The sequence below is a fragment of the Schistocerca piceifrons genome, chromosome 1, assembly GCF_021461385.2.
Source record: "Schistocerca piceifrons isolate TAMUIC-IGC-003096 chromosome 1, iqSchPice1.1, whole genome shotgun sequence".
Taxonomy (NCBI): domain Eukaryota; kingdom Metazoa; phylum Arthropoda; class Insecta; order Orthoptera; family Acrididae; genus Schistocerca; species Schistocerca piceifrons.
In genome coordinates, this window is record NC_060138.1 from 1,101,705,186 (window position 1) to 1,101,777,274 (window position 72,089).

Here is a 72,089-nt window from a genome sequence, read left to right on the forward strand (position 1 = left end):
TCCAGAATGGGTTTCACACTGAGAACTCTTAGCAAAGACATATAAACATAAATGGATGGATAGTTGGGGTAAGCAGCTGTCTATGACTGTTTGCTGAGGATGCTATAGTGCATGGGAAACTGTCATCGTTGAGTGGTTGCAGGAGGATATAGGTTGACTTGGACAGAATTTGTATTTGGTGTGATGAATGTGGAAAAATGTAAGGTAACACAGATGGTTGAGAAAAACATGCCTAGGATATGTGAATAAACATTACTGGTGTGTTGCTTGATACAGTTGCAGTGATTAAATATTAGGTATAATGTTGCAAAGTGACATGAACTGGAATGAACACATAAGGTCAGTTGTAGGAAAGGCAAATGGTCAACTTTGGTTTATTGGAAGAATTTTAGGTAAATGTAGTTCATTTGTAAAGAAGGCTGCATAAAGGAAACTTTTTGGACTCATTCTTGAGAACTGCTAGTGTGTTTGGGATCCCCCACTTCTTCTTCTTCTTCTTCTTGGTTGGCTCTACAGTCCTTCAAGAACCTTGGCCACCTGTATCACCTGCCTCCATTCTTCTCTGTCCATTGCCTTCCTTCTCCAATTTCTTATTCCCATCGCCACCTTTTCCTGAGTCTACCTCTTCTCCTTCTCCCGTCAGGTTTTCCCATGAAAACTTTCTTGACACTCCCAAGTTTCTGGCATTATCTGTACATGTCCTGCCTATCTTATTCTTCCTTGCTTAATTAACAATAATATCCATCTGTCCAAAAAGTGTTTGTAGTTGTTCATTTGTCCTTACTCTCCAGCCATCTTCCTCTCTCACTGCTCCAAAAATCCTTCTCAGTATCTTTCTTTCCCATCTCAATAACCAGTTCTCCTCTTTTAATGTCAATACCCAGCCTTCTGATCCATGTATTACTATAGGTCTTAATATGGTCGTGTATATTTTGACTTTTGTATTCCTACTAACATTCCTGGAATTAAATACATTATTGAAAACAAAATAACGATTTCCACTCGCTGTCCTTTCTTGAATTTCTACTGCTACTTTATTGTCCTCCGTTATTACAGAACCTAAATATTTAAATGTTTTCACTCTTTCATATTCTCTCCCATTCATTACTATTGAATTCTTTTGTCCATTTATATTGGGCTCCCCCATCAACATATACTTTGTTTTGCTTATGTTTACTTACGTATCGTAATTCCCCTTTAGTGCCCTTACATTCCTTGCCATTAATGCTACGTCACCCACATATGCTACCACTTGATCTTGTCAATTAAGTATTGTTCCTCCTGGGTTTATCGACATTTACCACATCACCTTTTCTAAAACTAAATTAAATAGCATTGTAGAGATCACACCTCCCTGCCATAGCCCCCTCTGTACTTGGAATTCACCAGACAGTTCTTGCTGTATTCTTACTTTACACACTGTTTCTTTCATTGTCATTTCCATTAAATTAACCAGTTTTAATGAGATTCTAAATTCTTTCATGATCTGTATAATTTTCTTCCTGTGTAGGCTGTCCTACGCTTGCTTAAAATCAATGTAAAACTGATGTAGTTGCTTGTCATACTCATAAAACTTCTCTAGCACTTGTCTTAGTAAAAATATATGATCCATCGTGGATCTGTTCCTCCTGAATCCAGCCTGATAGTCCTCCAATATCCCTTCTCTCATCCCTTCTAGTCTGGAGGCTAAAATTTTCCTAAATATCGTATATGTTACGTCCAAGAGAGTGATTCCACAATAATTTCTACATTCTGACTGGTGGCCTTTTTTATGTAACGGGCAGATAATTCCCATATTCCAATCCTTAGGCATTACCTCCTTTATCCATACTTCCTCTATCAGTTCACGGACTGCCTCCTCCATTTTCTTTCCCCCATATTTTAATAATTTGGTTTCTATGCCATCTTCTACTGCTGCTTTATTATTTTTTTAGGCTCTTGATAGCATTCTTCACTTCCTGTAGCTCTGGTACTACTTCCTCTTCCCGATCCTCTACATCTAACTCTGATTCCAATTCTGAGTCCTGTTCCCTTTCATTCTCAATCACAATTCCTTCTTCTTTATCCCCTTCTTTCCCATCAAACAGTTTGGCAAAATACTTTTGCCACCTTTCTGGGACTTTGCTTTTATCTCCAATTAAATTTTTGTCCTTATCCTTATAAAAAACTGCTTAAGGCTGGAAACCTTTCTTCAGATCTCTTGTTCTTTCATAGAAACTTCTGATCGCTTTATTGTCTCCCATTTCGTCGAGCTGCACTATCCTTCTCCTTTCATGCTGCCTTTTCTTTACCCTACAAAGCTTATCCACTCTTTTCCTCTTTTCTCTGTATTCTTCTGGCACTAACCTCGTGTTCCTTTGCAACATTCTCTGTCTCGCTTCATTTCTCTCGTGTATCACCGTTAAGCATTCCTTGTTGAACCTCTTAACCACCCTTTTTGTATTTTTCTCTCCCCAGTATCTCTTCTGCACCTACACTAATGGCAGTTTTCAACAATTCCCATTTAGTTTCCACATTATCTTCATTCCCTGTGTTTCTCCCTGCTTCCAACATCTCTTTTTTTTCTTCCTATATTCTGCAGCTGCTAACTGCTGATGCATGCCTTTTGTCTATGAGTACATAATATTTGGTTTCTTGTGTTTCCATCTTATGATACCCATGTACAATTCTTAATATCTTTCCTTGGGTGATAAGTGCTTTTTATTATCATGTTCTTCCCACTGGCGAAGTCTATCAGTCTGAGCCCATTATCATTAGTCTGAGCCCATTATCATTACTGTCATTGTGTAGGCTTTCCTTTTCTATTAAACTACTATATACCTCTTCTTTCCCTATTTTTGTAGTTAGGTCTCCAAGTATTATTTTCACATTGTGCCTTTGAATTTTACCAATTTCTTCTTCCAATTTGGCATAAAATATATCCTTTGCATCTTCATCTGCCTCCTCCGTAGGGGCATAGACATTCACTATTGTAACATTAAAAAATTTTGCCGTTATCCATAGAGAATACATTCTGTCACTTAGTGCCATAAAAACAATTACATTAGCCTTCATAGACCTATGTAGAAGGAAACCAGTGCCATAAAGGCCTGTATCTCCACTGCTATACATCATTAAATGTTCCCCCGACACTATCATTCCTTGCTCTTTCCATCTAGTTTCTTGTATTGCTGCTATTTTCACTTGATACTTATCTAGTTCATTTCCAATTTCTTGTAGCTTTCCAGGCCTCTTGAGTGTCCTCACATTCCAGGTGGCTATCCGAATATCTGTGTTCCTTCTCTTTAAATGTTTTTCTTGCTGGCTCGTCAACAGGCAATCCTTTCCATTCCAAGGCATGTATAGTACCTGCAACAACACTTTTTTTCCAGGGTGGGGTTGTTAGCCTCACGCCCAACCCCCAACTTGGAGGGCGTGGATTTTTTTTAGGGTTGACTCCCTAGGAGTATAGAGCCCCCCCCCCCCTGCACTATGTTGTGGGACACACTTTGTCTGACTCCTCCATTGAGACCAGTCCAGCTTGAATAACCCTGCCAGTAGCTACGCAATTGCCAGCACAGCTCTTGACTTCGTCAGAGCACGAAAACCCTCTCGCCTGGCACTGAAGGTGCCTACAATAAGGCGGTGTCCCCTGGGAGGGGAGATCCCCCCCCCAGGTCATATTGAAGTAAGACAACGAAGTATTTCAGAAGTGTGCTGCTAGATTTGTTACTGGTACGTTCAATTAGCACATGAGTATTACACAAATGCTCTGTAAACTCAAGGTGTAAATCCTTTCATGAAACACTATTGAGACAGTTTAGAAAACCCCACTTGTAGTTGACTGCAGAACAATTCTAATATCATCAACATACATCTTGCATAAGGACCGTGAAGACAAGAGAGAAATATCAGGGCTTTTGCAGAAGCATAGAGTATTTTCCTTCTCACTGTTTGTTAGTGGAACAGGAATGGGAATGATGAGCAATGATATGAGGTACCCTGTGCCATGCACCAAATGGTAGCTTGTGGAGAGTGTATGCAGTTGTAAATTTCCAAACAATGGAAAATCCAGGATGGAATGTAACAATATAATGAAAAGGAGAGTTGCTACGCACCATAAAGTGGAGATTCTGATTTGTAGAAAGGCACAACAAAAAGACTGTCAGAAAGTTAGTTTCGGCCTAAGACTTTGTTGGCTAAGAAGTAACTTTCCAACAGTGTTTTTGTTGTGTCTTTCTGTGACTTAGCATCTCCGCTTTATGCTGACTAACAACTGTCCTTCTCATTGTATTGTTGGATGTAATTTTTTAAATTTTTTGTTGGTGTATACACCAACATATTGCGTCAGTTAATGCAGCCAAGCGACTAGCGCGAGGTTTGGTGTTCTCGTAAAGATAAGTTATTTTAGATTATAAAACACATAGATTAGTACTGATTACGTGGTAAATAAGTGTATTAGTGTGCCGTTTAAGTGTACCATTAAAGGTTTCATTTCTCATTACGTAATATAGCAGAAAACGCGAAAAGACCGTACAGTCGTATTTTCTGTTTACGTTTCTGCTGCAGCAAATCTATAGAATTTCGTTTAGTTGTTCCTTGCTCTCTCCAGCAATTTAACTTAGCGTACCTCTTCATTATTTAACTAGCATTTCCGGAAAGTAGCGTAAAGTTTAACTTGTTGTTTCAGAAACTTTGCACTTTTGTTTTTGTTTACACACAGTTGCGTATAGGCCAAATTTGTGTAACCATATTTTCGTGTTTATCTGTAATTTAACTGACTTATTCTTAATAAATTATTACGTTTATCATGAGTGAAAAGTGCTTGACTTGCCGTAGAATTGTTAGGTCGGGGCTTTGGTGTGATGGGTGCTGTAGTTTTTTCCATGTGGGTGACTGTAGTGGCGTGGGAATAGGGGAAGTAAATGAGACTCATCAGTGGTTTTGTAGGATTTGTAGTAGAGATAGGAAGATACTGGAACAGGAGGGGAAAATTGCTGCCCTTCAGGCTGAGTTAGACAAGGCCAGGGGAGATCTTGACAGGTTAAGGAGGGAGAAGGGTAAAGAGAGGTGGGAAGTGGCAACAGGCAACAGGAGGAACAGGCCTAGAACTTTGTCTGACAGCTTTATGGTGAATGTGGAAAATAGATTTGACCTGTTGCTTCAGTTAGAAGCTGGTGAGCCTCAAGCAGTTACAGGTGTAGACAGGGCACAACAAACTTTCAGCAGCAAATTGAAAAGTAAGAATGTAGGGAAATCAGTAAAGAGAAAGAAAGTGTTGTTGTTAGGTAGTTCCCATGGAAGAGGTGTTGGCCAACTCTTGCAGGATGAACTAGGATCAGAATACCAGGTCACCAATTTTTTTAAACCTAGTGCTGGTCTGGAGCAGGTGACAGAGGATTTAGGATCACTTTGCAAAGATTTCACTAAGGAAGACACCGTGGTTATAGTGGGTGGGGCAGGTAACAGTATTGACAGAGATCCTGGGTACAGCATAGAGTGTGACCTGGCGAAGATTGCATCAGCATCGAGGCATACCAGTGTTGAGTTTGTATCTGTTCTTGGGCGCCATGACCGACCTCATTTGAACTCTTCTGTCAAGAGAGTTAATTTGGAGCTGGAACGGCTGCTCATGTCGGGTGCGGGGTCACACATTGGTGTGGTTCATGTTGATTCTGTCAGTAGGTGGGATTATACTAGGCATGGCCTTCACCTCAACAGGAAGGGGAAGGGTAAATTGGCTGGGGAAATAGCAGGAAAGTTAAAGGGGGGAGGCACTGTCATGAGTGGTAAAATACCAGTGGTTATAGGATTCAGAAAAGACCCTTTTTAGGGTAGGGAGGACAGAAAGAAAACAAATTTTAAGAGAGGTTAGAACTGAGACAAACCTTCAGTTTGAGAAAGAAATCAAAAAACATAATTCCAGCTTATTACATCAACATAAACAGCCATTGGTTAAGAATTTTCAACTGTCAGCAGATATTTTAACTCCATCCAATTTTAAGTCAGTCAATGTGAAATGTCAGCTATCTTTATTGCATCAAAATATTCGAGGACTGAGAAATAAAATTAATGAATTAACTATCTGCATAGATGAATTAGAGTCTTCAAACCCAGCTGACATAATCTGCCTCTCTGAACATCATGTGACCACTGGTATAGAACTTTTAAGTGTTACAGGGTTTAGGTTAGCATCTCACTATTGTAGATCAGAAATGGAGAAAGGAGGAGTTGCCACATTCATCAGGAACTGTCATAAATTTAAGAACATAGACATTCATAAATTTTGCCTAGAACAGCATATGGAAGCATGTGCAACAGAATTAGATTTTCACAAAAAATCTTTCATAATATTAAGTGTATATCGAGCACCTGCAGGTAACTTTAATCTGTTTGTAAACCACCTTGAAGCTGTACTGGCCCATTTAACAACCAAAAACAAAGAAATAGTGGTTGCTGGTGATTTCAATGTAGATTTCCTTAAAGACTCTCCCAATAAGAACCTATTTGAGTTAGTAACACTATCATTCAACTTAATTCCCACAGTAAAGTTCCCCACTAGGATAACCACTTGCTCACAAACAGCCATTGATAATATCTTTATAGAAAAGTCAAATGAACAAAATTATATTACAAAACCAATAGTCAATGGCCTCTCAGACCATGACATGCAGTTCCTTCTGTTAAATGTTAATACTGAACAGGATATAAAATCTGTTAAATCTGAGCTCAAGAGGGTAATCAGTAAGCCAAAAATTGATTATTTTAGGACACTCCTCAGAGACATTCACTGGACTGATGTTTACAGTGCTCATGGCATGAATGAAAAATATAACATTTTTGCTAATAAAGTGCTTACCTTATTTGAACACTGCTTTCCCCCAAAACTTACCAAGGTTAGAGCAAAGTCTACAAAGAAGCCATGGATTACTCGAGGAATAGGGGTATCTTGTAAAACAAAAAGAAAACTGTATCTGTCAATCCGAAACATTTCCAATGTTGATGCTATAGCACATTATAAGAAATACTGCAAAATATTAAAGACTGTAATACGGATGTCAAAGCAAATATATTACAAGGAAAAGATAGTCATATCAGATAACAAAATAAAGACAATATGGGATATAGTGAAGGAGGAGACCGGTAGAACCAGACATGAAGAGGAACAAATAGCATTAAGAGTAAATGATGCATTGGTGACAGATGTGTATAGTGTTGCAGAACTTTTTAACAAACATTTTATAACTGTTACTGAAAAGATGGGGTTGTCAGGTTCGGTAGATGCTGCTATGGATTACCTTAGACCAGACATTTCAAGTAACTTCCATAATATGAATTTGACCCTCACTACCCCAACAGAAATAATGTCCATCATAAAATCTTTAAAATCAAAAACATCTAGTGGGTATGATGAAATATCAACAAAGTTAATTAAAGAATGTGATTCTGAGCTAAGTAACATATTAAGCTATCTGTGTAACCAGTCGTTTATCAGTGGAATATTTCCCGAATGGCTGAAATATGCTGAAGTTAAGCCACTGTTTAAGAAGGGAGATAAAGAAATAGCATCAAATTTCCGTCCAATTTCACTGTTGCCAGCATTCTCAAAAATTTTCGAAAAAGTAATGTACAGTCGTCTTTATAACCATCTTATCTCAAATAACATACTGTCAAAGTCACAGTTTGGATTTCTAAAAGGTTCTGATATTGAGAAGGCTATCTACACTTACAGTGAAAATGTACTTAATTCATTAGACAAAAAATTGCAGGCAACTGGTATATTTTGTGATCTGTCAAAGGCATTTGACTGTGTAAATCACAATATCCTTTTAAGTAAACTAGAATATTATAGTGTAACAGGAAATGCTGCAAAATGGTTCAAATCTTATATCTCTGGCAGGAAACAAAGGGTGTTATTAGGAAAGAGACATGTATCAAGCTATCAGGCATCATCCAACTGGGAACTAATTACATGTGGGGTCCCACAAGGTTCCATTTTGGGGCCCTTACTTTTTCTTGTGTATATCAATGACCTTTCATCAGTAACATTACCAGATGCCAAGTTTGTTTTGTTTGCTGATGATACAAACATTGCAATAAATAGCAAATCAAGTGTAGTCTTAGAAAGATCAGCCAATAAAATATTTGTAGACATTAATCACTGGTTCCTAGCCAATTCTTTGTCACTAAACTTTGAAAAAACACACTACATGCAGTTCAGAACTTGTAAGGGGTGTCCCAAGAGTATATGTCTAACATATGATGACAAGAAGATAGAAGAAGTGGACGGTGTTAAATTCTTGGGATTACAGCTTGATAATAAATTCAACTGGGAGGAGCACACCACAGAACTGCTGAAGCGTCTTAACAAATCTCTGTTTGCAATGCGAATTTTGTCAGACATAGGGGATATAAAAATGAAAAAGCTGGCATACTATGCTTACTTTCATTCCATAATGTCATATGGGATTATTTTCTGGGGTAATTCATCAAGCCAAGCTAAAGTTTTCCGGGCACAAAAACGTGCAGTAAGAATTATATGTGGTGTGAACTCAAGAACATCCTGCAGAAGCCTGTTTAGGGAACTAGGGATACTAACTACAGCTTCCCAATATATTTATTCCTTAATGAAATTTGTCATTAAAAATATATCACTTTTTCAAACCAACAGCTCAATTCATGGAATCAATACTAGAAATAAGAATAATCTTCACAAGGATTTAAAGTCACTTAGTCTTGTACAAAAAGGTGTGCATTATTCAGGAACACACATTTTCAATAACTTGCCAGCAGCCATAAAAAGCTTAACAACCAATGAAATTCAGTTTAAGAGAAGCCTAAAGGATTTATTGGTGGCCAACTCCTTCTACTCCATTGATGAATTTCTGAGGAAAACCAACTGATTTGTATATAAGTACAACATAACTTCTGCACAATTTCAGTGCAGTAATGTGTTCACTGAAAATTTGTGTGTGTGTGTGTGTGTGTGTGTGTGTGTGTGTGTGTGTAAGTATAATCTAACTTCTGCACCATTTCAGTGCAGTAATGTGTTCATTGTAAATAAGTATTACAGTAGTTGTATTACATGTTTCTTACCTTATAAATAAATATAAAATTTTTTTATTTTAAATTCAGTGCAATAGTATTTGTAAAATGACTCTTAGTGTTCATTAAAAAATGACGATCATTCCACTTGGGACCTGTGGAATGGTACATTAGCTTATTTGTTTTAGTTTAAATATTTGTCATGTATTGTTGTTTTTCCGACATGTTCCACATCCTGGAGGACCTCCTCACTATGGATCAATTGGAATGAAAGTAAATCTAATCTAATCTAAAAAAAATTGGTACATCTGATGATTAAAAAAATTTTCAGTACATAGAGACTCTGTGTGATATATATAAAAAAATAGTAGACAGACACCAGTTAGCTGTATAGTTATGTTCCAATATTATCTTATCATATGAAGGGTTCCCAGTTAATGGTATGGTACAGAAGCTCTTGGTGAGAATCTCTCAAGAAGTCTATGATGAGTTTGCAAGTGATTGCATTTTCTGATACAACTGTAGTTGTGATACTAGTGAGATGATGTTTCCATCTGGTTTGTCTCTTCCAAAAAGTTAGTTGCTGATCCCAATACCATTCTTATGAAACAAAAATGCCATTTAAATTAAAGTCTGTTGTTGAGTTGCAAGAGCAATTGGGATGTTATGTACATCCTTTCTGTGTAGGTGATGGTGAAAGTTTCCTTAATGGAACTACTGTATATCTTTATCATTGACATTAGATGCTGTGTACCACATGTGCAGTCCATAAACCATGATCTTCTGGGGGAAATGGTTGCACATTGTGTTACTCCCAGCTCCTCTTTCCATGTGTTATATGCCTTGCCTTTAGTTCAGGAGTGGGTCTGTTGCTTTGTAATGAGGGATAAGTAAACACCCATTGTGAGCCCTGTCATTAGGAAAGACGGCTACATATTTGCTGTGTTGGAGACTGTTGTGTGATGGTATCCAGAGAAAGTTAGTCACAGATTGACACTGATTGAGCTCAATTATCTTCTGCATTATGTGTCTTGTTGTACTGCTGGGGTGTTGAGACCCACTAAACACTTTATTTGTCCCATATGACACTGATCTCATTCAGCCCAAATGGCTACACACAATGGAGAGCTTGCCTAAATCCTAATGACAATGACTGCATTCAGAATGAGGGTGAAAGGCCATTCTGCCTGGAGATGAAAATGTGTACTTCCAAGCCCTCAATGACAATTTTAGTAGTATATGGTCACTGCCTTTGCATGGTTGTCATTAGGGGGAAAAGATGCTGTTAATGTTTGAAACTTCACTTTTGGGGACCAATTACACACAATGAGTAGTTGAAAAAAGGAAATTTTGAAGTGCTGCTTTGTCTCAGGGATTGGGTTGTAAGGAAGTGTTCCTGTTAAGTAGTGGTGCTTCAAGAGAGAAATAATAATGTGTGCAAAGTAGCTCCTGGTGCTAAATTAATTTCAGGAGAAATGGGGCAGTCTCCACAACTTGGATTCTCTGCAACATAAATAAATTCTTCTCCCAGAAACTGGTGCTGAATATGTAGAGGAAATTTTTGCTACTTCCAAGAGCAGAGCGTAGCATAGCAGTGGTTAGTGTTGGAGGCATTGCTCTGTATTTTATATGATTTGGCGTCCAAAATCTTGATATCACTTTGGTAAAAGATCAGACTGTAATCCAATTGAGGCCATACTTGCGACTGATACAGATAGAGCATTGTGGCAGGATGTGTGACTCCACCAATAATGGGCCAATGAATGGATAATATTTATCATCTCAGAAGCAGATGTTTGGTATGGGCATTCCACTTCGGTCATGAGTCATAGATTAGTCTGAGAAGTCATGTAGTTGAGGTTACAGATATCATATACTCCCAAATTCATGTGCACAGGAAGATGCTGTACATGTTCAAAAATAAACACCATTGTTTGCTAGCCCTTTTTTTATGAACCATATGTCAAGTAACATGGTAGAATGATCTTAATTTATGGCAGGTATTCAGATATAAGCATATATTGTCTGCATATTATGATTAGTAATTTGTTGGTAGCAAAGCTTCAATATCAGCAATATGTGTGGTATGTAATATTGGGCTGAGAATAGTCCCTTGAAGCAGAATGTTAAAAAACAAAAGGGGGGGGGGGTTAATGCCACCCATGGTGGAAGAATCCTGTAGACAATGGTGTGAACTTACCCCAGAACTTTGTTTGGAAACTGTATGGTCTGGTGTTTAACTCTTCATGTTATGCACATGTACCTGCACCTAACAGGTAGTTAGGACACTGATGTCAATTATGTGAGTAGTAGGATTCAAATTCCTTGTCCAGTATTATGCTTTCTGTAATTTCCTTAAATCTAATCAGGTAAATGCAAGGTGCTTGTTTAGATAGATCATTTGTCATTCCTCTCCCATCCTCATTTCCCACTGATCAAGAGCTCCTTCTGAGCTGACTACACTGTTCGTGGGAAGCTAAGAGGAGTCATTCCTGCCTCATTGTATTTTCTCTCAACCTACTGTGGTTCAAACTGTTTCACCTAAAAGATTACAAGAACGGCAAGAAAGTAGAAAAGTTCTCAATTTAATAACATAGTTTAAAATAATGGGCAACAGACAGAAGTTCACATTGATTTATGCGAGCAAAAACATTTGAAAACTGGCTCCATGTGGCAGTGTACTCCCATTATTTTCTGGAACTTTAAATCTACCATACACAATGTGTTACCTGTTAAAGGATCTCACTTCTAATTTCACTGAAAAAAAGTGAGATGTTGTTTACGTACAGAACACTACTTCTACCAGAATTTCTCTGGTTTTATGGTAAGTTCACACAGTGATGCAAACTCCAGAAGGAACCAACACAATATTATGCTGAAACAAAGAGCAGTCATTTGGCACATTATTGTTGTTCTAAAGTCTACATTGAGGGTAAGAAGCTGAGTTACAGGAATTAAGGTCTTGTTTACTGTAGGGGTTAGCTAACTACTTCGTGTAACTCAACAGCTTGCTGACATCCATCTGATCTACAAAATATTTAAACTGCCCAAAAAAATGTTTTGCACCACCCTTATCCTTGAATAATTTGTGTTCTTTTGATTGGAAACCTCTTTCTCAATAATCTTTGGATCACATGAAGAAGATATGTACAGTGACCTGTGTATTAGGAGGTAAAAGTGGACCTTCATTCTTGGTGCAGTTGTCGCCAAATGTGAATGGAATAATGTAAATCGTACACACTGTTCTCTCTGTCAACATGCTTTGAAGGGGCATTTGAGGCTTAAATCATGTGCACAGTGTCACTTTATGACCATATTTGTTGGTACAGGAAGTTGAGCATCAATTTTGTATAAATCATAACAATGTCATTCAAATATTCAACCACTATCATTAGACTAAACACTGAAGATCTGCTTCCTAGTGGTAGCCCACAGTCAACAGCACTTGAAGATTAATATTGCCCATAAAATGTGACTTGTAGGTATCCAAAGAAAAACACAACAGAACTGTGTGTTGTCTTTTTGGAAGCAACTGGGAGGGCTGTGTCAATCCAGAAATTGTGGAACTATTTCCACATGATCAATATGACCTCTTAAGTGCCCATTACAAACAGCAGGACAAGATCCTCAGCAATGAGGTATATGAAGAGTGTGAGCAAGGCAACACCTGGAATAGAACCTATATCGTGTTGTCAAGTTCTCTTCATCAAAGAGAGCAGAATTTGTCTGACATCTGATAATCATTGTTAAAGTATGCAGAAGTGCACACATTTCGATGAATGTCCCATGTATGCTATTCCTTGGGATTACAGAGGGGTGGGCCTGACATTTTTTGGACTGGTTTCAAGTATAGATGTTGGACACTTCTCATCACTATCAAGACAGTAATCAGAGGATTGTGCAGTATCAGAACAACAACATCCTCACACTTATAGTCCAGCCTTGCAATGAACATTTTGGTGACGAGTTGATCTTTCAAGACAATAATGTATGAGCTCTCTGCTGCCACCTTGTGAACACCTTCTCCTCAGACCTAAAGATCAGTTCTGATAAGTAAGCAACTTAGCTCAGTGAAACCAGTTGAAATGTGCAGTGTATCACCACAGGAACATTCCTCAAGCACTTCATAACACCAGGAGGACCACTGAACTAGAATGAGACAATCTTGAGCAGTAACATCTTCCTCATCTTGTGAACAGCATGCCAAGGACCTAAGAACATTTCAGTGCACAGAGTTGACAAATATAGCACTGAAATTCCCTGTGTCACTGGTGAGCTTTTCCTACCTAACCACTTTTATTTTGGTAGTTGTTATGTTTCTAGTTTAGTAAACTTTTTAAAAATTTGTGTATACATTTGCAGGTCATTCACAACTTTTTTGAGCAGCTTACAGGCTGAGTGGTAGTTTTTCCTCACACCATTGCGTATGAAACTGACTATGCCTACAGTGTGAAAATGCAGTGTTATGTATTAAAGAAAATTTCATACATACTGCATTTGCATACAGTTCATGCTGAATTATCACAATATCTCATATTCCCATGTACGTCTACATCTACATCCATACTCCGCAAGTCACCTGATGGTGTGTGGCGGAGGGTACTTTGAGTACTTCTATCGGTTCTCCCTTCTATTCCAGTCTCATATTGTTTGTGGAAAGAAAGATTGTCAGTATGCCTCTGTATGAGCTCTAATCTCTCTGATTTTATCTTCATGGTCTCTTTGCGAGATATACGTAGGAGGGAGCAATATACTACTTGACTCCTCAGTGAAGGTATGTTCTCGAAACTTCAACAAAAGCTCGTACCGAGCTACCGAGCATCTCTCCTGCAGAGTTTTCCACTGGAGTTTATCAATCATCTCCATAATGCTTTCACAATTACTAAACGATCCTGTAACGAAGCGCGCTGCCCTCTGTTGGATCTTCTCTATCTGTTCTATCAACCCTATCTGGTACAGATCCCACATTGGTGAACAATATTCAAGCAATGGGCGAACAAGTGTACTGTAACCTACTTCCTTTGTTTTCTTCCAATGAATCTCAGTCTGGCATCTGCTTTACCAACGATCAACTTTATATGATCATTCCATTTTAAATCACTCCTAATGCCTACTCCCAGATAATTTATGGAATTAACTGCTTCCAGTTGCTGACCTGCTATATTGTAGCTAAGTGATAAAGGATCTTCATCAGCATTATGGCATAGTATATTATGGAGTCTGAATTAGACTGAGAATTTTCTGTTATGTAAAGTTGGCTTAATATATGTGAAATGTATCAGATGTACAAAGACCATTATTACATCTATAATACAAATGTGAATGAATTGGTCAAACAGTCAGTGACACTCACATCTGTTATTTATTCAGTATTCAGCAGCTCAAATATGTTAATGCTGAAAGTAATATATCACATCAGTCGAAAATGTTAAAATGATGGTTTTAATGCCGCAGGGGTTCTACGTAGCCCCCCCCCCCCCCCCCCCCCCCCCCGCACCCTTCCTGAGTACAACACAACACACGGAATGTTCACACATCCATGTGAACCTGTCAGAAAAGCCCTTCTTTGGAATGTCGTTCAACTTGCGCATCACATTGCCTTGAATGTTGGTTATGTCATCAGAGTGTTGGCCCTACATGTGAATTTCTACCGCAGGGTAAGCTAATATTGATAGCACAAAATTTCATCACCCATGATGACTTTTTCCAGAAAGAATTGTCCATGATTTGCATTTCAGTCGAGTCATAGCAGGCATCCACAGGTTAGTTTTGTTCAGGAGTCAAGGTGCGCAGAACAAAAGTTGCACATACTTTTCTGTTCTTTGAAAAATTATTAAAAATGTCTTTAACGTATGATTTGGAGAAGATGCTCCACTGCTATTTGTGACACAGTAACTCTGATACACTACAGCCAAACTTCCACTACTTAACACTGCCTGCTCACAACTGATTGGTCGAATGCGCACCTTTTGTTTACAGTTGTTAGCTCAAGCTGCCACGGTAGTTACTGTGCTGGTGTCATTTATACGCCAGGAATACAAACAGTCTCCGAACTTTTTGAACAGACGATGTACATCTAAATAATTGCTTCTCCAATTGATAAAGATTCCAGTTTGGTTTCTTCTATTCATTTTCACTACACGCATTTTTCTCCACATCAGTAGAAAAGAGTAGCTCTGAAAGATGACACACTCTCTCTCTCTCTCTCTCTCTCTCTCTCTCTCTTACAAAATTAGGCTATAACACCTGGCTCTTTCTGCTAGCTTGAACCTTGGCACACTACACATCCAGAAGTTTCTATTTTATGTTATCTATAAAACATGAATTACTGATGATAACTTGCAGCAGTATAGTAGTTATCTACATCTACATATAGTACATATTTCACAAGCTGACATATAGTACATAGTTAATAGTACTTGATATTACTGCTAGTAATTTTTTCTTCCTGTTCCACACACAAAGGGAGTGAGGGAAAAATGACTCTGTACAAGCCCTAATTTCTTCTCTTTGCAGTCTTTACATGAAATGTACATTGGTGGCAGTAGAATCATTCTGCAGCCAGCCTCAAATGCTGGTTCTCTAAATTTTCTCAATAGTGTTTTTGGAAAAAGAATGTAGTCTTCCCTCCAGGGATTCCCACTCGAATTCGCGAAGCATTTTTATCTAACCTACTTATCTAACTGGGAGTTCTAAGTCATCCCATACTTTCAGCCGGCCGTGGTGGTCTAGTGGTTCTAGGTGCGCAGACCGGAACCGCGGGACTGCTACGGTTGCAGGTTCGAATCCTGCCTCGGGCATGGATGTGTGTGATGTCCTTAGGTTAGTTAGGTTTAAGTAGTTCTAAGTTCTAAGGGCCTGATGACCACAGAAGTTAAGTCCCATAGTGCTCAGAGCCATTTGAACCATACTTTCATGTACACTGCAGCATCATCAGCAAGCAGTCTCAGACTGCTGCCCTCTATCCACCAGGTTGCTTTTATAGATAACAAGATAAGTCCTGGCACAGTAACCCTGGTGCACTCTTGACAATACCCTCTCCTCCAATGAACGCTCACTATCCAAGAAAACATGCTGTGTTCTTTTACTAAGTCTTCAAGCCATTTGCATATCTGAGAACCTATTCTCTATGCTCGCACCTTCGTCAACAGTCTGCAATGGGGTACAGTGTCAAAGCTTTCCAGAAATCTAGGCATACAGAATGTGCCTGTGCCTTTTATCCATGTTTCACAAGAAAAAGCTAAATTTTGCACAAGTGATGCTTCCTAAATCAATGCTGATTTGTGGACAGAAGTTTTTCTGTCTCAAGGAAATTTGTTTTATTCGAACTCGATAATTGCGTGCAGAAAACTGACAGAAGCGAGAATCAGCCAAGAAAAAAAATACGTAAAAACTACAGATTCGAGGCGTCCAACATAAAGCACAATTCACAACACAGCATGCATACCACAACACAGAAAGTAGTTTTAAAAAGAGAGCAATCTAAGGGTGCAGCAATTAAAATGTAAACAAATGCTCTTGAAAGTCAGTCAGTGTGTAGGGGACTCAAAATATTTGTTGCCTCTGATAGCCATGGCAGAGACTGTGCAAGAAAAATTTTAAATTTAGCTTCAAATAAATATGACATTGAAGGGAAGGTGACACGAGGTGCCCCCACTAGTGTAATACTACTGACAGATGAAGATTTTGCAGCTATTTGGGCAGGGGCCAAAGACATAGCAAAGAATGAAGCCAACTTGGCAATTCATTCACTACAAAAAGCCTTGTCAGCATTACAAAATACAAATGTGATTGTAGTTGGAATACTACACAGGCATGACCTGCCTGAATGGTCTTGTGTAAACCAACAAATTCAATCCATAAACAGAAAACTAAAAAAAAAATAGTGAAGGCTTCCACAACACTTGAACACTTGTTTCATTAATAAATATACAGCACATGGGCAGCACCTAAATGCAACTGGTAAAGAACTAAAGGCCACAATGATTCATGAATCAGTGGAAACAAACAGGGAAGTGTATAAAACAGCAATAGAACTTAAATGGAAGGATACTGCAGTCTCAGATAAAGAATCAGTGAGAATGGTTACTGACACAACTCCTGCACAAATAACAACAGAATGCTTAAAAGTGAATACTGTATCTGTGGACAGCACAATCACTCAAGAAATAAATGTACCCAAGAGATCAGTGCAAAAGTTAGAAGAAGCAGCACATGACATGGCAGGAAAGAAGACACTGTATAAGAAGACAGACCTATTTGCAGAAAGAAGAATAGCAACTCAAGCTCAAGCAGTAAAAATACCAACAGGTAGAACACAGCAGTCAACCCAAAGAAAGAAACCACTACCAAGGGACCAGGATTTTTGGTGGGATCAGTGGTGGTTTCACAGTTAACAAAGTTAGTCAACAAGTGGATGAACAGCTATGTGACTATCATAAAACAGACAATCACAGTGCATGAAGATTACAGACATTAACTGAACCTACAACTTCAAATATAGAGTCAAATTGCTCTCAGAGCAATACAGAGACAAACTACTTACTTTTCTACAAGTTAACATATGTTGTATTAGAAATAAGATTTTAGAATTAGAACATTTTACAAACACTGAGCATGTAGATATTATACGTGTATCTGAGCTCTGGTTAACCCAAGAACAAGTAAATATCCAGAATGAGATTTTCACTCTGCAGCGGAGTGTGCGCTGATATGAAACTTCCTGGCAGATTAAAACTGTGTGCTGGACCGAGACTTAAAATCGGGACCTTTGCCTTTTGTGGGCAAGTGCTCTACCACTGAGCTACCCAAGCACGACTCACGCTCCATCCTCACAGCTTTACTTCTGACAGTATCTCATCTCCTCTACATACTCCTCCGAACTAGATGGGGAGTTTAGTTGAGTAAAACTATTGAATGAAAATATAATGGTAGTTAGTCTATAGCCAGCTGAAGTGGCCGAGCGGTTCTAGATGCTACAGTCTGGAACTGCGCGACCACTACGGTCGCAGGTTCGAATCCTGCCTCGGGCATGGATGTGTGTGATGTCCTTAGGTTAGTTGGGTTTAAGTAGTTCTAAGTTCTAGGGGACTGATGACCTCAGAAGTTAAGTCCCATAGTGCTCAGAGCCATTTGAGTCAAGTTAGTCTATACAGTAAAGGTCGCCACATAGTGATGTAAATTTGTTTATTTAAAAATGTGAATTAATAGTCAAAAAGATATTAAAGTGCAAGACAAGAATTGCTATCTGTGGTGATTTCAACATAGAAATGGCAAACACATAAAGGCAAGTCACTAGGACATTCTTGAACAAGCTAAGATCGTTGGATCTCTATCGTACAAATAACCGTGCCAAATGTAAGAATGCCTGCATAGACAATATTGTTGTGAATTTCCATAGGGAAGATTTTACAGTCAGACTTGTAAGAAGTGGACTTGCAAATCATGAGCCACTACTCCTTACACCCTGTATGAGCCAACTAGTTAAAATTGAAGAATCTACAGTAGTAATGGTGCGAGGGCAAAAGGAGGAGTAAGTAAGTATGTTTATTTTAATGATATGAATATAATAGAGGGAAACATTCCACATAGGAAAAATATATCTAAAAACACAGATGATGTGACTTACCGAACGAAAGTGCTGGCAGGTCGATACACACACAAACATACACACGAAATTCAAGCTGTCGAAACAAACTGTTGCCTCATCAGGAAAGAGGGAAGGAGAGGGAAGTTTATTGATAGATTAGGAAGTGCAGATTGGAACTTCATATATAACTGTCAATCTGGGAAAAGGGAACCTGAAATTGCATTCAATAACTTCTACAAAAAGTACACAGATTTATGGTTTTGTTGCTCAGCAGTAAAAATATTTGATATCCAAGTGAAATGAAAAAGAAAAGACTGAACTGGTTTACAAAAGAACTAGAAGAAATCAGAGGAAACATGCATATGCTGTACCAGATAAGCAAGCCTCTACCCCAGCAGCAGAACAGAGCGTGAACATTCCTGAGTCATATCTGAAATGCAAAAAAATTCTACAAAGCTAAACTACTTCTGGCAAAAAAGCAAGCAGAGGAAAACTATACAGCAAGGGCTCCCAATAAATCAAGGCAGCATGGCAAATAATAAAACAAGGGAATACACGAAAATGCACAGAAACAGTCCTGCTTGAACCCAAGGAATTAAATTAAGGCAGCATGGCAAATAATAAAACAAGGGAATACATGAAAATGCACAGAAACAGTCCTGCTTGAACCCAAGGAATTAAATCAGTACTTTTTAAACTCAGTTAAAGAAATAAGTAACAGTATTAAAGCAACAAATTCATCTGCAATGGATCCTGTTGGAACACCACTGCCCGTTAACCTGGTGTTTCAACGGAGAGCTGCCACATCTGGTGATGTTATAAAAGCAGTATACAAATTTTCAGGTTCTAAAAGTATGACTGTTATTGGTTATCGAATAACATCATTAAAAAGGCAATACACTCAATTGCCAACCATTAGCTTTTACCATAGTGGATGCTGTTCCTTTACAGGGTGTAGAAAAATTTCCGCTACCAGTCACAATAAAAGATTATTTATTTGTCACATGACTGGTTTTGGGCATGTGCCCATCCTCAGGTGATTATACATTCATGTACATGTTTATATTGCTAGAGATCAATAAAGATGAAGCATCATTATTATAGTTATGCTGTGGTGACAGGTTTTCCACTTAGTTGCACACTTATTATCATTTTCATGTTTGTTTGTAACCACAGTGTATTTCATGAGTGCACTTCGTAATAGTGACATATGCAGCTAAACTATATAAAACTGAAATGTGGATGTGAAAATGATAACAAGTGTGCAACTAAGTGGAAAAACTGTCACCACAGTTTAACTATAATAATGATGCTTCATCTTTATTGATCTCCTGCAATATAAACATGTACATGAATGTATAAACACCTGAGTATGGGCATAAGCTTGAAACCGGTCGTGTGACAAATAAATAACCTTTTATTGTGACTGGTAGTGGAAATTTTTCTACATCCCATTACCTTTTATTATTAATAAATATGTGAAATTTGGAGTTTTACCAGATGCACTTACAGTATCAAAAGTTGTCCCAGTTTCTAAAAAAGTGGGCAAACATTTGCCCCAAAGTTACAGACCAGTCTTCATTGTTCCAATATTCTCAAAGAAATTTGAGGCACTGATACACACACAAATAAGCAGCTTTTTGAAAAACAGAATATCCTAGGTAACAATCAATTTGGTTTTGCAAGGGGAGAAACAACACGGGTCACCTTGGAAATCACGGACCAAACCTTAGCAGCTTTTGAAAATAAATAACATGGTATCACTGGTATTATGTGACTCAGGCAAAGCTTTCAATTGCATTCCTGTTAACGTACTTCTGAGGAAACTAGAGTTTTGTGGGGTGAGAGGGAGCACCTTAGATGTGATAAGTTCTTATTTAAGTAACAGAAAACAATTTATCTCAGTCAGAAATGTAAATTCTTCCATAATGGAAATCAGTGCATGTGTACCACATTCTTCTTCTTCATTGTAGCTATCAATGATTTAACTAATAACATAGCCTCCCCTGTCATATGTTATGCTGATGATACAACACTACTTACCACACATCAGAACATTTCAGATCTAAATAGTGTAACAAAAGAAACACTTGATAAGGCCCTGGACTGGTTTGCAGCTAATAAGCTCCTGTGCAGTCCTGATATAACCCAACAAATTTTAATGGGAATAGCAAATGAAGTAGGCAATAAGTCAGTAAAACTCTTCGGTATTTACATTGACTCAAAACTCTATTGGCAGGAACATGTCAGTCACGTATGTAAAACAATATAAAAGCCACTGATCATTGTCTTAGGAAACATGGGGCATTTAAGCCTGATACTTGCAACCAGAGAAGGCCCAGGACACTGCAACGGGTGATGGCAATTCTTTGTCCAGATTTGGTGACAAATGGATATGTAGAGACGGGCCAGTTGTCTGGCCTCTATGTTCTCTCAACCTCAACACACAGGACTTTAGCACTTGAAAGTTCTTTTGTAGGGAACTCCAGTACAAAACATTTGGAGTCTCTGTCACCATGCCAGTTACTCATGTCAAGATAAGTTAACACTCAATTCCAGTCTCAACAGATGCAGTATCTTTGTTGACTGTAACAAATGCTCCCCCTCCTATGGCATCTAATCTCTTCAATATACATCCCATGCCTTGCTTGCTAAATATTTCAGAACTCTCTACTTCTATCATACTAGATAGTTTAAATTAACTTCCAGAGTTCTTTAATAAATGGCAGTGACAGCTAATCATTAGCTAAATGTGCCCGCAAATTTTTTTCGATCATATTCATGTTACAAAGAAACAGTAAAGAATGTAGATCACTTCAAAGCAGTAGCATAAAGCTCTGACCATGTGCTTCACACATTTGTCTTGTTTCACAGTTCAAACCATCAATGTGCAGAGATTCACATCTACAATATTTTACCTTTTCACCTTATAAAGTAAAAAACACTTTGACCATACTAATAGTATGTAGTACATTTCCCTTGAACTCTGAGATAAGTACTACTGCATATCATATTTGATGATTAACACCTCTAACCATTATCACTGCATATTGTTTCAAGAGTTTTCCATCTGCATGCCCACACCTGTATTTTCAGCTCTACTGTATGCTGAATTTTTCATCCCAAATCAATATGGACCACTAAAGTAACACTGCCTGACAGTCATATTTTAATATGTTCTTGTGCGTTCATTTGAAACTCACCAACAATTTAAAAAATTGCCAGCCCACTCTCACCTCCAGTGATTGCTGCACTATTGCAGTTCAGCTTGTGCAGCACAACTGCAGTTTCACTAGTGATTAGCACTTTTGCCAAGTGCAGATTAACACTTCAAAACCCACTTACTAAGACAGCCCTGAAAACCCAGGCAGTTAAACAGTGCTTCACACAGGAAGCCATGTCCTCCAATATTTAAGACAGTATATCTTTGTATTGCATGTTTATAATAAGTCATATGCAGCTTGCTGATGAAATGTACAGTGTGGATATAATGTGGCCTGCAGATGCAATCTTCACAGTACCCTTTTCTTCTAGGGGAAAATTTACATTCAGCTAAGTTGTTCATCCAATATCCACCATACATCTGCAGCTATATTCCACAAACTACCTTATGCCACATGGTACTTGTGTGCCCCTCACTTCTATTCCTGTCCTGTACGGTTCACAATAAGAATGATTGCTGATAAGCCTCCAAATGGGCTCATCTCTGGTATTATCTTCATGGTCTTTCTACCATATATATGTAGGAGGAAGCAATATACTCTAGTTCAGAAGTGGGAGTTGCATTCGTGCGAGTCTTCTATTTTTGAAAAAGGCTTTGTAGGCCAAAAGCTTGTATTGTGAGTCTTTGTTGCACCTATCTGCAACTCAGTCTCTCTGCTATTTTGAAAGCACTTTCTGTATTTTGGAAGGTGGTAGTATCAATCAAAACAAGTAAAGTCTAACAAACATGGGCTGGGAAGTGCTTTCCTTAAGAGCTATGAACACTTCATTACGGCAGAATATCTTTTCTACCACAGAAGGGCTCATAGCTCTTAAGGTACATGCTTACTAAACTTTCTTTGAATGATTGTTCCTACCATATCCCTGAATATTGACCAGCCTCCTGGGGAACCCTGTGTACCTCCATCCTTATACTCAATTTGATATTTTAACTGTGGTCATTTCTTTTCGGTTTCCTTGTTCCTTATTACTAGTTTGTTTCTAATTCTGATTGTGAAGTAACTGACCATTGGCAACCCAAGTCCTCATAACACTGATTTACCATGTTACACTGAGTGCCAAGTGTGAGCAAATACCCTCAACTTCACTCTCCTCCAAAATGTTCACCTATACGGATAAACAGAAAAGTATTTCCAAACTCCAATTAGTCTACTATTGAAAACCTATTTCTGCCTAATACATCAACTTTAGAAACACCAATAGCTTTTTACATCACTTTTAAGAACAATGTAAAACACCCAATGCACCTTTGGTTGAACATCAGTACACCAATTTAAAATGTTAGTTCAGTTACATGTAAATCACAGAAATGGTTAACATGATCAAACTCCCAAAGCCAATCTAAGTAGCCTACCTTATGCTAGGTTGTTACCTCACTTTCAACACAAATCCTCTTTCATGAGTGAATTTACCAGTATTATCAAGTGTAGTTGGGCAAAAATTTTCTATGTGTATTCTGGAGTTTAAGATGGATAAATAATGATTATTCATGTCAAATACATTTGGAAGAAGCACCATTTCACACTTCACATGACTTAAAAATTCCTTGTAATATCAATTTACAACACTGAAGCTCAATTGTTTGAGAAACTGGAGGCAACCAGATACCACAAATATCTATAATCCAACTTTCTGATGTGTTACCCAAAAACTGGATAGTACATGTCGCTGAACATTAATACCCATACCAGAGAAATCTGATTCATAAGTAGCCCCTAACAATCAATGAATTTCTTTGGTTAATTTCTCAAATTTAATTCATTCAGGGATATTTGTAGAAATAAGTACCATATAAATTACAGCAAAACAAACTTTATTAAATAAAAAATGGAATGAACAACCTTTCAATAAAAAAATAAAAACACATCAAATGACAATTTTATAACTTCACAAGCAAAATTGGAAAAAATTTCATCTTGCCAAACTTAGTACTCTTCTGCTCCTTCACCTTCCCCTTCAACAGAATCCATACCAACTTCCTCATAATCCTTTTCGAGAGCAGCCAGATCTTCACGAGCTTCTGAAAACTCTCCTTCCTCCATACCCTCACCAACATACCAGTGGACAAACGCTCTCTTGGCATACATCAAATCAAATTTGTGATCAAGACGAGCCCAGGCCTCTGCAATTGCAGTTGTGTTTGACAGCATGCAAACAGCACGCTGAACCTTTGCAAGATCACCACCAGGTACCACAGTAGGAGGTTGGTAATTTATTCCAACCTGTAACAAATAAGGCAAGGTTTAAAGAATCAGATAAAAAAATGGCAAACATAGTAAATATTTCCATTTATGTCCATAAAATATGGATCAGCAGCTAAATCACAGTAGTAATATAACCACACAAACCTTGAAGCCAGTTGGACACCAATCCACAAACTGGATGGTTCGCTTTGTCTTAATTGTTGCAATGGCAGCATTTACATCCTTTGGCACAACATCTCCTCTATATAGCATACAACATGCCATGTACTTTCCATGCCTTGGATCACATTTCACCATCTGGTTGGCAGGTTCAAAACAAGCATTGGTTATTTCTGCCACAGAAAGTTGCTCATGGTAAGCCTTTTCTGCAGAGATTACAGGAGCATAGGTAACAAGTGGGAAATGGATACGAGGGTAGGGAACCAAGTTGGTCTGGAATTCTGTCAGGTCCACATTAAGAGCTCCATCAAAGCGAAGAGATGCCGTGATTGAGGATACAATCTGGCCAATCAGCCTGTTCAGATTGGTGTAAGTCGGCCGTTCAATGTCCAAGTTACGGCGGCAAATGTCATAGATAGCTTCATTATCACACATGAAAGCACAGTCGGAATGTTCCAAAGTGGTGTGAGTGGTAAGGATGGAGTTGTATGGCTCCACAACTGCTGTTGAGACCTGAGAATTTAACACCATGCTTTAGTTATAGAAAGCACACACAACTTCCAATATTTTAAGCAACATACAGGGTTTCACAAAACTAACGTACCTGAGGAGCTGGGTAAATAGCGAATTCCAGTTTGCTTTTTTTGCCATAATCCACAGACAGACGTTCCATCAAAAGTGAAGTAAAGCCTGAACCAGTACCACCCCCAAAGGAATGGAAGATCAGGAATCCCTGAAGCCCAGTACACTGGTCAGCAAGCTTGCGAATTCGATCCAGCACAAGATCCACTATTTCCTTTCCAATTGTATAGTGACCACGAGCATAGTTATTTGCAGCATCTTCCTTGCCTGTAATCAATTGTTCCGGGTGGAACAGCTGTCTGTAGGTGCCCGTACGCACCTCATCTGCAAAGGAAGAACGAACAATTTCAGGTAAGAAAGAAATTTAACTTGCCACGAAAATATTTTAAAGTGCATATGATTCCGTACGTACCAACAACCGTCGGTTCCAAATCCACAAACACCGCACGTGGTACATGTTTCCCAGCACCAGTTTCGCTAAAAAATGTATTGAAGCTGTCATCGCCGCCTCCAATAGTCTTGTCTGAGGGCATCTGCCCATCGGGCTGGATGCCATGTTCCAGGCAATAAAGTTCCCAGCAAGCGTTACCAATCTGGGTTCCTGCTTGACCAACATGGATTGAAATACATTCACGCTGAAACAAAGTAGAACGAAGGCGGTAGGTTAGCTACAGTACCAGGAGTATCTGAGAAAAAAAAAATTGTATTCTTATTTTGAAACACTGAACTAGTAGCCCGAAACGTATCCGGCTGAAGTTTAATCCGCCCAACGATCACTTGATAGAAGATGGATCATTACTAAATGAAAGCTCTAAACGACTAAGCTTCAACTTCCAAACAATACCGAATTCAACTACGAAATACATTGTAACGTCAAACAATTTTCGTCGAAATTCAGTGTTCGTAAGACTTGAGTAATCAATCTTCATTGAATAAAAAAGTCTAATTTTTGAAAGTCGCTAAAATGAATATTTGTCTTAAAAAATGCCTGACACCTCTTCGTATTGCAATAATAATTACACTTTAAAATTTACATTTCGTACAATCGACCGATCATTTGAAATATGGCAGCCACCCGGCATTATGCCCCGCCCAAATTCGTAATTTCAAATTCAGAAAATAGCACAAACTCCTTCTGCTTAACGTTAAACGAATATATACTCACTGCGGTGGGAAAGAAATTTATCTGATCAATAATGTTCTTACCCGCAGACAGTCTGAATACTGTAACGTCGAGTTACATGCACTACGGAACGAGACACAAAATCTAAATCATGTAATCGCACCGTCCACTTCGGACAGTTTGGTTCAAATTGAGATGATCAACGCTTCGCCATAACTCACCATTTTGCTATCTCTCGCTACTATTACACAGCAGAAAGTGAAAACGAAACTGCAACCTATCGCCTCGACTGGACAGTGCTAAGATGTCCCGCGCCGAGGATAAACTGACGGTTGGAACGTCAGAATTCACATTCCACCGACCTCATCAAGAGCGATATATCGATAGCAGTATGTATAATTGGTCGCTCTCTTCGACCACGGTCACACAGCACACACACACGCACACACGTACACACACACATATCAGCTAATTCACTCTATACAAGATGTAGCCTCTTTAAGTTATTAAATACATTTTAAGAGGTTTTTCCATGCTTCTCTATCCCTCTGTCCGCTGCTGTCTTCTGCCAGTTGAGACCTGCAACTTTCCTAAGCTCCTTTTCCCAGCGATCAGGTGGTCTCCCTGGTTGTCTTCCTTTTTCTCTGGGACTACACACGAAAACTGATTTTGTCCATCTTCCATCCTTCGTTCGTGCAAAATGTCCTGCCCACTGCCATTTTAGAGACTTAACCCGTTCTACAATATCTTTTACTCCTGTTATTGCTCGAATGTCTTCATTTTTCTGTCGATCTTTCTTAGTGAGACCTAACATTGACCTTTCCATAGCTCTCTAAGCAGTTCCAAGTTTCCTTTTGAAAAATCCATTTAAAGTCCAAGTTTCACACCCGTACATTAAAACCGTTAGGACACACTGATCAAAAACTGTCTTGTTTAAGTTGACTGGCATGTTAGATTTGAAAACTGTTGCATTCCTTCCGTAAGCCCTCCAACCCACTTTAATTCGACGAAAAATTTCGGGTTTCAAATCCCCTTTTGTATCAATTAATTACCCTAGATAAATGTATTCTGCAACATTGCTTAGGATGTTGCCGTTCAGTGTTATTGTCCTGCAGCTACCCACTTATTATACATAACTTTAGTTTTAGAGTGATTTATTTTAAGTCCAGCTTCCTCACAACGACCCTTTACGTCTTTTATGGAGGACTGCATTGCAATCTTACTGTTAGCTAGGAACGCCATAGTGTCAGGAAATCTCAGGCTGGTGAGCCTTTTGCCATTTGTCCTTATTCCTCTATTGTCCCAAATAATTTTGGACATAGCCATCTGGAGAACTGCTATAAATAACTTCGGGGATATATGCAGTCTCCACTACCATTTTAATGCGACACATCAGGACTTTAGTGAACACTTTATATATAACAGGAAGTAATCTAATGGGTTGGTAGTTCTTCAGATCGTGAATACTTCGCTTCTTATGTAATAAGATTATGTTTGTTCCAGCAGGTTGGGATGCTGCCATTCTGTATACACGAAGTAAAGACTTTAGCTAGATGTTTTTCTGTTTCCTCCCCTTTAAGCTTAAGTATGTCAATTGACAGATCATCTAGACCCCTGCTTTGCCATTCTGCCTCTCGTTTATAGCATTTCGTATTTCCTCGGGGAGGATTTTGGGGACATCATCATCATCTGTGTAATGTTCTGCGTATGACAGTGATGGTATAAACAATCAACCTTTCTAGCAAACGAAAAAATTTGTTTTAGGGATCTCAGTTCTTTTTGGATTTTCCATTTCTCTCACATTGGTCAAATGTAAAAATTCACTAAATATTTCATTGTCCTTGAATCTAGAGATAACTCAACTGAAAAACTTCCAGCAGCAACAAGAAAAGGAAAACTGATTTCATTTCTGATTGTTTCTTGTAAATTAGTAGTTATGTTTATGGAACTGTTACTTTTAGGTTTTCCCCTTGTGTCCTAATAGGATCTTGTTTCTAACATATGTAACAGAGCAGTTAAAACAGGCAAGAGTTGTGCCCTTGCTTAAGAAGAAATAGAAAATTACCGGCCCATTTTCCAGCTGTCACCATTCTCGCAATTATGAAAGACAGATTAATGAATAACCTGAATAAATTCAATCTTTTAAGCGAATCACAGTTTGGTTTCCGAAGTGGCAAAAATACGGAGTCAGCCCAGCCATAGTAGAATTCACAAAATTTGTACTTGATGCTCTTGATAAAGATGAATGTATCCCAGTCATATTTTTTGTATATTTCTAATACCTTTGATACAGCCAATCACAAGATTCTATTAAATAAATTAGAAGCATTAGAAATAAGAGGGGTAGCTAATGACTGGTTTTGATCATACCTAGCAGATACAGTACAAAGTGTAGAGGTAACACATACATCAAATAGGTCTAAACATTTGTAAAACACTTATCAGAACCAAAATACGTTAATACAGGGGTTCTGCAAGGTAGCATATTAGGACCGATGATATTCCTGATATAGATCAACGACTTTCCCAGTAGTGTTACTCATCATGAAAAAATTCTCTTCGCTGATGACAGCAATATTATAGTCACTGAGAAAACAAGAGAACTCCTTGTAGAGAAAGCAAATGAAACTCTCAAGAAAGTTTATGATTGGTCAACAACCAATAAAGTGACACTGAATACAAAGAAAATTAATGACATGAATTTCAGTTTGAAGAGGAAAAATGACAATGTTAAATTAAATGTACATGGCACATCTATAGACTGTGTAACAATTGCAAAATTTCTAGGAATGAATATTGATTCTCAGCTGAAGCGGTGTGAACACACAAAGGTACTTGCAAACAGAATGTCATCAGCATGTTGTGCCCTTAGAATCCTATCAAGAATGTGTAACATGCAGTGTCTTTTAGTTACATGTTATTCATATGTACACTCAATTCTTAGCTATGGCATTCTTTTTTGGAAGAACAAATGAACAAAATATGAGCACAATTTTCATACTCCAGAAAAGAGCCATAATAATAATAACCAAAAATACTAGTCAAGCTCATTGTAAAGATCTGTTCAAAACACTGGGGATTATAATTGCCCCATGTAAATACATTTACCAGTCAGTTGACATGGTAGAGAATCCAGTCGTCCTTGACTGCAGGGCGGACGCGGCGAACTCGATCCCTCAAGCGACGGAGTACTCCAGCATAAAAGTCACCTGTGACAATCTGTCAACGAGCAACAAACTTCCGGTGAATCGCTCCTTTACCATAAAAATACAATCAGCGTACACTTCACACACAACTTGCTCATGGGATGTTTCTTGGGCTTCGGCAAGCAAGCAGTGTGCCATTCTGAGCTTCGATGCTTTGACTCAGGATCGGACTTGTAGACCCAGGTCTCATCACCAGTAACCACTATCTCCAGAAGGTTTGGATCAACATTCAACCGTTGGACCATTTCCTGGCAAACAGTCATGCCTCATTTCTTCTGATCCACTGGCAAAACTTTTGGCACCGTTTGGCACACACTCTTTGCATCATCAAATTCTCCATCACAAGTCTCCACACCATACTCTGACTGAGTCCCAGTTCATCAGCAATTAATCTAGTACTAAGACGATGGTCATTGTTTAAAAGTTCCCGCACTCTCTCCACATTTAGATCTGTTCAACTTGATGATGCCTCCCCCCCCCCCCCCGAGTGGTCGTCGTCTTCAACATCCCCGCGGCCATCTTTGAAACGTTTGTGCCACATGAAAACCATTGGACGGGACATGGCTTCTTCCTTAAAGATAGCTTGAATCATACCAAGAGTGTCCGTGGCGGTTTTGTTCAGTCGCATGCAAAACTTAATCGCGTAATGCAGCTCCAAGTGGTGCTCCATTTTCGCCTCTCCCACTTTCCGACCGAGGTCAATGACACGCACTCATGCTGCAAACAATGCGCACCAACTGGGGTTCTGGAGGCAATTGTCGCAGGGTCAGTTCGTTCCTAGAGACCCTGCACTACTTCCACCATCCAGTGGACCCAGTCCACACAGCTCTCCTACTCAGAAATGAATCTGTCTTGAAACTTCTGAACCACACCTTGCATTATACCATAACCACCATTGCAGGTAAGATACTGATCAATGATAAAAAGCAGAGAGAAATACAGATAACAAAGCAAACAAAAGTATGAAAGCATAATCATTACATTCTTCATACTTCAGACAAAAACTGTAGTGGCACTTTGTTTCGTGTCTGCTACCCACCGCGATAGCAGTGCGCCAAGCGGCCAGAAAGTGGTACTTTTGAAGACAGTATCGGATGAGTACGAATATCACAGTCTAACATAATAGTCATGACATTCCATCTCTTTTTTGTCACCCACAGCGATAGCAGTGCCCCAAGCGACCAGCAAGCGGTACTTCTAAATATGACGAGTGCGAATATTAACGTTTTTATTGATTTGTAACCTAGTTCTTACAAGTTCTAGTGCCACACAAATCGAAAATAACTAAAAAATGCACCATATTTATGATTATTTAGTTTTCTACAACTCCTGAGAGACATGAACTGGTGCATTACAGAACAGTTTATTTACAATTCTCTAGTAACATACGAACATCTACTGAATAATTTCGTTTTCCTTTAATAACTGAAAACACCTAGTAAACACCAGAAGACCTGACCTTCTGCAGAAAGATGTCATATATCTACCCAACAAAGCGGAGTTTTGTTCGCTACATGTTCAGCCAAATCAGTGGGAAACCTGTACGGAATGGAATATCTAAATTTTTAACTTGTCGAACAAGAAAGCGCAACTGTAGATTTCGGAAAAATCATATAGATGTGATAATAAAACGTCAAAACCAGTAAAACTGTTTCCTCAATGTAAAAAAAACTACAGACCTTTGTCTTGTTTCCAAAAAATTTTTGAAAGAATGATGTGCAAAAGACTTTTTAACAAAAGTGGAATATTTGCCAATGAACAAAATGGTTTTAGAAAAAACAGATCGACTCAAACTACTATATATGATGTCATAAACCTTGTTATAAAATCTATTGTTCGTAATGAAGTTGACTGTGGATTGTTTTTAGATTTAACTAAGGCATTTTATGTTACTAATAATAAAGTTTTGCATAATAAACTACTCTGCTGTGGAGTCTGTGGCACTGCTCAAATATGGTTGAAATAATACTTATTTGAAAGGTACCAGAAAGTAGAAATAGTTCATGAAGGTGAATCATACTTTTCTGGGTATGAGAAAGTTGGTCATGGAGCACCCCAAGGGTTGGTGTTGGGTTTGCCATTGTTCTTGACATTTATAAATGACTTACCAAGTTATTTAACATAAGCTGATGCTTTAGTGTTTGCTGACGATACTAGTCTCCTTGTTAAGGCTGAGAAATTGTCTGGCTTACATAAGAAAATAGAAATAAAAACAGAAGACGTAGTTAAAAGGGTTAGAACTAACAGTCTATTTCTTAATGAGAAGAAAACATTATGGGTGAATTTCAGTTATCACCAAATAAAGCAATCTCTAATATAATAGCGATGTTAGGCAAACAGAGAATGCTATTAAGTTCAAATACTAAATTTTTAGGAATTTGGTTAGATGAGCATCTTGAATGGGATAAACATATAGAATGGCTCAACAAAAAGTTACGTAAACGCTTGAGCATCTTGAATGGGATAAACATATAGAATGGCTCAACAAAAAGTTAAGTAAATGGTGTTAGGTATTAAGAATGCTCAAAAATTCCTGCACTGAAGAATCATTGATGAGTGCCTATGATACATTCATCCATAGTCTACTGTGATATGATGTCTTACTTCGTGGTATTCCAAGAGTATGCAAACACTCCTCTACCATTCAACATCGAGCAATAAGACATATTCAACGAAATGAAAGTTATGACTCTTCCATCTATGTATACCTGTGAAAGTATATACGTTTCGAAATCCCATTCCCAGTTCTTTGTTTGAACATTGATTACCATAACTACAAAACTAGACACAGAACTGACTTTCATAGAGAAGTACAAAAGAAAGGCCAGTATCACAAAAATGCAATATATTATCCCAAAATTCTTTTAGTTCCTTCCCTTAAGAATTACAAAGTTGTCAAAGCTGCACCTTTTTAAAAATGAGCTTAATATGATGCTTATAAGTGAAACCTTTTACAGTATTGATGAGTACATGACGAATAATGCTCGACTTTAATAGCTCCAGCATGAATAGAAGTGACAGCAATAGCAGTGACACATGCAGTGGTACCATCAACACCAACAACTCTCACAGCACAGGTACTAGGAGCAGCAGTGTCATCAAGAACAAATGTAACAGTGAGTGTCAGTGTAAGCCCAAAGTGATCTGCAACAAAAAAGAAGGATTTTTCTGCCCCCCCCCCCCAACAAAAGATCAAAGATGACAACTTCAGTTCATGTGCACTCTCAGAGCAATGCCATAAATAAATCTGGACATTTAATTGTAACTGATGAAACAATGCCAGAATCTTCTTATGGGACTGTATTGATAGTATAAATCACTACTCTGCCATAAATGTTTATTTTCATAATGTGTAGGGACTTAAGAAAAGCTAAACAAGTTAGAACTTTTAATTAGCATCGACAGTGAACTATCAGACGCCCAAATGCCGTGTATACTTTGACAACTTTATGAGCTGTTAAGGCTTTCATATGAAGGATGCGTCCCCCACTAGGTAATTAACCAAAGTGTAAGTGCTCTAGGCCAAATAGTTTGAAACATGGATTGTTCTGTTTGATGTATAAATCTGATATTTTCTGACTATAATGCATAATTCTGTCTTCTGATCATTACAGTTTCCAAGATATATATGAGTTCTGGGATAAGGGGAACTGCCTATGGCTGGATCAATAGTTACATTAAAGACTGATCGCAGTATGTTCATATAAATAAATGAAATCAGTCAGGCATACTAAATGTGGTGCACTCATCCTTACAAGTCATAAATCACGGTGCACCACAGGACTCAGTTTTAGATCCTTTGTTATTTCTTCCTTATATAAAAATTTCTTTTGTATATGAATGTCCAGTGATGACACTTATGTCAATATCTCAATTACAGCTTAATCTCTCCAGGCAGCAATCAACAGAAACACAGCCCAAATACACTCCTGGAAATGGAAAAAAGAACACATTGACACCGGTGTGTCAGACCCACCATACTTGCTCCGGACACTGCGAGAGGGCTGTACAAGCAATGATCACACGCACGGCACAACGGACACACCAGGAACCGCGGTGTTGGCCGTCCAATGGCGCTAGCTGCGCAGCATTTGTGCACCGCCGCCGTCACTGTCAGCCTGTTTGCCGTGGCATACGGAGCTCCATCGCAGTCTTTAACACTGGTAGCATGCCGCGACAGCGTGGACGTGAACCGTATGTGCAGTTGACAGACTTTGAGCGAGGTCGTATAGTGGGCATGTGGGAGGCCGGGTGGACGTACCGCCGAATTGCTCAACACGTGGGGCGTGAGGTCTCCACAGTACATCGATGTACATTAGGGACACTGTTGCTCCTGGGGTATCGGCGAGGACCATTCGCAACCGTCTCCATGAAGCTGGGCTACGGTCCCGCACACCGTTAGGCCGTCTTCCGCTCACGCCCCAACATCGTGCAGCCCGCCTCCAGTGGTGTCGCGACAGGCGTGAATGGAGGGACGAATGGAGACGTGTCGTCTTCAGCGATGAGAGTCGCTTCTGCCTTGGTGCCAATGATGGTCGTATGCGTGTTTGGCGCCGTGCAGGTGAGCGCCACAATCAGGACTGCATACGACCGAGGCACACAGGGCCAACACCCGGCATCATCGTGTGGGGAGCGATCTCCTACACTGGCCGTACACCACTGGTGATCGTCGAGGGGACACTGAATAGTGCACGGTACATCCAAACCGTCATCGAACCCATCGTTCTACCATTCCTAGACCAGCAAGGGAACTTGCTGTTCCAACAGGACAATGCACGTCCGCATGTATCCCGTGCCACCCAACATGCTCTAGAAGGTGTAAGTCAACTACCCTGGCCAGCAAGATCTCCGGATCTGTCCCCCATTGAGCATGTTTGGGACTGGATGAAGCGTCGTCTCACGCGGTCTGCACGTCCAGCACGAACGCTGGTCCAACTGAGGCGCCAGGTGGAAATGGCATGGCAAGCCGTTCCACAGGACTACATCCAGCATCTCTACGATCGTCTGCATGGGAGAATAGCAGCCTGCATTGCTGCGAAAGGTGGATATACACTGTACTAGTGCCGACATTGTGCATGCTCTGTTGCCTGTGTCTATGTGCCTGTGGTTCTGTCAGTGTGATCATGTGATGTATCTGACCCCAGGAATGTGTCAATAAAGTTTCCCCTTCCTGGGACAATGAATTCACGGTGTTCTTATTTCAATTTCCAGGAGTGTAGACTCATGGCTAGCATCAGGCAGCAGCTCAATACAAAAAAGACAGTATGTCTAACCTTTCACACGATTGAGAACAGAACTCCAACAGTAACATTAAGTGACAGAAAAGTTGAATTTGCCAATTAAACAGTATTCTTAGGGATCCATAGGGGGCCATAGTACAAATCAGAGAAATTATTTAAACTGCAGAAAAAGCAATTAGATCACTCCCATACAATAATTAAAGGCAAACCTGTAAACTACTATTTAAAAAATTAAATGTACTGCCTCTCCCTAGCCAAAACATTTTTGAACTGCTCCACTTTATTAAACAGAACATCAGTAGACTCGACCAGAACCTGGATAGTCACCTGAAGAGATTTTTCAGGTTAGTTCCCCATTCATCTAAACTGTACAGTAACAGTATTAAGTGTATGGGAATAAAACTTTATAACCATCTCCTGGAAGAAATAGAAATTATTCAAGAACCAACTAACTTTGAAAACGTTAAGTGCACTGTTAACAAAAATTTTTTCAGTGTGATCCACCAACCAATGTGATGTAAACTAAATGAACCAGTGTTATGTGTATATATGTTCTTTATTGTGCTGTACACTTCTGTGTATTGAATGACTGATTAAGAATACATGCATAGTAAATCTTCTGTGTGATGTATATCATGTGTCACATTGTTGCATGTATATGTGGTTTTCATCATCTGCTTGACTTGTAAATTGAATGATTGAGTGGTTCAATAAAGATAAAAAACTATGTTTGACAGTTCATATGCCTTGATTCATACCAGTTAGGATCTTTTCCACTTTCTTAAAGTTTATTACCACCAGATTCTTGCTGACATTTGATTAACTGAAAACTATTAACATGTCTATCACAAGCCTAAGCATAGCCAATCAAAAGCGATGATGAAATAAACTTGTATAAAGTATTCCTTATGCCTCAAGTAGACACTATTATTGGTACAAATGCTTGAAACTATGTTATTTACTTAAAGTCACTAAAATACAGCTACAATCCTTTTCTGTACCACAAACGTTAAATCCAATATTATTTGTAACTAAAAAAAGAATTAAATTAAAATATGAGTCTTACTTCATAATTGCAAAACATCTTCTTGTCTGTGTGGAATGTAACTACTGTTATTTACATGACAGCTAATCGCAAATATGTAAACAAACTACTTTAAGGACATTACAGACTGTTTTTCGAAAACATTTTTGAAATGAGGTCCATTTTTATTAAAACTAGGAATCCTGCTAGGAAGGAATTACATTCGATATTTTTCATACAACCCACTAAACTGCTATGTGTATTGTTATATTTAAAAACCTGACGATTTTCATTGTGAATGAGATTGTTCATTAACAATGTACATTTACTGCCTAATGGTGTTTTATTTTATGATTCATATAATAACGTTTTTTTGTTTGGATATATGTCAAATTTCAGTATTTCATTATTTTCTGTTTTTAACAATCACCAACATTACAGTAATATGTATATAAGGCACAAGTGAGACCACTATTATAGAGAAGTTTTGAACAAAACTTCAGGGTGACCATTGTGGCTATCTGATTTCTGAATTTGGAGCAGGCACTGTGTTTGGAGGAATTGAAAGTGGAAGTCGGTTGCTTCAAAGTTCAAAAACATCCGTGGCATGTATTAATGCGAGCATCTTTTTGCCGTAGATTACTCAAGTTAGGTGTATATTTCACAAGTTCGCCCACAACTTCACTTTCTGTACATACTGATTTTATTGCAAGATTATATGAGTGTAATTCAGAAACTTTTTGGTGTTCAGTGAACTAGCTGGCTTTCAGGTATTTGTTATCAGCCAGTTTCTGTTACTCTGGAGACAGTACAAACATTGTTGTTTTGTTTTTGTTTCAGAAGATTTCAGCTGTCATTGGTAGTGTCATTTTGGACAAAATCATTTGGCCTAGGTTTAACAGCATAAGCTGTGGCCATGAAAGATCTGCGATAAGGTCTTATCGCCTCACAGCATGAAAACATTAACCCCTGGATACAAGCTGCCAATTTGTTGTTGCCTCCAGTCACCAACTAGAATTGGCCTACCAGTCACTTACCACAGCAGCACAGGCAACAGACAGAACTTCTACCAGTCACCTACTAGAATTGCCTTCCAATCGGTCACCAGGGTAGATCTCTATAATATATTATGTCAGTAGCCACCATATACCGAAAATGACAGTATGTACAGGAAGACATTCGTCAGTATAGAGCAGTGAATGGCTCAGAAGAGGACTGCAGCAATCCAGTCGAAATGTCAGCAGTTTAGTTGTTTTAGTAGTTTACAACGATATGGCACAATATCTAAAATTATTCTATCCAAAAAGTTTGAGAGTAAGTAGGATAAATCTGTGAAGGCATCAGGACTGTACAAGCTACTTGATCGAGTTTCAAGTTTTCACATTTGTGCAAACATACAATGTATATATGACCAATAGGGAAGCTTGTATGAACATATGTAAGTTGTGAGGGAGTTTTTGTGGGAATTGTGCAAAGCAATTTCAAATATATTAACGTGAGCTGCTGAAAGCTTTTATTTGTGCATATGAAAGTCAGGCTTTCCTGTGTAATATCGAATATGCGGTGTATGATCTCCTCCCTGTCCACTAGAGAGCAATTTCTCCTGCACCAGAGAAATTTATAGCGATAAAATGATAAATTCACTGAGATAAAATTACCATAGCGAAAGCAAAAATCGAAAGTAAGATATAACTTAGGGACAGCTGCATATTATGTATACTAATCAGTGTTTTAGTATTTTATTTGTTTAATTTCCTTCTGCACAAGCAGGAAATACCTATTAGCTTTCTAACTGATTTGGAAGAAAGAGAAGTAAGTGATATAGCTTTTCAAGAATACCGGGAATTAGTTACAGTAGTGCTCTTAAGAATTAAAGACATTTGCCTTCAGTTACACAAAACTTTGGTACATAGTTTTGTTTCCTTATTCCGATTTTACTTTGATAATGTACAAACTTTTGTGGCCAAGGTACTTGTCCTTCATTTTCAAAGCAAGCCATGAACTCCTCTCTACTTTGTTTAGCAACAAGTGGAAAGTTTCCAGCGATATACCTTCGCAATAGTAACATATTCGAATTATCTACTGCTGAGCCACCGTAAATTATACCATATTCTACATCATCACAGTCTAGATGATAGAAAGAAACATACGCCTGGCTCATAGCAGTCATTAAATACTTATGTAAAGCAAGTTATTTTTCTTATTTTATCAATATGGCCTACTTCCAAATTTATAAGACTGCTAATAATTCTAAAGAGTGCTGTCACAGTCCTAGAAACATCTCAGTAACTCATCCTGTGCATAATCAATAGTCAATAGTTGTAATTTTTTTTTTGCTACAGACTTCAGGTCACTCTCACTGAATAGCTGTAGGATATCACTCCTCAAAGTAAAAGCATCATCTCCTTTGAATATATATGGCAGCTTTCATGAGCTGTTTGTGACTTTAGTCTCTTTCAAATGTACAGCGATTTGATGAAGTTTCCTAAGAAAATTCTTTAGTCTGAAATACATCTTCATCCAATATTCTACTATTTGTGCTAAAACTGAACAGAATAAATCTGTAATTTGCATCTGCTATGGTAATCAGAATCATATATTCAGTATTTTAGCGATTAGAATAAAATTAAGCATTTGCAGCTGGACCTATCTCTGAATGTTTTCCATCAATGAAGGCAGCGCAGTACAGAAAATTCCACTCCGTAGAATCATTTGCTACCGTGGACAAGTCATGCAAGTGCATGTGCATCTGCATCATCATCATCATCATCATCGTCATCTTAGTTCGACATATTTCAGAAACGACCTGAAGTTCATACTACTGCAGAACAGTTAACATTGTAAAGATACATTGATGAGGCTAAACATAATGATCACCTGCTGAAGAGCTTGTTTGTTGGTCTTTGGAACGAAATACACTGATTCTGCACATCAGGGATCCTACAGTTTGTTGATAGGTTTGTGGAGATACGTGGTATTAGACGTCTACACAAATGTCATGTAATTCATGTAAATAAGGGCCCCCTGATTTGCGTATGCAGTGATGGCGTCCAGTAGCGATTCAGATGGGTTCAATAGGATTTATATCAAGCTAATTTGGTTGCCGGGACATCAATGTGAGTTCACTATAATGCTCCTCAAACAACTTTAGCAAGATTCTGGCTCCGAGACGCAGACAGTTATACCGCTGAAAAATGCAAACACCGTCAGGGAAGACACCAAGCATGAAGGAATGCAGGTGGTTTGCAGCCATCAGTGATTACTACCACAGATCCTATGCAAGCACAAGAGACTGTCTCCTATAGCATAATACTGGTCGCACCGGCGTGTGTCCGCGGTCCCCTGCACGTTTCGAGTTGCCATTCACCTCGACGACAGCGTTTCTGGAGACGACCATCGACCTAGTGTACCAAAAATGAGATTCACCGGAAGAGCCAACATGTTTCCATTGCTCAATGGAGGAACAGTGATGGCCCTGTGTCAACTGCAATCGTAATTGACGACGCCATTGGGTCAATGTGTGGGCATTTGGATGTGGTCTGTGGGAGAGCTCCATATTCAACAATGTACAACGAACGGTTCGGTTCGAAACACATCAGCATTGCGTTCGTTCAGCAGATATGTCACAACACCATGTATCCTGCTTTAGAGAGTAGATGAGCCTCCAAACCCCACGTTATGTGAAGAGTCGTGGACGTCAAACCATTTTGCGCCTAGTGACAGTTTCACTGTCCTACCTGTCTTGTAGTTGCTGTAGTGGCTCACGACAGTGGCACATGAGCATTCGACCAGTTTCGCCGTTTTCGAGATATTCGTTCATAGGCTTTGTGTAATAATCTGCTATTTGTCAAAGTCGCTTATCTCAATGGATTTCCCCATTTGCAGCCCATATCTTTGCTAGGGTGATACCAGTGATCTCCATACTTAGTATAGAGATCACTGCTTCAAATGGATGTGGTAACTTCTGTGAACTATGTCACTTCCCGTGTTTCGCTGTCGCTAGAGTGTAGTTATAGCAACACACCTACCACCACAAATTCGTTTGTGTTGCACAACTCCTTTTCGCATTGCGATATTTTTCTGTCATTTTAGGAATGAGAATAGATTACATAAAAACAGAAGTAGATTGTAGCAAGTACCGACCTCAACAACATTACTTACATCACAGTCTAACATAACAGTCGCGAACTTCGCCTCGATTTTGTTGCCTACCGCGCCAGCAGTGCCCCAAGCGGCCAGTAACTTAAACTGTGAGTTCGGCGCGATCGTGAAAGCGAATAGTGGCTGTTTCTTTTGATTTCTACAATGGTTTTTACAAGCGGGAGCGTTTGTAGCGCAGTAAATTGCGGAAACGACAGGAGGAAGACACCACAGCTGTCTTTTTTTTTTAGGTTTCCTAAGGATCCTGAGAGATATATACCACCATGTTACTAAACTGTATCGTCAGGATTCACTTGCAAACTACATGTGTATTAATGATTAATGTTTCTTTTTAGGAGCAGAAAATGGCTAGTTAATAGCAGACGAGAAGACCTTATGAAAAAAGACCCAGTTTACTTGTATAATAATATCAGGTTTTGTTCGCTACATTTCGAACAAAACCAGTTCATGAATACAGACAATAATAAACTCATGTGGAATGCAGTACCCACACTGTTTGACATCCCAAATAAGCCATCTCAACTGACGATGAAGAGGAAACTGCCACAAAGATTCGACAGTCCATCTAAAGCTGTAAAACAATCCTATGACACAGAAGCAGCCCGTTCAGCTCTCCATGTGTCAGTGCCAGATTCATGTGAATCGTCAACACAGACCTGCTTTGACGATGAAGTGGTTAGATTAAGTGCTGTTATTCGTGTCTTACTAAAGCGTAATGTTTGATATGTATTTCACTCATTTCTGTTGTTAGTCACTTAATTTTCCTTGCTTCCTTCGTGTGATGACATTATTTTGCCAGCACCTTGTTCACAGACAGATTGTTTGAAAATTATTCAAATTTTTGGTTTTGCGTAAAATTTAATGTAATCAGCTCATTATAATGTTTTCAACATATTTCACCCACTATTTGGCAATTGCTTGTCCCACTGACAATAATATAAAGATTAAGGTCGTACTTGTGGCAACAGGCGACAATGTCAAACACAGTAGGCCTACCGAACGATAAATGAGCTGTCGATCGCTTTTGCATGTACAGGTACATCTCTGTGCCTCTTACGTGTGAATGTGTGTGTTTATATTCTTTTGATATCAACGAAGTAAGCTGCAATTCTATCCAACGTCACAAGTGTTTCTTCACGAATGTGTTGTAGCTTGCCATTCGATTCATAGTTTTTTTCCATACTTGGCGCTTATTTTAGAATGATTTTTAGAAACATATATACCTTCTGATACTACACAAATCCTTGGAAGCAAGAAAATAAATCAAATATTTCGTAAATTACGTAGGAAATGGATGCAAAACAAACATTATGCTTACGGCGCATCTGATGTTCACTTTACTCGCTGCTTGGAGCGCTAGTGTCGCTCCATCTGTCAAACGGTAACTTCTTTTACAGCAGTGAGTGTCGCAGCTGTGCTTACATGCTGAAGTTGTAATAACTGTGTCTCGACCAGGGACTTCAGTTCGATCCTAGCATCCATGTTGTAAAGTTGTGTCTCTTTACCTGTGTATGCATTGATTAAATAAGGAGTAAGTGTACCATTCGGTGTAGCACCTCGCTTGTCAGTTATATCATACCCGCCCTGGACCAGATTCCCAAACTGTTGACCCGACAATTAACTATGAGCAAATAAGAAGTAAAATTCACAAGGACAATGTGACCCCCACGTAACCAAAATGTGCTGAAGTTCACAAGCCATGCTGACAGCTTCCATTCTGGGAAATGCAGTGTTCTCAATCAACTCTTTCACCAACTATAAACATCAATTGCCCAAGTGATGTGGTTAAGTGCTGTGGCTGAACTTACAAAGCTAGTTCTGAACAACTGAAATCAACAAATGTCCTACAGTGTGACCTAGTCATTGTACCCTGCTTGCTGAAATACTGTGCAAAGACTGGGCTGCAACATTCCTGCAGTGTAGATTCACATTCACTAACCACAGTGTAGGGAAGCAGCCTACTCACGCCTTATAAAATTCACATCAGTCTTCCATTGTGTGCTAGCCAGTCCGCTGTAACTAGCTCTGACGTCATAAATATTGCGCAATACTTTAAAAATCAAGTAAATAACCTGAAACGTTTCTAGCATGTCAGGAGTAATTCTAAATCAATATGTGTTGAATATCAGTTCAATAACTTTAATAATTTTCGAAATTTGGATGTTTTTCTGTAAAAATCATTGGCGCAACAGAAAAGAGCTAGAAACTTAAAAATTTATATTTAGATTCCTTTTGCATAATAATTTAGTAGAAAGAGTATTCTGGATCTCACAAATTAAAATTTTAGTTGAAATTCATGATTTTCTGGTTTTTGTCTTAGAAATTAAGGAAGTAAGATAGATTTAGTAGGTGAATAAACAAAGCTAGGATGTTTAAATTTAAGTAGAAGGGAGATCCGCTATAATCATAAAAATGTGAGAAGTTTCAACAGAATAACTGTAAAACTATAGCTGTAGCTTATCTCCAAAGAGCAAGTTCAGAGCTCGTCTACTGCGTGTAGTGTAATTAAATTAATTATCTCGCCCAAAATATTTGACTTAGCCACGTCAGACTTTTATTATGATTACTTACTTGTCTGCTGATTACACAATTAAATTGAAAGCTTCATCGGCCATCAGCAAAGGAAGCAATGATTTATTCGATAACTTAAAGTGGTGCATTACTAGCCCAATGGCTAGTCGGGAGAGCAGATTTGATCAGGCGTTCCCTTCGCCGTCCGCACCGCGGCTTTATATGTAAGAACGCTGCGCGAGAAAGAAGAAGGCCCCAGTTCTCTCCAGACGCTGATTAGCGCACTACCTGTGCTGGGAGTCGCGTCGCGTCGGTATCGTTGATATAAACAGCCTCGGATGCAGTACTAAGTTACTCTGGATACGCGTAACCACTAAATCGTTTTCGAGTGAAATGTTAATTCTGGGACGACTTTAATGATCTTTTTTCAGTTTGCGTATGTCGTATTTTCACGTGCCGCCGCAGGACAGACATTCTACCATTATTTAGCGTGGCGTTTGATGAACATTATCATCAAATTATGACGAGCATTCACTTAAATATTTAATTTGAACAGTTGTAGTGGCATCAGCGCATTATACTCTGAACTGCTCTGGGAGTTGGATTGTGTGGATTTTTTTTTGGTCTGTGACTTTCAGAATATAGTGAACATTTTAGAGACAATGTTTTTTGATTATGAATCCCAGACAATCTCCTAATTCCTCAGAGCTGTAAGCTGTAGCTATAAATGTATTTCTCAGATGAAGTGGGCACTAGGAATTCTAATTACAGGCTTCACGTTTTGCTAATCACTTTCTTGTTGCCAATATTGTAGTTAGAGAGCCAGTGTTCAGAACGGCAAACAAGAGCATGAAATAAATAATAGGAACATTATTCTATTATTCCACCTGCCGCCCCACAAAAGACAGTACATCATCCGCACCACACACCAATTCATTCATTCACCTATGTTGCTGCTAATTGCCTATTGCCTGGCATTCAAACACAACCATGTAACATACTAAGTTGCATCCAGGCCGACCTCAAATCCAGTTTACAGCTGTGGACAATTTATTTCTAACTAGCAGTGTTTGCAAATGAACACCAAGAACATTCTATGGGCCACAGCCATGGTATTCACACTGTTGACAGCCTTGGTGTGCTTCCTTCCTAGCCCAACCAGGTTCGCATAATCACTTCTGGCTCACAGATCACAGCCTTAGCACGTCAACATGTCTTTGTCTCCCCACAATGTATGCCCACAACAGCGCAGAACATCCCCTTCCACATCACACCCAGACTTGTGTAGAACTCCACCGAGCATGCTGCACCCATCCTATGCAGACTATATCTATCCATATCACCCCTAGGTCTGCAGAGAACGGCACTGAGCACGCTGTGTTTCTACCTGCACAGAACATCAGCAACTATGCAATGCCCACACAGCAGCTCCACATGACCTGCTGCTTTGGCCAGCAGCTTGCATCATACATCCATGTCTCACCATGACACAGTGATCTTCATCCTGTCAAAACAACTGACTTTGCACCCTGCAACCACGCCCTACATGCTGCCACATCCACAAGGGCGCAGTTCATCAATACAGCACACAGATGTCGCCTGTCTTGTGACTACTCAACACTGCTTCTAACACGTTCACCTTTGTGGGACGACTATCCTAGTCACCTTCAGTTCTTCAAGGCAATGAATATTGTCTCATTCCACTGACAGTGACTTCAACCAGATTTTACATTTCCACTTGCACACTTGAATGTGATCTCATCGACCTGGATTCTGACAAATGTTCTGTGGGGCTTCCATCTCCACTTGTCCCACTTCCAACAAACCACTTTCAGCAGACAACAGCTCTGATGTCAGATCACTACCCTACCTGATACATCAGGCATTCAAGACAAACAACAAGAAGAAAATCGTACATCCAACAACACATGCCACCTTAACTGATAATACCTTGGTGATTCACCAAAACTACACCGACTACCACGTATCATTGCACGTACTTCATATGGAGAACACATTGCTCCTGCAACGTAATAATGACACGCTGGCTGCAGCAGCCCTACCATGAAGCAACTCACACACTTGGCACACAATCATGACAATGAGTGTGGGAGTGTATGCATGATCCCAGTTCCACAGACCTGTCATGCCTAACTGATTTCCGACTGCACTCTCTCCCCACTCCACCTAGCATCTGCATGATCACCACCTGGCCATACAACAAAACACACATGATGGTACACCATGCTTCTCACCACCACCCGACATTCCACCACTAACATCTTTGGGTACACCCCTCCAGCTGCACAGCATACTGTCACCATGTCTCTTCAGCATGACTCACTGGGATGCAGCTCAATCAATGTCTGCTGCCAATCTTCACACGAGAACACTGACTGCATTGACTACATTCACCTGGTTCTATGTTTGCTTACCACACACTTACCACAGGTCAATGATGCTTTACAATGCCACTTTTAGGACACATCAGAGGAGTGGAACACAACACGATGCCATTTCAACCACTGGCAGTTGCTCTTTTCACCTCTAACTGTCGCCAACAACTTTAGTACCTCTTCCTAAAAATGGCTCTGAGCACTATGGGACTTAACATCTATCAAATCTTCGTTACTGACGCCCTGTCTACCCCCCCCCCCCCCCTCCCCCCACCTCCAATCCCTTCGGTCGCACCACTGGCGTCCTGTGTAGACACAGGACACAATTCCCATAACAATCACAGCTATAGTGCCTATTCAGCACTCATACCACACCCACCACGACTTCAAGAAACAAACTGGTCAAACACATCTGTACCACATCACATCGAGAAACATTCCAGTTGCATCGCACAAAAGTGCCAGGTCACAGCAAGACTATCATGCACATCCACACCACATCACATCACACACATGAAACAGTCCAACTGAGGTCATTTCCTAACTCAGCCATAGCACAGTTGGTCAGGCGAAAACAGTGAATCATCAGCATACTATCTCTCCCACTCACACTCTGCAGTACCTGGGAGAGCTCTGCAGTGACTATCAACAACTACAGCACCACTGACATGCCACGAATGCAATATCTGCGACTCAGGCAGAGACTTCAGTTCGATCTTAACATCCATGTTGTACACTTTTATGTGTTCGCCTGTGTATGCATTCATTCAGTAAAGTTTAAGTCCACCATACTCTGTCATACGTCACTTGTATCGTACCCGCTCCGTAACAAACCATGGGAAATAAACAATAGAGCATCTAAACATAGTAGATATGAAAACAGGGGTAATGCCTTGGAAATCAGGGATTGTCGCAGTGGGAGCTTAACAGTTTGGAGTGAGGAAGAAATCAGGCTAATTATCACAAAAAAATTATAAGAGAAGGAGAATCTTTGAATCATACAAACAACAAGATAAAGATGGAATAAATATGAAATGCATATAGTATATTTTGATAGAAATTTTGGGAAGCAGAGGAAAATCAGTAAAAGGTTACTCATATTATGGAAGTAGAACCACATGTAGACTCATTGACGAATCTTTGCAGTGTAACAAGTAATGAAGTTTTAATGAGAGCGAAAAGAACTGATGATAATTTTGATGAACCCAGGTTACATAAGTTGTTGTAACAGATGCAAAAAAGTAATTTACTGTTTGCGATATTGAAGCTGGTGAATCTGACAATTGTGTACTTATGGAGGAAGAAGTTATTTTAGATAATAGTAGTAAGAAGAGTGAAAATGTTATCTTAGATGATTATTATTATTATTATTTTGAGCTTTTCCTCATTACAGAGGCTTATCTCCAACATAATAATTTACTTGGAAATTACAATACAAACAATAAACGTTCTTAAACTATATTTTCAATATATTCCTCCAGGTGTTTCGATCTTGTGTGTCCTTTTCCTCTGCGCCGATTCTCCTCATTGTGTGCTGTACATTTTGAAGCCAGGTGGTCATAGGTCGTCCTCTTCTTCTTCTCCCCTCCGGTTCCCACTCCAGTATCTATTTTGGTATTCTGGTTTTCTCCATTCGTCGTACATGCCCGTACCACTGTAACTTCTTCCTATCCATTACGTCATATATTCTTTCTTTTATTTCCATTCTCCTTATTATTTCGGTGTTCCTTATCTTTTCTTTCCTGGAGATTCTTGCCGATCTTCTCCAGAAGTCCATCTCTAGAGCTTGTAATTTTTTTAATGTGCTTCATGTTAATTGTCCAGGTCTCTGTTCCATACAGAACCACACTCTCTAATATGGATTTGTATATTAATTTTTTTAGTTCTGCTCATTACATTCCTGCTCCATAAGACTGAGTTAAGCATCCCAATGACCCTCTGTCCGCTACTAATTCTTTTATTGATTTCTGACTCTGATTTTCCCTCGATTTCTAAAATTTTGGTAATTAATCTTCAAACCCCAAGTTTTGTATGCTACTGCTAGTTGATTGCACAAAGAATTAGCATCCTCCCCATCCTGTGCTATGACTACTTGATCATCAGTAAACAGTAAATGATGTAGGTAAACTCTATCTCTTATTTCTAATCGCATTCTATTACATTTACGAGACCATATTCTAAGGCTAATATCTATATAGATTTTAAATAATGATGGTGACATGGAACAGCTCTGTAAAAGGCCTTTGCTTGTTCTAAACTTCTGTGAATGTTTGTTACCAACTTTCACTTGGCAAATGTTATCTTTACATATCTGTTGTATTATTTTAATCAAGGAAGGGTTTACGTTTGCCATATGTAGTGCTCTCCAAAATAATTTCCTTTGAACAGTATCATACGCTTTTTCTAGATCTATGAAAATTAATGCTATATTTTTTGATTTTTCCCTATGTTTCTCCAAAATCTGTCATAATGTGAAAATATGGTCTACACATGATCTACCAGCCATGAATCCACATTGTTGTTCTTGGGTTCTAAAATTTTTTTCCAGTTCGTTTTTAATTACTTTCTTAGATGATTATAGTGAAATTAATGAAAAAGATGTAATAGTGAGAATAGTGTAAATGTTTATTTATTTATTTATTTGTCCATATAAATCTCTTTTTCAGTACATATATTGTACACAGGATATTGGACAGAAAACCTTTTTAGTTATTGGTTTTTCAAACATGAGTGTGGGCGAAGCAAGATCGTAAGAGATGGAAAAGAGCCCCATGGTACAACAACTGAGTTAGAAAACTGCTGCGAAAGCAAAGGGAACTTCACAGCAAACATAAACATAGCCAAAGCCTTGCAGACAAACAAAAATTATGCGAAGCGACATGTAGTGTGAGGAGGGTTATGCGAGAGGCGTTCAATGAATTCGAAAGTAAAGTTCTATGTACTATTTGGCAGAAAATCCTAAGAAATTTTGGTCTTATGTCAAACCAGTAGGTGGATCAAAACAAAATGTCCAGACACTCTGTGACCAAAATGGTACTGAAACAGAAGATGACAGACTAAAGACCGAAAAACTAAATGTCTTTTTCCAAAGCTGTTTCACAGAGGAAGACTGCACTGTAGTTCCTTCTCTAGATTGTCGCACAGATGACAAAATGGTATATATATAAATAGATGACAGGGGATAGAAAAACAATTAAAATCGCTCAAAAGAGGAAAGGCCGCTAGACCTGATAGGATACCAGTTCGATTTTACACAGAGTACGTGAAGGAACTTGCCCCCCTTCTTGCAGCGGTGTACCGTAGGTCTCTAGAAGAGCGTAGCATTCCAGAGGATTGGAAAAGGGCATAGGTCATCCCCGTATTCAAGAATGGACGTCGACCAGATGTGCAGTACTATAGACCTATATCTCTAACGTCGATCAGTTGTAGAATTTTGGAACATATATTATGTTCGAGTATAATGACTTTTCTGGAGACTAGAAATCTACTCTGTAGCATGGGTTTCGAAAATGATGATCCTGTGAAACCCAGCTCGCACTATTCGTCCACGAGACTCAGAGGGCCACAGACACGGGTTCCCAGGTAGATGCCGTGTTTCTTGACCACAAGGCGTTTGATACAGTTCCCCACAGTCGTTTAATGAACAAAGAAAGAGCATAAGGACTATCAGACCAATTGTGTGATTAGATTGAAGCGCTCCTAGATAACAGAACGCAGCATGTCATTCTCAGTGGAGAGAAGTCTCCCAAAGTAAGAATGATTTCAGGTGTGCCGCAGGGGAGTGTCGTAGGACCGTTGCTATTCACAATATACATAAATGACCTTGTGGATAACATCGGAAGTTCACTGAGGCTTTTTGCGGATGATGCTGTAATAGATCGAGAGGTTGTAACAATGGAAAATTGTACTGAAATGTAGGGGGATCTGCAACGAATTGACGCATGGTGTAGAGAATGGCAATTGAAACTCAATGTAGACAAATGTAATGTGCTGCGAATACATAGAAAGAAAGATCGTTTATCATTTAGCTACAATATAGCAGGTCAGCAACTGGAAGCAGTTAATTCCGTAAATTATCTGGGAGCAGGCATTAGGAGTGATTTAAAATGGAACGACTATATAAAATTAATCGTCGGTAAAGCAGATGCCAGACTGAGATTCATTGGAAGAATCCTAAGGAAATGCAACCCGAAAACAAAGGAAGTAGGTTACAGTACACTTGTTCGCCCACTGCTTGAATATTGCTCACCAGTGGGGGATCTGTACCAGATACGGTTGATAGAAGAGATAGAGAAGATCCAACGGAGAGCAGCGCGCTTCGTTACAGGATCATTTAGTTATCGCAAAAGCATTACGGATATGATAGTTAGACTTCAGTAGAAGACTCTGCAGGAGAGATGCTCAGTAGCTCGCTATGGGCTTTTGTTGAATTTTCGAGAACATACCTTCACTGAGGAGTCAAGCAGTATATTGCTCCCTCCTACATATATATCACGAAGAGACAATGAGGATAAAATCAGGGATATTAGAGCCCACACAGAGGCATACCTACAATCTTTCTTTCCACGAACAATACGAGACTGGAATAGAAGGGAGAACCGATAGAGGTACTCAAAGTACCCTCCGTCGCACACCGTCAGGTGGCTTGCGGAGTATGGATGCAGATGTAGATTATTTAAATTTTTATGACAAATTTAATCTATACAGTTAATAAGTATAAATTTTTGAAATACTGTATATTTATAACTTATTTCTACAATTAAAGATACAAATTACATTTTTTCTTGCATAAGATACTGTGAGATTGAATAGTAGCAGTTTTTCAGAGTGTAGGCTGTCACTTTTTACAGCTTTGTAGTTCAAGAAGGGATTTTGTATGCCTTGGTAATCTGTTGTAAAGTTTTGTTCCTGCATGATATACACCTTTTTGGCATAATGTGGTGTTACAATGATTAACATGTATGTCACTGTAATCATGGACACTTTTGTTTTGCGAGAAAAGGTTTTCATTTCTCAGTATTCTTTTTTTGACATGCATGACTACTTCCAGTATATAGATGCAGGGAAGGGGTACGATCTTTAGATCTTTAAAGAAAGGTTCGCATGGGTTTCTGCTGCTCACTTGTTTCATTATTCTTATAATTGCCTTTTGTTTCCTGAAAACTGTTATGGCCTGGTGTACATTTCCGCATAAAATGATACCATACTTCAGTATTGAATGTACATGAGCAAAGTATACAGCCCTAACTGTTTCTGCACTAGTATTGTTGCAGAGAATTCTTAATACATAGCTCATTTTTGCTATTTTTGAATTTAGGGCTGTGATATGAGTGCTCCATTTAAGATTTTCCTGGATATGAATCCCAAGAAATTTAGTTTCATTGACAGCACTAACGTTTTGGTTATCTATACATAGGTTGTGCCGGATTTTTATTTTGATCAGTGTGGAAATCCATGAGTACCGTTTTTTGAGGATTAACTATTAGCTTGTTTCTGGTAAACCATTCAGACACTCCTTTTGTAATATCTTTTGCAGATGCAGTAAGATTTTCTTCTTTATTCCCTTCAATCTATAGACTGGTGTCATCTGCAAACATTACTGGTTCAGAATCCCTAACGTGTGATGGGAAATCATTAATACAGACCAAAAAAAGAAAGGGACCTAAAATGGAGCCCTGTGGAACACCATGACTTAGTCTACATGGTTCTGAAGGAGTTCCTGGAGTTCATTTCCTTCCATGTACTTAATTTCAGTTACCTGAGAGTGATATTCCAAATATGATTTAATCCACTGGTTTGGCACACCTCTTACACCATCCCATTCAAGCTTCCTCAGGAGTATAGAATGATCAATCACATCAAAAGCTTCTGTTAGGTCCAAGAATAAACTTGAGATATTACCGTGGTTGACAAACTGCATTTAAGACATGGTTCACCAGATTGAGAGTGGCTGTTTCAATCGATCGCTGTGGTTTGAAGCCATGTTGACATGCAGAAATAATACTATTCTTGTCAAAGAATGTAATTAATTTTGAAACGAACACTTTTTCAATAATTTTCGAGAACCCTGACAATAGAGACACAGGCCTATAGTTACTCATACATTGATGATCACCTTTTTATATAGGTGTATTACTTTTGCCATTTTGAGTTGCTGAGGGATGACACCTCATGATAAGGATGAATTGCATATGTCCAATAAAGGCGAAAGTATTTGTTTTGCTGTTATTTTTTTAATATAATCTGGAATATCATTAATACCACTTGAATACTTACTCTTCAGTGAATTAATGGTATTTAGGAGCTCTGTTGGCCTTACTGGACTGAGGAACATGGATATATTATTTATTTCAATAGATGAAAGTTCTTTCCATGTTGTATTAGGTGGATTTCCAAATTTTTCCTTCACTAATTTTCCAGCAACAGTTGCATAATAAGAACTCAAACTGGTTGCAACTGCCCTAGGGTCAGTGACATTCTTGCTATCATGTGATATCACAATATTTTTTGTGAGTTGTCTTCTTCCCCGTAGGGTCCTGCACAGCTTTCCACATGGACTTAGTTTTATTGGATGACTTCATAATATATTTGTCATTTTCTTTAATTTTTGCCTCTTTTATGACACATTTCCAAACTAGCTTGCATTTTTTGAAATAATTAATTAATTCTGGCCTGCTGTGAGTGTTTGACTGCGGAAAAAGTTCCTGCTTCCTTTTACAAGATACTCTAATGCCTGATGTAATCCAGTTTTTGAATCAATCTGTGCTTTTGGAAATCACTTTCCTTTGTGCAAAAGCTATGTCAAAGTTATGCTTGAAAATGTTCAAAAAAATTTTCCATCTTTCCGTTGGTAATAGAGATTTTTCACTGATTAGGTACTGGAAGTATTCAATATTTTTCCTACTATCAATTCTTTTATGGATAACATTTTCTATACTGGTCAAAATGTGATTTACAGTTACGGTCAGTAATTGCGAAAGGTGGTCACTATAGCGAGTATCAAAGTTTTCTGATATACACTTGTCCATGTTTACGCATACCTGATCAAGGAGAGTGACACTAGTTTTTGTTACATGTGTTGGAGAGCTAACAGTCAGACAAAAATTGTAGGCTTTTATAATATTTAAGATGTTGTAAAAGATGATGATGAGAATGTTGTAGAAGATGATGATGAGAAAATGTAAGATTGCCTTTATGGTGAATTACAGGACATGATTAATGCGAAAGTTAAAGTGTTAGAGAAAGGTATTTATGGGAACAGCAATGAACACATTCTGGGAAGCCATAACTCTGACAGGGAAGTACGTGATAGTGAGATTTGCAGCTGATATCAGCAAAACAGTAAACTGTTAAAGAATGGGAAAAAGTATGAAAAATGTGTTAGTTGTTATATCTTAAGAGTAGCTTGGGATCATTATGATAAAGAAAGTAGTGATTGGTAAAATAAAAGATACACTGAAAAAGTTATGACAGCTTACATCCATAATGGTGGGAAAAGATAAGAATTAATTTAGAGAACTTAGGAAAAATAAGCCTGTGAGTGCCACACAACCAAAAACAGAAACACATGTAACCATAGATTAAGTAAAAGCTATGGGGTCCTTTGTATTAAGCAGAAAACAAATATTATAATAATATATAGAGAAGTCCATAGTTTCATACTGAAACTGATAACTGGGAAGGTAACTTTCTGACACAGAGAATACATTTTGTGCAGTGTCTGAAAAATTACAAGATAGAATAAAGCACAGTCCAGATTTTGCTAAGTAATCTTAATAGGGATTAAGATTAGAGGAGCTACTGAAAGATATAATAATATAGTGAACAAACAAATATTACTGCCAATTAGAATTAGTAACATACTATTTATTCAGGTTGCTTCATAATATCTAAGTTGAGTGAGGGAATTATTTTGGGGATGAATTGGACTATGGTCTCCACAGTATTCTCATAAAAAAGCTCTACTATTACAGAGTGAGAGCAAATGCTCTATGTCTAATGCAGTCTTACTTCTGCTGGAGTTGACAATATTTCCAGCAAGTTACTTAAATACTGTTGTAAAGAAATAAGTGCAGTCCTCTGCCATATAAGTAATACGTCATTGGAAGAAGGTGTTTTTCCCGACAGGCTAAAATATGGACTTATACGACCAATTTATAAAAAGGGAGAAAAGACTGAGGCTACAAACTAGTGACCAATTTCATTACTCTCAGTTTTCTCCAAGGTACTAGAGAAATTGATGCATAGCAGATTGGTTGAGCATCTTAGTAAATATAACATCCTCAGCAGTAGCCAGTTTGGCTTTCGGAAAGGGGGTATCAACCGTGGATGCAATACATGCCTTTGTTGACAGTGCTATGGAAGCCATAAATAATAATATGATGACAGTTGAAATATTTTGTGACCTGTCAAAAGCTTTTGACATTGTAAGTCACCATATTCTCTTGAGTAAAGTCAAGACCCTAGGAATGGGTGGAACCGTAGGCACGTGGCTTGAATGGTCCAGAAGGGGGGGGTTTTATACAGTGGCACCAAGATTTTTAATGCCCTCCCACCGTACATTAAAGAACTGGTTGGAAACGTGCCAAAGTTTAAAGAAAATCTGAAGCAGTTCCTTTTAGATGAATCTTGTTACAATATTGATGAATTTCTTAGCAAAAATGCATAGAATGTCTTGTTTGTGCTTAAACCTTGCTGTGTGACCTCTATAATTGATTAATCATACTCTGTAAGTACAGTGTAACTTAATACAATACCCAAATTTACGTGTCTGTATATGACGCCTGTATAACTTAAGAACAATACCCAAATTTATGTATGATTGTATATTCTTTCAGATGTCCTGTATCTTAACTAATATGTAAGGGTATGTGCTAAACTTCACAGTTTCTTTAATCTAATGATAAGATCAATGTATCTGTGCACAAAACAATAATCTGTAAAAACCTTGACTCGTTCTATATCCAGGGATATGTTCCCATATGGATCTATGGAACACGAAATAAATAAATAAATACTTGGACAACAGAAAACAGTTAGTTAAGGTAAATAATCAAATGTCAGAATGTCCCCCAGTTGTAAGGGGTGTACCTCAAGGATCTGTTCTTGGACCTTTCTTTTCATTATTTTTATAAATGATTTACCTGCACTTGTACCATGTGATGCCGTGCTATATGCTGATGACACAACATGTTATACCAACCATGAAAATGTGCAACACAGCATGGCGGTGGCAATTGAGAGGTGCACTGCTTAGGTCGAGGCAAATGTATGGCACAAGAATGATAGTAAAACTGAAGCTATTGTATTCAATCTGAATGCTCCCAGTCATGATAACAAAACAGTAAAATTATGAGGATTTCATGTAGATCAAAAGCTCAGCTGAAATATTCACACAGTTTGTGGCAAATTGGCACGTTTCGTGTATCTGCTATTCAATCTGAGGAGCAGTGTCAGTAAAGAACTTCTGTTATATGCATATTTTGCATTCTTCCATTCGCACCTGAGTTATGGAATACTATTATAGGGCAGTTCTGTAGGCTCAAAATTAGTGCTTAAATGGCAAAAGAAAGCCATAACATGCATAGCAGGACTGAGCCTATATGAATCATTTCGAGCTTATTTTAAGAAAGTAAATATGACAGTGGCTGGCCTGTATATTTACAACTGCCTTGACTTCGTTAAGGAATAGCAGTGAGACAATGGGTATTAGGAATGTTAGTGTAAAATGATGTGGCATCAATAATGATGAGCAGGGCACCGGGTGGTAGAGGGACAGGAACAGTGGATTTATTTATTTATTTATTTCTTACACCATGGATCCAACTGTGACAATTTCACATGGATGTAGTGTGTGTCAATTTTTACATTGTCAATGACAAGTACTTGTACACTATGTTTACAGGTAAAGAATATAAAGTTACTTAACCACTACAATGATCCATAACACAATATAATGGAATGAGAATCCTTAGACCTACAGATTACAGGTATAAAACAAAGTAAATTAAACCTGAAAAGGTCATATAACCCAGACTGTTAAATATAAGCAGTTAACACTAAAAGAGTTACATATGTGACAAGAATGTTCTGCTTAATGTTCAATTTATATGATAATACATCTTATTTTAAGGCCGTTTCTCACTGTGTTTCATAAACTCTTCCAAACTGTAAAATGACATGGCTAAAAGAAATTGCCTCAGAAGCTCTTTAAATGTAGATTTGTTGGCAATTTCACATTTGATTTCTGGAGGAAGAGCATTAAATATCTTTATACCAGAGGACTGTACACCCTTCTGCACAATCTTCAAATTTTTACCTTCAGTGTGGAAATCATGTTTCCTCCTTGTGTTATACTGATGGTATTCACTGTTACATTTGTATAAATCAGTGTTTTTACTTATGAAACACATAAGTGAGTATATATATTGAGAAGTAGTTGTAAGAATTCCCAGATTCCGGAATAGGCTTCTGCAGCTGCATCTAGGATATACACCAGACATCACTCTTACAACACGCTTCTGAGCAATGAATATTTTCTTTGCAAGAGGTTGATTTCCCCAGAAAATAATTCCATATGCCATCAAAGAATGGAAGTAACCATAGTATGCAGCTTTTTTAATGTTTAAGTTTGCACTGACAGAGATGATTCGAATTGCAAAAACTGAAGAGCTGAGTCTCTTGTAAAGATCTAAAATGTGATGGGACCAGTTTACTCTACAGTCAATCTTCACGCCTAGAAACTTTGTTACTTCCACTCTTTCTATGACCTGTGTGGCATATTTAACAGTCATTTCTTCCTCAGTTTTGGCAGTTGGGGTGAACTGAATATAATTAGTCTTACTCAGGTTAAGTGAAAGACCATTTGCAGTAAACCATTTCATTAAATCTATAAGAATAGTATTAACAGACTCTTGAACATTTTCACATTTAAGACCATTAACCATTATGTTAGTATCATCTGCAAAGATGGTAAAATTGCACTGAATCATTGAAGAATAAGGTAAATCATTTATAAATAACAGGAACAGTAAAGGACCAAGAATAGAGCCCTGTGGAACTCCACAATTTATGTCTCTCCATTCCGATGAAATCATTCCACCACACAAATTGTCTGACTTATCTAAGACTACTATCTGTTTCCTCTCTGTCAGGTATGACTGAAGCCAGTTATTTGCTACACCACTTATTCCTAGATGGTCTGCCTTCAGTAACAGTATTTGGTGGTTCACAGTGTCAAAGGCTTTACATAAATCACAAAATAACCCTGTTGTCACCATTTTCTCATTTAGAGATTCCAAAACCTTATCTATAAAAGCATATATTGCTTGTTCAGTTGACAGACCTTTCCGGAAACCAAACTGATGTTTGCTGAGAATATTGAATTTATGTAGGTGTTCTAAAATTCTAGAATACATGAGCTTTTCTAGTACCTTTGAAAACACAGTCAGGAGAGATATTGGTCTGAAATTTTTAACATCAGTTTTCTCCCCTTTCTTAAAGAGAGGCTTCACGATAGCATACTTTAGTCTATCAGGAACAATTCCTTGCTGCAAAGAGGCATTGAAAATATGACACAGTATATTGCTTACAGAAGTACAACACTGCTTTAACAATTTGCTAGAAATATTGTCTACTCCACAGGAGTTCTTGGTTTTCATGGAGGCAATTGTTCTTTCAATTTCTGATACTGTAACAGGTCTAATATGCATTTGGATGATTTTGTTAGGGAAAGCATTTCGCAAAAAGGTCAGGGCATCATTCACAGAACCCTTGCAGCCTATTTGCTCAGACACTGACAGGAAGTGTTTATTAAAGATTTCAGCTATGATCTCAGGATTTTGCACAAGATTCCCTTCATGTTTGATTATGAAGTTTTCTACAGCTCTTTTTTTATTGTTCCCTGTCTTCTTGTTAACTATTTGCCAGACAGTCTTCATTTTATTATTGGAGTTATCAATTTCTTTTACATAATACAGTGCTTTTGATGTCTGAATAACTTTCTTTAGGATTTTACAATACATGTTATAATGGCTGATTAATTCTCTGTCCCTTGACCCTCTGGTTGCAACATAAAGTTCTCTCTTATATTTACATGACACTCGAATACCCTTTGTGATCCATGGCTTCTTTAAGGACGAGGAAATATTGTTCCTAACAAACTTTTTAGGAAAAGCTTCTTCAAAGTGGGATAGGAATTCATTTATGAATATGTTGAACTTTGTATCAACATCATCTACTCTGCGAACTGAATTCCAATCTTCATGCTGCAGCTTATGGTTAAAAAATTCCAGGGTCTCTTTGTTCATAAGTCTGATTGCCTTCCAGGATGGGACTGCTTTCTTGACAGGTCTGTAGTCATGTAGAGTGAGGAGCTGTCCATCATGGTCTGATATGCCATTTACTATTGCAGTGACAGTGAAGTTCTGGTATAAATTTACATCTAAAAATATATTGTCTATCAGAGATTGACAGTCAGGTGTGATCCTAGTAGGAAAGTCAACCACTGATGTAAGATTGTAGGAACTCAGTAAATTCTGGAGCTCTACTTTGTTGTTGCATTCCATTGCGAAGTTGACATTAAAGTCCCCAAGTAAGATAATGTCATTATTTTTAGAAAATAAGGTTGATAGTAACAATTCTAACTGAACCATAAAGACTGTGAAATTGGTTCCTGGTGCCCTGTACACTGTAACTACTATTAATTTGGAACTGTTTAATGTCACTTCTATTGCACACACTTCAAACTGTTGGTCACTGCAATATTTCCTTACATCTACAGATCTAAAAGTTAAATTATTCTTAATGAAAATTACTACTCCACCTTTTCTCATGCTATCTCTACAGTAGTAGGTGGCAAGGCTATAACTGTCTATATGTAACATTTCAATTCCTTCTGTAATATGGTGTTCTGAGAAACATAAGATCTGAGCATTGTTCACAAAGTTTTTGTTATTTATGTTAACTTCTAATTGATCTAGTTTGCTTCTTATTCCCCTTATGTTTTGATGAAAAATGGAGAAGTTGTTTGGATTATTACCTATTTTGGTGGTTTCTTCTTTCTCATGCCTGTGGTTAAAAAATCCTTCAGATGAGGAGGACACACAACTTTACGTTTACCTCCTGTTCTCTGTGATGATGTCGATTTTTCTTCAGTAGATGCTTCCTTCTTTACTGAAGATGATGAAACTGATGACTTGCTTGTTGATTTACCTTGAGCTGATGCTGTCAATTCCCTTGGAGATGATGAAGCTATTGACTTGCTTGCAGGTGGGGATAAGATTGCTGTTGCTGTAGGCTCCAGGGGTTGTACTGCTGTTGCAGCTGGTGTTTCTGCTGGCAGTGATATTTTTGACGAACTGCATGTAGGCAGGTGCACAAGTGGTGTTGCTGTAGGTTCACAGAGTGGAAATGCTGCCTTTTCTTCTTCTGCAGTACATGTAACCATTGAGTTATCTCTGTTTGGTGAAGAAACAGAATCATCTGAGCATCTAGGTACTGAAACTTCTGATCCATTCATTTTCTTCGTTTTTGTTATTAAGCATACTGGCAGAGGGATTACAGCACAACCTTCCACTGTGTTGCAGTTAATAGAATTTAACAATTGTTTGCACATAGCTTCCTTTCCCTGTGTGTTCCTGTTCAGGAGGAAATGGTTGCTGTATTTTGTATAGGAGGCTAGGTTCCAGGTAGTAAGTTGAAGATGTTGGTCTATGGGAGCAGAAATTCTCTCAGTGGGAGCGGAGTAACCAGTCACAATGGGGCATCTTGGGTGGTTAGGTTTGTGGGTTTATGGACATTAGGAAGCTTGTAGAAGGCAGGTGTGTGGGAAGTGGTAGGAGTGAGTAGAGAGATGGAATCCAGGGAGAGGTTCTAGGATGGGTCTAAGGATTTGAATAGCAACTGGACATCCTGTTAGATTTGTGGAATGGGGTCACTGTGGCAAGATTTGTAAGAGGAAGTATCTGACTGCTGGCGGAGTAATTCTGTCAGGTAATCTTTGCAGTTCGAAACAACAGTGGTGGAGCCTTTGTCTGCAGGTAGGATTATAAGGTCGGGATCAGTTTTTAGATGGTACCTGTGGTTCTTTCTGCAGATGTAAGTTTAGTTTGTATGTTGAGAGATTTGGGGAATTATGGTGAGGCAAGGTTCAGGGTTAAGAAATTCTGGAAAATTAACAGGGTGTGATTTGGGGGAAGTGGGGGTGGATCACGGTTGGGTGGTGGAATGAACTGAGTTAGGCAGGGTTCAATATTGGTCTTTGGTTGAGTCTGATTGGTAGGGTTGGTGGCGAAAAGGTGTTTCCACTGTAGGGATTGGGAGAAAGAATGAAGATCTTTAACAAGTCCAGCATGATTGAATTTGGGAGTGGTGCAGAAGGTGAGGCCTCTGGAAAGGACTGATATTTCTGTGGGGCTAAGGTTCTGGAGGAAAGGTTCATGACTGTGTTACGAGTCTGTTTAGGTTCTGGATTCTGTGTGGTGGTGGGAGGGAGTTTTGGAGGGTGGGGTAAGTGCAGTAGGTCTGCAAGACAGGGTTTGTCGCTATGAGGCGGCGTGGGGGAGGTTTGGAGCTTGTTGTAGAGCTGGTGGAAAGTGGTACCCCTATGCTAAAAAGGTGATGATCCTCAATTGTGAATCTGCTTGTATCTATCATTATAACACAAATGTTTACAGCACTGTCACCTTGGTAGCAAAACAGAGCAAAACCATGTGCCATAGCATTCACCTGAACCACAATTGTGACAACATGATCACATACTGTATCTTCAAAGAGTGACATCTGATTTGCTGTAATTTGATTCATAGCAACTGTCAAGTGCATTGTTGTAATTTGAGTGACTTCTACAAACTGATGAATAAATAGAGGTGCAGCAGGTTTACCAGTCCCTGTTACAGGTAGTCTACTAGTACGAACAAATAGAGACAATGTAAAAACTTATTTATAATAAGAACATTTGTGACTATGTTTCGTGTCAGTAATTTCAATGCATATTGTGTGAATGACTTTGTGGGTAGTCCACATAAAGTGACTAAGTAATGTTCAGATTATGTCATGAAAATGCTGCTCAATGAGACAGGTCCATGGACAACTGTAATAGATGGCAAAATCATCAACAAAAAGGGAGCCATAGATGCCCAGCAGGAGACAGTGCATTATAAGGTTATGGCGACAGCAAAGGGGATGACGCTCAGGACAGCACCCTGAGGCACACCATTTTACTGGATAAAGGTCCAACAAGGCAGAACCCACACACACCTTGAAAACTCAGTCTTTTAAAAATTCCTCAAGGAAACGGGGTAGGTGGCCATGTAAGCCCCATGTGTAGAGAGTATGGAGGATACCAGTCCTTGAGCAGGTGTTGCAGGCTTTCTCCAAATCAAAAAATGCAGCCAGTCTGGGACTCCCACAGAAAACCATTCATGACATGGGTGGACAAATTGACGAGATGATCAACTGAAGAATGGCACACTCGAAAGCCATACTGTGTAGTAGTTAGTAAATCACAAGGCTCAAGCCACCATACCAGCCAGGCACAAATCATATGTTCCATCACCTTGCAAACACAGCTGGTGAGAGAGATGGGGCAGTAGCTAGAAGGTGTTTGTCCTTACCGAGCTTAGGAACGGAAAACATGCCCTCTGCCCAGATGCAGTTGTAAGTATGAAGCAGAAAGTACTTGCCCGCAAGAGAAAGGTAGTGCAACAGCCGAGTCAAACAGTATCTGGCTCTGGGGCAGAGGATTGGGATGAAGTGAGAACATGATCTAGTGCTCTCATGGTAAAGGCAGCATTGTAGCACTCGCAATTCTGAGAAGAGAAGGGTATTGCCCCAGCCTCCTCCGCACATTTCCAATGGAGGAAGGCAGGGTGATAGTGGGAAGAGCTCAAAATTTCTGCAAAATGGCGGCCCAAAGTGTTGGAGATAGCAATAGGATCCGCGATGACATCGTCTGCTACTGTCAAGCTGGAAATTGGGGAATGGATGTTGGTCCCAGACAGCCATCGGAGGTTGGCCCACACGACAGAGGAGGGAATGGAACTGTTAAAAGAACTAGTGAATGAAACTCAGCTAGCTTTTTTGCTATCCCAAAGACTGTGATGACACTGTGCATGCATCTTTTTATAATGAATGCAGTTTGCCATCATAGAATGACCATTAAAAACCTGTCAAATATCATTCAAATTAAATAATGTGACCAGTGATGGAAAAAATAGACATTAAATACGTAAGTCACACAGGGATTCAAACTGCCATATCATCCACAACCCACCTCCAGTGTGAACGCTAACCACTTGACCACAGGGACTCCTTGCGATTAGCATCTCCACACAGATAGATCAGGTATACAATAGACGCATAAAACTTCTCTTGTGATTTTCTCAGAATTGTCAGAGTAGTGAGCTTTACTACTTGCACATTATGTTATTTAATGGCCCACCAAAGATGTACAGAGTCTGAAGTAAATCCATGATCCCAACATTTTTGGCCTCCTGACCTGCATCCATATGTATTTGAATCATAAGGCAATTATGTCATGTGGGTTGTACATCAGCAAAAGCTCCTTAAAACACACACAACTGAAGGTGTGCTCGGGACCCTGATGCAAAACTTTATTGTGTCTAGAGGAGCAGTAGCACGGCAGATTTAAGTGCCATATATTTCAGATTGCAGCATCTGTGTTATGTTTAACAGCATTCAAAGAAAAATAACCAATAAATCTGCTAGGCATCAAAAGTTAGGATGTTCACGTGCTCTTGTGCTCTTACACAGTAGTTGCCACTCAGTAATACTAAGGATGGACCATAGATCAATAATACAGGACAAGAACTGACAAGAGAGGTTGTAGATTTGGTAAAGATGAGTGTGGTCATAAGTAAGAGTTGTGATGATTTCAATACTTTATTAAGTAAAGGACTAAATCACAAGTTTCCATAATTTATACCATAAGCAGAGATACATCCAATTTTATTTTTGAAACTGATAAAAGGTATGTTACCCAAAACAAGGACAGATTATCATCTAATAAGATTTATCATAAGTCATATGATAGGTGATGCTGTGTAGAGGGGAATGTCACAATTACAAAACTTTAGAACTTACAAAGATTTCAAAGGTCCTAGGGGCACAGAAATAGTTATGCCCTGAACTGTTGTGTTCAAAATCATACAATAATAACTGTTGGAAAGGGTACAGCGAATTTGTTGAGTAGCATGTTAATAAGGTTAAGTACTTAGATGATCCCATAAGAAAGGATCATTTGTTAGTTGCCTCCCATGGAGAGTAAGCGACGAATTTTTGGGCAAAGATTTGAGCAAGGTTAATAATTTATTAGAATATTTAGAACACATAGACACCATTGAGAGACAATCAGAGAGATCGCAATCAAATAGCAACAGCAACAACACTCATGCAACATGATGAATGGAGCCATCAGCAGCCAGAACGCAGCATTAGCAGAATTACGCAGGCGCGGCCCGCGTGTGGCGCAGTTGTGTTAGCCAACTCATCGAGCACATTCGCGGCACCATGTAACCAGTGGACTCAGCAGCAGTCAGCACTATTTAAGGGCATCAGAGGTGGGCGTTGGCATTCGGTTCAACCGATTGGGCATTTGGTCGCTGTCATGTCGTCGTCATCAGTGACACTGTCCCCGAGGACTGGCCGGTGAAGGGCGTTGCCTGCAGCTGCACCGGTGACTCCCGAGCCACTGCATCTGCAGGGGGGAGAGCTTGACCAGGCCTCACGCTGCTAACCTCCTACCACCTGCGCAGTCGCTGACCGAGCACAGCGTATGTTCCCCGGGCTGCGTGCATCAGCACGTCTCCACCACGACACGAGCAGTGGGGCTGAGCAACCGGAAAATGTATTGGGAGAACCAACAATAAAGGGGAAGATTGCTAAAAACAGCCACCTTCTTCTACCTAGCCGCGCCCTAAACCCCGACCATGTCATCCGCTCCGGTCATCCTATTACAAGTGGTGTCAGTCTGGCAACCTGCTCATCACACACTCCTGTTACAATTGGTAACAGCAGTGGTCTTCTTCCTGGATTTGGAGGAAATTGTGGCTGGTAATCGACGAGGATATGTGGCATCTGAGAAGGGCAACAATGGATCAGCAACTCCTGCAACATGACAAGTAAGTGCCAATTGTTCGTTTGGTGGTTTGTCTGAACCTGCAGCATAGTGCGTCTTCCCATCCTGTTCCTCTTTCTGGGCTTACTGTAGTCTTGATTCGACAGCTGGTAGTGATGGAGCAGTCTGTGTCAGCCGAGGTGGCTATTCAGCAGCTACTTGAGTGAGTGTCGGAATTAGACATAGAGCTTGCTCGGTCTAAAGAAGCAAGCAAGGAACGGTTTCCTGTTAATGCAGTAATTCTTGACACTAACGCTGCATCTTTGGTCACCCCTTTCTCGGGAAAATCTGGGGAGGATGTTATGATTTTGTTTTGAGAACCTTAGCACCGCTGCTAAATTGGGAAATTGGGGTGCAGAAACACTTTTGCATGTGGCTAAGTTGAAAGTAACTGGGGATGCCAGAGCATACGTTACATGCCATGAAGAATTAAGGGATGCTCGGACATTTGAAGTATTCAAAAAAGGGTTGCTGGAAAGGTATCAGAGGAAAAATACATCTAGATATTATCGTGAACAGTTGAATAGTATGTATCAGAGGAATGGGGAATCAATAGAAGGTTTTGTAGATCGAATTCGAAAAATTAATGTCAATACCTATGAGCTAACGGATTCCGATAGGGTTGATGAAGACATTCTGCAGGAAACTGAACAGAGGGCACTAGACGCATTTTTGCAGGGAATACAACCTGAAACCTCCCGCAAGATTAGGATGGAATTCCCTAAGACTCTCAATGAGGCAGTCGGAATCGCTGTGGCGTTAGAGGAAGTTGAAGCAGTAACAAAGGTGCGGGACAGGAAAGCAGTGTTTAATGCAGAAATAAAATGTTTCAGATGTGGTCAGATGGGACACATTAGATGCGATTGCAAGGAAGTACAGTGCAGGAAATGCATATGTTGGGGTCATCGGGAGCGTAATTGCAATGGGTCCTGGCAGAAACATGATAGGAAACCGCAAGGTGGGTCTCACCCCCCTCAGTTAAACGGGGCAGCGAGTGGTGTGTCCACTGTGCAACAACCCCGGTAAGGATTAATGCTAGTGCAGAATCAGTGGCAGACTTTTTTCTGACCAGCTTGGTGAAGGGCAGACCGTGCAAATTTTTATTGGATACCGGGCCTCAGGTATCCTTGGCGAGTAGAAATGTACTCGGTGAAGTAGAATTAAAACCACTACGCTGGGTGTTAAGTGGCGTGGGTGGGGGACAGGTGAAATCACTTGGATCAGTGGCGTTAAACTTCCAAGTGGAAATGAGGAACTTCCAGGTGAAGGTAGAAGTTCTTCCAGTTGTTGGCAGCAGCTATGATGTCATACTCGGATTGGATTTCCTGGTTGCACATCACACAAAATTTAACCTGGAACGGTGTACAGTAGAACTGGACGGAATACAATTTCGCCTAGATTGTGCAGCCGAAAAACCATTACTGTCGCAAGGATAATTGATTCATTTCATAAGCTTCAAGAGGAGTAACATGTTCAAATAACTTTTTTTACTTATCTTCATTTCCTTGTTGGCTGCAGTTCGACACATGAAGGAGTATATACTTGAGGTTGAAGTTTTTGACTTTGGGGATTCCAGGTGACTTGATAACAGTTAAGTAAGTCTGCTGTGTTATTTCTGTTTCTATGACTTTTTATATATATCCCATTCTTCTATGTCACACTATCTTTACAATCTCCACATTAAAACAGATATTTACATTGTTATTGCAAAAATTAAATACAGGTCCGATTCCATCAGAGGTACACCCACTACTGCTTCACTCTGCAGTACTAACAACATTCCAAAGAGCTTACAAAACGAAAGAGTTTACAAACTTTCTTGACAAAAGAAGAATCTTCACCAAGTTATATCATTATTTTATAAATGAGTCCAGAAATAAATTTAATAATTAGTGGCAGATTGCATAATTAATAATAGTTATTCTAAGTGTGCCAGATATTTTGTATCCAGAATGAGATTTTCATTCTGCAGCGGAGTGTGCGCTGATATGAAACTTCCTGGCAGATTAAAACTGTGTGCCCGACCAAGACTCAAACTCGGGTCCCAAGTTCGAGTCTTGGTCGGGCACACAGTTTTAATCTGCCAGGAAGTTTCAGATATTTTGTAGTTTTAAATGTTTCTAAAAGAAGAGCAATTTTAACCGTACACACAGAATTAATACCTATGGATTGCAATTTCTTTTTATACATTTTAGCCTGAAATATAATGCATTATATACAAAATCATATGAAATTCTTTTAACAAAACAGCTGAGATAATTTTAACCTATTCAAGATTTGAAAATATTTTTATTATTGGTTACTTCTATTAAAGAAAGGTAATGTTGGAGACGCGTGTCCCATTACAACCTGCAACATTGTCATGAACATGTCCTCCAAATGCTTCAGTCCCACAGATGTACCAGTCATTACTAAAAGTCTTACTCCTTGCCTCACTCCCAAATCCAATCATGCTGGGCATGTCACAGATCTCTCCTCTTTCTCCCAGTCTCTACAGTGGAAACACTGTTCTTTCACTAACTCTAACAATCAGACTCAATCCAAAATCCATACTGAACCCTGTCTTATTAGTTTACTCCTTCATTCAACTGTGATCCAATCCCACTACCCCCAAATCACATGCCTCACCATCATTCCCCAAATACCTCAACAAGGAAACCAACCTCACATCTCCAGAAAGAACTTAAATCTTTCTTTAAGATTGCAACCTTATAATCTTACCTGCCAAGATAGGCTAGTAGTAAATACTGTGATTATGAAACACAGTATTTATCTGTCATAGGGACTCCATGAGGTGTCAGAAATATCCTTCTACAAGCCCTGCCACGACGACCCCATCCAAAAAATCCAGTAGGTTCTCCAGTCCCTCCTTAAGCCCTTAGGTCCATCCTAGAATATCTCTCTCTCTCTCTCTCTCTCTCTCTCTCTCTCTCTCTCTCTCTCTCTCTCTGTCTCCCCCCCCCCTCCCCCCCACACACATCCACACCAAATCCTACCCTCTAAATGATTCCTACAGTTAATGAACTGAACCATCCAAGACACCATGCTGCAACTTGTTAATGTACCTCCACAGAGAGAATCTCTGCTCTTGTAGATCAACACCTTCATCCTACATAAAAAGACGCCAACCATCGATTCTCCACAGTTCCTGTTCCTTTACCAACAAGTTCCCTGCTTGGCACTGTCATTGCCACTGCCCTCTACACTAGCATCCTGATTCTCATGGCCATGCTGCTATTGCAGGCTAGCTTTCTCAATGCTTGACTGACTCTAAACCTACAACTTTCTTCTCCTTTGAAGGCATCACCTATGAACAAATCCATGGTACAGCAATGTACACACACATGGCACTATCCTATGTTAATCTGTTCAAGGGCCATCTAGAGGAATCCTTCCTAACCACCCAGAATCCCAAACCTCTCAAACTCCTCTCCTGGTTCAGATTCATCAATAACATTTTCACAATCTGGACTGAAAGTTGGGACACACTGTCCAAATTCCTCCAGAATCCCAATGTCTTCTTCCCAATTTGCTTCATGTGGCCCTTCTCAGCCCAGTAAACCACCTTCCTTAATGTCGACCTTCACTTCAAGGGTGGCTACATCAAGTCCACATCAAACCCATCAAACTCCACTTCGACAGCTGCCACTCATACAACTACAAAGACATCTGTTTCCCCCATATAGTCATTGTCCAATCACATAGGAGCACTCCTCTTGTGACATAATACCTCCCACGACTTGAGCGATTCAATCACATTCTCTGCCAGAGTTCCAGCTAGGTCTCATCACGTCCTGAAATGAGAAACATCCTGCCTGCCCCTCATACAGTAGTATTCCTCCTACCCACCCAAATTATGAAATATCGTAGACTAGATGCAACGTCTGTCCCATACATCCTACAACTATCACACCTACTTCAGTTCTGTCACAGGCATTTCTTATCCTGCCAAAGGCAGGGCCACCTGTGAAAGCAGCCATGTGATCTAAAAACTTAGCTGTCACCACAGTATGGCATTCTGTGTGGACCTGACTACAACAAGATGTCTGTCCTCATGAATGGTCAGCTACCAAAACCATCTTTTCCAAATTGCACAGGTGGGAATTCTCCCTCCAACACATCCTTCATTCTCATAACCCCCTTGCCCTTAACCTTTGCTAGTAACTGTCCTTCAAATGCCTATTCCTTTCCCTGTTCCCACTCTAGTACCACATATGGTTCTACCTCTGTAAGGCATTATATGGTCTTTTCCTCTTGTCTACATCTGTATTCTCCCCTTCCTCTACCCCCTCCCCGCAGTACAGCCACCGAATCCTTCATCTAGCAGCCCTATCCTGTTTCCACCACATCCCTCTGCACTCTCACAGGCACCTCCCCCCCCCCCCCCCATACACACACACACACACACACACACACACACACACACACACACTTCCTTATCCATAGTGTTCACCCCAGCTTGATTAGCATTCATGTCAGACATTGCCACAGTCAAGCTTAGTGCCTCGAGACCGAGGTTGTGTGAGTGAATTGCATTTGAGTGAATGTGTGAGAGTTTTATAATTCCAAGAAGGACTTTGTCCACATGCTGAAATATTTCTAGCATTCTTTTTCATTTTCTGTGACTCAGTACCTCCTCCATGTGGTGACTAGCACCATGTCCTTTCCACATTGTTGTAAATATTTATTCATAAATTTAATTAAACATGTCCAATTGTTAAAACCTGAGGAAATAAGATTATACAAAGAATCTTAAAATTCCTCCATAAATCTACACATGAAAGGTTAATACAAAAGACGTAGCATATTTACCTGAATGTAAGATGAGCTTTTCCCCAGATTCAGCATTCAAAAAATACTGGGTCATCTTACACTTATAGATTAATATAGTGGTCATCTCACATTTGCAGATAAAGCTTTGGCAGTTGAGGCACACACACATTTATATGTACAATCCGGAAGAGTTGCAGGGAGAACCATGACACCAGCTTGGCTGAGCACTAGTATCAGTGGGAGGAGGGAAGTGGTGAGCAGCAAGCAAATTTCGCCATGCTGTCAACAGAGGGAATGTATACAGTGTACTTTGGCTTTTTCTATACATGTATCATGTTTAAATTGCCATTAGCCTGAACCCATTTGTAATCAGAATAGAACTACCCATGAGTTGGACAAATAATAATAGGAAGAGAGCAATTATTGCCAACATTGTGGTCACACAGAACAACTGAAATGTGGTGTGAGAGAAACATGAGCTTCATCAATGTTGCTAAAGCTGCTGCTGTTCTACATCACTGATAATTTTTAAGATTTGGTACAGTATTAATCCAAAATGATATGATTTCTGCTTATTCAGCTGTAGGGAGTTGAGCAGACAATATATAGTTGCTGTTCAGTTTAGTAATATTTTCAGTGCTGTAAAAATTGTAAACTGTAGCAGTCAATAATGAATACAAATTATAGCTGTGACTTTGTTAAGAAATGTACATCTGTGAGATCATAGTACACAGTTGGTTCGGTCAGACAATATCACACTAATTTTAAGTTAATATAATAGAAGGAAACATTCCACGTGGGAAAAATTATATATAAAAACAAAGATGAAGTGACTTACCGAACGAAAGCCCTGGCAGGTCGATAGACACACAAACAAACACAAACATACACACAAAATTCAAGCTTTCGCAACAAACTGTTGCCTCATCAGGAAAGAGGGAAGGAGAGGGGAAGATGAAAGGAAGTGGGTTTTAAGGGAGAGGGTAAGGAGTCATTCCAATCCCGGGAGCGGAAAGACTTACCTTAGGGGGAAAAAAGGACAGGTATACACTCGCACACATGCACATATCCATCCACACATACAGACACAAGCAGACATAGTTAAAGACAAAGAGTTTGGGCAGAGATGTCAGTCGAGGCAGACGTGTAGAGGCAAAGAAGTTGTTGAAAGACAGGTGAGATATGAGTGGCGGCAACTTGAAATTAGCGGAAATTGAGGCCTGGCGGATGACGAGAAGAGAGGATATACTGAAGGGCAAGTTCCCATCTCCGGAGTTCGGATAGGTTGGTGTTGGTGGGAAGTATCCAGATAACCTGGACGGTGTAACACTGTGCCAAGATGTGCTGGCTGTGCACCAAGGCATGTTTAGCCACAGGGTGATCCTCATTACCAACAAACACTGTCTGCCTGTGTCCATTCATGCAAATGGACAGTTTGTTGCTGGTCATTCCCACATAGAATGCATCACAGTGTAGGCAGGTCAGTTGGTAAATCACGTGGGTGCTTTCACATGTGGCTCTGCCTTTGATCGTGTACACCTCCCGCAACTACCCTCCCGACCTGGTACAGAAGCAAATAACCAGAGCCACTTCCTCGTCCCCTCAAACCCAGAATCCCCCACAGAAGAACCACAAAAGTGCCCCACTTGTGACAGGATACTTTCCGGGACTGGACCAGACTCTGAATGTGGCCCTACAGCAGGGATACGACTTCCTCAAATCCTGCCCTGAAATGAGATCCATCCTTCATGAAATCCTCCCCACTCCGCCAAGAGTGTCTTTCCGCCGTCCACCTAACCTTCGTAACCTGTTAGTTCATCCCTATGAAATCCCCAAACCACCTTCCCTACCCTCTGGCTCCTATCCTTGTAAACGCCCCCGATGCAAAACCTGTCCCATGCACCCTCCCACCACCACCTACTCCAGTCCTGTAACCCGGAAGGTGTACACGATCAAAGGCAGAGCCACGTGTGAAAGCACCCACGTGATTTACCAACTGACCTGCCTACACTGTGATGCATTCTATGTGGGAATGACCAGCAATAAACTGTCCATTCGCATGAATGGACACAGGCAGACAGTGTTTGTTGGTAATGAGGATCACCCTGTGGCTAAACATGCCTTGGTGCACAGCCAGCACATCTTGGCACAGTGTTACACCGTCCGGGTTATCTGGATACTTCCCACCAACACCAACCTATCCGAACTCCAGAGATGGGAACTTGCCCTTCAGTATACCCTCTCTTCTCGTCATCCGCCAGGCCTCAATCTCCGCTAATTTCAAGTTGCCGCCACTCATACCTCACCTGTCTTTCAACAACTTCTTTGCCGGCGAAGAGTTCTCGGGCTTCCAGCCGGGTGGCGGTGTCCTCAAACAGCGACGTTTCGACGAGTGACATACTCATCATCTTCGCCAGAAGATGATGAGTATGTCACTCGTCGAAACGTCGCTGTTTGAGGACACCGCCACCCGGCTGGAAGCCCGAGAACTCTTCGCCAGCTGTATACGCCGGGAAAGCATACACTCACAACTTCTTTGCCTCTACACGTCTGCCTCGACGGACATCTCTGCCCAAACTCTTTGTCTTTAAATATGTCTGCTTGTGTCTGTATGTGTGGATGGATATGTGCGTGTGTGCGAGTGTATACCTGTCCTTTTTTCCCCCTAAGGTAAGTCTTTCCGCTCCCGGGATTGGAATGACTCCTTACCCTCTCCCTTAAAACCCACTTCCTTTCGTCTTCCACTCTCCTTCCCTCTTTCCTGATGAGGCAACAGTTTGTTGCGAAAGCTTGAATTTTGTGTGTATGTTTGTGTTTGTTTGTGTGTCTATCGACCTGCCAGCGCTTTCGTTTGGTAAGTCACCTCATCTTTGTTTTTATATATAATTCTAAGTTAATGTTGATTCATGAAGCAGAAACTACAAAAAAACTATACATCAGGAAGAAAATTCAGTGTCACAGAAGCAAATGTTGCTAGGTGGCATCACATAAAGAGTAAGTTAAAGAATGCCATTTCTGAATGCTGAATTTTTGGAGAACCAAAGCAGGGGAAGGTTTCATGAATTTCAGCATCAAGTCATTGAGTATGTGAAGAGAAACGCAATGAAGGCTTCACAATTACTTGAGAAATTATCTAAATGAATGTTATGGAGATAAAGAGGAATTTTCCAACTGCATGCATTATAAAATTCAAAGCAAGTACTGGTTAGTGTGTGAGGGTGATGATTATGGCCAGGCTTATGATACAATTCAGAACAATGCCAGCTCAGCAATTTTCTACAAGTGTTTGATGAAAATCTACTTACATATTAGTGTCATATTACTATGATACTTGCAGGGTTCTTGTTCCTACTCCTCATGTCATGTATCCCTTTTGATACAAGCAGTTATGACACAGTACTAAGTTCCACCAGCATGTGGGCAATGTATGGCCTTAAGTTTGAGCATGGCTCATCGTCGTCAATAAGAGGCGGCCGTACACCATCAGTCTATAGCTCAGCAACTCAATATATTAATGTTTATACCAAAACCTTATACTAACTGTGAGACACATTAGCAAATAATTTAGTAATAGATGCACTGAGATTGGATCTGTTGGATGAAATCGTGAAGGATAATAATACTGCTCAAAACAGACTGATTTTTACCTTGATATAGATCCCTTTTATTTTTCAGAAATGCACAATGTATGTGAATGGTGGCCACATACAAATAACAGAATAACTGTTCAGTATCTATCAGTAGTGCAAAATTTGGAATTACTTTGTGCAGACATAGCATTTAAGCCCAGCAACATGTGCTAAATAATAAAGTGCATCAGAGTAATAAACTGTCAAACACCTGAACTATATCTTGATGTTTACTAGCCTGTACTTTAACATTCCCGATGAATATAAATTTTATAGCTGTCAGTGCTATCCAGTTAAATTGGTTCAAGCCCATAACAACATAAATCTGTTAAACCACAAGTCTTTACAAGTTCGCAATTGCAATGATGCAATGACATACAACAGAAATTAAAGTCATGTGTGAAAGACCTCATCACTCTTCACTAACTAAACTGGCTCTAAAGACTGATATCAGAGTCTCAAGATTTACAAGTTATCACACATGTCCATGATTACTCTAAGCCTCACTACACAAAAGAAACACTCGCGGCATACACACTGCCCATAACTTTACTTACTCCATACAAACCCATGAAAAAACTACATCAAAAAACTACATCAAAACCTCTACATCAAAACCTCTTCCTGCATACTTATTTAAAGATTTGGTCACATGACTACTCCTCAGTTCGGTGCAGATACTTTCATCCTGACCACCATTCATAACTTTCACAGCAATTTTATATACACTCTTGTGATAAAACAAATAGAAAATTTCTTTGGTTAGTTTGCAATCTCTTTTAAAATCACTTCCACATTATTTTAACAATTTCAAACAAATCTCAAACATATAAAGTGCCACATCCAGCACTTAAGCCAAAATGCTGACTTCATCTATTTTATAAACCACAACTATAGTTAAATATGCATTGAGAGGTACTGGAATATCAAAGAAGGAAACTCATGCTGATAACATCCTTTGTCTCTCTGTGGAGAATTCCGTAGTTATGGTACTATTTACATAAATAAACTAAACTGCTTATAACATTTTTTGTACGTTTGTTTAATTAGAAAAGTAATCTGCTCATCATATTGCTGGTATTATCCTCTTTCATCTTGTGTTTCATAAGT

General features: G+C 39.3%; 1 protein-coding gene across 1 annotated transcript; it reads right to left on the minus strand.

Moving 5' to 3' along the window:
• Positions 1–23,631: 23,631 nt before the first annotated feature.
• LOC124776281 (tubulin alpha-1 chain-like) lies at positions 23,632–26,266 on the minus strand. Its single transcript, XM_047251188.1, has 5 exons — positions 26,125–26,266; positions 25,193–25,415; positions 24,803–25,104; positions 24,184–24,711; positions 23,632–24,057 (listed from the first exon to the last, which is right to left on the minus strand). Exons 1-5 carry the CDS (start codon positions 26,125–26,127, stop codon positions 23,761–23,763), a joined length of 1,353 nt encoding a protein of 450 aa, XP_047107144.1. The 5' UTR covers positions 26,128–26,266; the 3' UTR covers positions 23,632–23,760.
• Positions 26,267–72,089: the final 45,823 nt, after the last annotated feature.

Bases quoted from the DNA above. Each gene is read 5' to 3' on its own strand.
- LOC124776281 (XM_047251188.1), bottom strand. The intron at 25,105-25,192 runs GTACGTACGGAA...CTTCCTTTGCAG, and splicing joins TTTGGAACCGACGGTTGTTG to ATGAGGTGCGTACGGGCACC. The intron at 24,058-24,183 runs GTTTGTGTGGTT...TATTTGTTACAG, and splicing joins GGTGTCCAACTGGCTTCAAG to GTTGGAATAAATTACCAACC.